The following is a 72089-nucleotide window of genomic DNA, read 5'->3' as shown; positions in this document are numbered from 1 at the left end:
GAGAAGAGTTGAGTTGAGTGAGTCATTTCGGGTCTTAGACAACTTTTAAAACAATGGTGTATGTGTTTGTGTATGCATGTGCATGTGCATGTGGGGTGGATTTGGAGGGAAGGGCAGTTCAACCAATATGGAGATATCAATTTTTCTATTAGTAAAAGTCATCAAAGACATTACAAAGTTGGTTTGACACATTGCAAAACAACTTTGAGGTCTTGGGTTTAGGTCCAGCTTACCCATAATTTTTTTTCTTTTAGTAATTTTCAATTTTTAGACGATACTATATTTTCGTAAAAGTCTTCTATTTAAGTAAGGTATTTAAGGCGCATCCTTATATACCTTGAGATGGTGTCCGTGCTTTCCACCAATCTAACAAATTGTGAGTTTTTGGGGATGGGGTAGGTGGATAACTTGGAAAGTTAAGTGAAACTTGTATTCAAGGTGGGTTTGTGTCCCTCTCTAATATGACTTAACCAATACACGTATTACCTAAATGTAAATTGTGTAGAAAGTTAGGCTCTTATCTCTTTGGGTTGTATCACATCACTGCGGTCTGTAGTCGACGTCCTTGGTGGTTTACTTTGTGGTGGCTTTCACTTTGCCACCCTTCTTTTAGGGTACTCAAATAGTTCTTCCCCTAGTTGGCTTCTTTCGCTAATGTCCTTGTTGGTCTACTCTGTAGTGGCTCTTTAGATACCCTTATTGTCCCTTTTAGAATTTGAACCCAAGATTTGGTGTTAGTTCTGATACCATCTAATTCGAATCTATCCATTACACAAAAAGCACTTAGGTGTGATGGTGTATCGACTTAAGCTACTATCCCTTTGGTGTTGTAACAACATCATATATGGGCCCTTCATTGGGTATTTAGCTATAAAAGCATGTGGGACTCAGTGATGGAATGATTCAAGATGCAACTTGCTTGTTGGAAAATAGATTTTCTTGCCATGGTAATTAAACTAACTCTAATCAGAAGAACCCTAGCTAGTGTTCCAATTTATTATCTTACTTCATTCTCCATTTTTGCATGCCTAGCATAGTGATTGGAAAAACTGATAAAGAAATTCTATGAAGGGACAAAGAACTTGAATGACAAAGGTCAATATCATTTGATGGTTTGGAAAAAAACTATCTTGATAAGAACTAGGGTATTGGTTTGGGGTAGTTTAGGTTTGTGAACCGAGGTTTATTAAACGTGTTAGAGAATACGATGGACATTTTATTAAGGTGCATGAGATACATTGTATCATTGGTAGTATACCTCATTACAAATGGAATGTTATGGTGGATAATGATATATTTAGATTATATCATTTAAGATATTAAATATCTTTACAAATCTCACAAGTCTTCACATTTATTTCTTACGATCTTTCTTTTTTTTCAAATCTAAAATCTCTCCAACGAGATTTCTTTCATTTAAAGTGCACAATCCTACTTTGTATGCTCTTGGGAGAGACTCTGATAGATCTGGTTTCGAAAGTCACTAGCTCCGATAGATAAAATAAGAGTGAGATGCACGATGATGGACTTCACAGATAGATAGTGACCATCAAGTAGCATGATTGGATTTTTGGTGATCTAATAGCATAACAATCAATGAGATCAAGAGCAATTATTATGAGAAACCAATTGAATATTCCTTCTTCAAAGGACCATGCAATTGCAAGAGGGTGTTAGAAAATAAGATGCATTATATTAAGGTACATGAGATATATTGTATCATTGCCAGTGTATCTTATCACAAATAGAAGGTTGTGATAGAGAATAATATATTTAGAATATATCAATTAGGATATTCTACATTTGGAAGTATTGATAAATTACAATATTTGTATTAGGCTAGTTTCCATGTCTTGGTTGATTTTCTTATTATTTATAAATAACCTATTGGGGTTCATGTAATATTTTTTTTTTGATAGATTAAAGAAAATAAATACAAGCGGCAGATCAAGATGACATACCAAAGGGGAAAACAAAGACAAAAACAAGAATCATCAGATTTTTACAGGAAATAATATCATCCAAGAATCATCAATCAAATCAGATTTTACAAAGCCAATGACTCTAGAGATTTTGAGGAGGCCCTATACACTTTATGAAGGAAGTAACCAGTCGTTGATACGATGTTCTGTTTGGGTGATGAATCTTTTGGGGCTTAAGGGGAGAAAACTTCAAGACACTTCAAAAACATAAGAACGAGTGAAATAACTGCTTACTGAATTCCCTATCTTATCTTGGCCAACCTTCATTCTCAGAACTGGCAAGAAATTTGGTGCTGGCTAGACACCCCGCCCCCCCCCCCCCCCCCCCATCCCCCCCAAAAAAAAAAAATAATAATAATAATAATACTAAACAACTCCTTGAAACCTCTTCTCAATCTTAGAGTTTAAGGAAATATAATTAAGTTGAGATTTAAAACCACTATTCGACCATCATCTCTTTTATTGTTATAAAACCTTGACTTTCGATGTGTTTAGTACTGTATCACAAGCTCCACTACGACAAGGCATGTCGGACAATAAAAGAGGGACTTCTTTTTTTCTTTCTTAGAGAAGAGGGAGACTCTTAAGGACGATCTCGCCACACTCATCGAGCCCCTTATTAAGGAGGCAGCGTTCGACTCCACCCCATTTATGAAGGGATTTCCTTCCACCGGGTATGTTGTTGAACAAATCATTCAAAACAGGGGTGGGGAAATAATAATAGGAGGAAATGGCCCCTTTCCCAAGCTTTATGAAATTAAAGCCACGAAAATGTGGTTAAGCCACCTACCAACAACAATACTCCCTGAAACCTCTTCTCAGCCTTAGATTCTAAGGAAATATAATTAAGTTGACATTTAAAACCACTATTCAACCATCATCTCTTGTACTGGCTTCCTAAATATTCATATAAAAACCTTGACTTTCGATATGTTTAGTACTGTAACAGAAAAGAATCTCTTCTTTTCCACCTCCCTTCTTCCTTTGCTCTTGTTATATCAGTTTCTTGTTTTCTCTTTTTGTAGCCATCTGAGATGCATAATTCCTTTGACTGAAATACAAAATTAAATAACTGATGGACATTTCAATGAACTTTTTCCAAATAAAAGGAACTGCAGAGGTCACATTCCTCAATCTGTAATTCTAGTTATAGCAGTGTCATTGATATGTTGGAGGTTTTCAATCAACACTAGACCATGTTAATTTTCTTCCCAAATGATCTTCATGTATTTCTTTTACTTACTAGAAAAGAAAAAAAAAAATGTTGGGTGGCTGTCTCAGCCTCCCTTTCTTTCTCATTAATAAAAATTTTACCTTTAAAAATAAAAATAAAGGAGCTAAGCTGCTCTATTATCTTGTATATTTTTCTTGTTCATGTTAAGTTTGTGTTTTGACTTTATATAGCTATTTGTTCCATCAGGGTGGGTACCTGGATGAGGTGGAGAGCAAGTCAAGAAGAATCGTATAGATGGTAGAAAATGTTAAGTGTCTGTGATACTAACTAAGCATATTTATGGCGTCCACCAGTCTGGGACATCGTGATGCTAGCAGTTCCAGGAAAATTAACAGCTTCCATGGCTCATCTAACTCAGTTGAGAGGCTTGGGAAAGAGATGCTTGGGATGAGTTTGAGGGACAATATGCTGGACCAAGATGATGATAAAGTAAGCTTCTGTGTTTAGAGAAATCTTTTGTTAGATAGTTTGGACTTCTTGTGATTCCTTTCAGTTGCTGGAATTGCCTTATGATTTTTGTGTTTTAATTTCTCCAGTCAAGTGATAGTTTAAAAAGAGAGCTGCTATTGGCACCCCAAGTTTTACTTATTGCACCGCACCCCCAATTAAAAATAAAGAAAAGAAGTGAATGGTTGAGAATAAGTAAAAGTTGGCGTGTCAATAAAACCTCTCTCATTTTTTTTAACTAGATTTGTATTTTTTGGGTTTATGATTTTATATGAGCCTAATCATAATTGTAAACAACTACTTAAATTATTTGAATGGAGTGTTATAATGTTTTGTAATGTTGAGATTATAATTTGAGCCAAACCTTGGTAATGTTTGAAAGGTGTGTTCTAATTTTTATTTGGGGGGTGATAAATAATTTAAGAAAGTGTGGGTGTAATAAGTAAAAGTTGGGGTGCGAATAGCAGCTCTCTAAACAAAATGGATGCGAAGCAATTTGGTCTTTTATGGCAATTCACATTTTTTGAAATATGTATGATGATTTTAGAAATTTAGTCCCAAAATATGGAAGCTTTTTAAGGGACTCTTTGTAATTCTTTTGATTTTTATGTTGCAGGATAGTGAACCAGATATAATTGATGGCATGGGTGCTGAGGCGGGACATGTAATAGCAACTACAATTGGTGGTCGAAGTGGTCAACCCAAGCAGGTTGGATGTACTTAGTTTTCAAGGATCTTTTTTATTCGGTCTGCTATATGTGATGTATAGGTGAATTTCTGACTTGTTTGCGTCACATTTTGATTGGATTCACAGAGAATCAGTTACATAGCAGAACATGTTGTTGGAACTGGGTCTTTTGGTGTTGTTTTCCAGGTAAATGGAACCGTAATCTTTATTCCCTTCAAATGGAGTGGAATAGCATTTAATGTTATTTTAGATTTTTTTTACCACTTTTTGTAGGCCAAATGTAGAGAAACGGGAGAAATTGTCGCTATCAAGAAGGTTCTCCAAGACAAGCGCTACAAAAATCGAGAGTTACAGATTATGCAAATGCTGGATCATCCTAACATTGTTGCCCTTAAGCATTGCTTCTTTTCAACGACGGACAAAGAAGAGCTCTACCTAAATCTTGTACTTGAGTTTGTCCCTGAGACCGTTAATCGCATTGCAAGGCATTACAATAGGATCAACCAGCGAATGCCCCTAATTTATGTGAAACTCTATACTTATCAGGTTTGTGGTGTTCAATTTTATGCTTGTTTTTTTCCCTTGCAATCTGCAAGTTTCAATGCATGACAGTTGACTTATCAGATAGGGTTTCTAGTGCATGGAGATACTAATAATGTTCACTATGTTGATGTTGATGAAAATAAGACCTGCTAAGTTTATAGAAGATGGAAAAGAGTGATAGAAAAACTTTTTTTCCCAAACTGTTTTTTTTTTAACTTTGTTTTAACCACCGTCCTTTAGTGTAACTGCTATCTACTTTCCACAATTCCTTTCTGGTGTGCTCCCCATCAATTTCGTTGCAAAACTTAGTAGTCAACAGAAAAAGAAAAAAAAAAAAGGAAAAGAAGAAAACTTCATTGTGGAAATTCTGGAAAGAAATACTTATTTGAAAAGAAAATAAAAAATAAAAAAAACCCACAAGGAAATGATTTTGATCAGATTGGAAAAGAAAATGAAGTCGCAAAAAATGAACAAATTGAAAGAAAAATGATGAAGCAGCTCACAGACCTTCAAAATTGAAGTCAAAGAAGACCTGGAGGCATTCAACCACTAAGGAAAGGATTATCCTTGAAATGGGACCGATTTGGCCGGCTGTGGGGCATTCTTGGGATCCCCCGAAAGGGGAGTCATAAAAATCAAATGTGGGGTTCAATATTTAGCCTTGAGATATAGAAAGTGGGTCTTGATGATCTCGATTTGTTTTAGTTACTAGTGAGGCACAGCTTTAGTAGTTTTTGATATGCCAGATTTGTCTTCAGTAATTGCACTCTGCCCAGTGTACTCATCTTCTTCTCTCCCTATCATCTATCCTGATCATTGTTGCTAATAGATTGGAGAGGTTGATGAAGGACTTTCTTTGGGAAGGCCTAGATGACTCGCACTATCATCTTGTCAATTTGAAGACGATTAACAAGGTGAAGGGGGTATGTGATCTTGTCTTTAGACATTCCAGAGATTTGACTAAAACTTTGTTGGGAAACTGGCTTGGAGGTACAGGGGGAGACAGACTGTCCTTGGAAGAAAGTCATAGAAAGTGGGTGTGACAGTAGGAACCAAGGTTAGGTTAGCAGTTTTGTTGTGTCTTCATACAGCTTAGTGGTGTGGAAAGGCATCTCTAAGGTGTAACAACTTCAAAAAGGTATTTGGTATGAGTTGATTCTGAAAATATTCCATGCCACCTTTGATCCCTTCGAGCACAACCTCCTCACATTCAAAAATAGGAATGTCGAGGTCTCAAAATGGGGTAGCATCTTAATTCTTGATCCCCCTACCTATTCTTGTTGTTTCTGTGTCCAAGCTCATCTTTGTCACTAGTGGTATTCATTGCACTACTAATTTACTAGTTGTGGAAAAGACAAAGATTGGCCAAAAGATAAAGCATTGAGGTTTATACAAGGAGATATCAGCCAACAACCAATCTACGATGACTAGTACCTCATTCCACAGACTTTGGTAATAAGTCTTATGTTCCTTCCTATGGTTGGTGATTCACTTCTTCTTATTGCTATTCGTGGGGGAACATGTGCTTGTACTCAATATCTAATATCTATTTTATTTCCTGCCATTCCTTATCTCCTTATCAATTCTTCATAGTATCTGCCTCCACTGTAGCCTTTCTTGATAATGTTTCAGATGCTCTTTCTCCGCCCACAAGGAGGGATGTTTTGTGTGAAGAAATGAAAGCATTGGCTGTAAATGGCTTCATATAGTGAAGTATAAGGCTGACAGATTTGTGGATAGATATAAGGCCAAGTTTTTTCAGTAAAGGCTACTAACAGACATATGGGATAGATTATTACGAGAGGTTTGCTCTATTTGTGAAAATGAACTCCATTAGTTTGGTTTTTTTTTAACAACATATTTTTCATGGCCTCTTTGTCAATTGGATGCCAATAATGCTTTTATTCATGGTGAGTTACAAGAGGAGGTGTCTATGAAGGTTCCGCATGTGTTTCAATGTCATATTAGTAAATGAAAAGTTTATCGATTGGAGAAAGCATTATATGGGTTGAAGCAGTCATTGGGCATGGTTTGACAAGTTTAGTAATACATTGAAAAAGGTGGGTTACGTACAGAGTCAAGCTGACCATTCACTATTTGTTAAGCATTCTTGGAATGACACTGTAACTCTAGTGTATGCAGATGATATTGTTGTGATAGGTGATAATCAAAGAATAATTCAACACCTCAAGGGGTATTTGGGAAGAGAATTTGAAAATAAGGATCTGGGAGTGTTAAAATATTTTCTTGGAATATAAGTTTTCCATGCATGATAACATGTTTTCGCACATAATTATACATTTTAGGATGCTAAAAAAATCTATTCAACAATTAGCAAAATAATACACTATTGAAAAAATTATAAATCCATAATATCAAGACATTATTACCAAATCTCGTATTAAACAATCTTTATGAACCAAATCATAAAAAATCACGAGGCCACAAAAATTAGCCATAGGCCTACAAAAGAAGTCTTTTTTTTGTTGTTGAAAATAACATTTTTAAAACATAGAAACAAAAATGCATTTACAACATAGAAACACTTTTTATTTTTGGAAAACAAATTGCCTTTTGTCTCGTTTTAATCATAGGAAGTACAAAGTGTGTTTTAAGCACAAGTTTTTTCAAAAAGTTACTTTTTTGTGAGTATGCTCGAAAGGTGAGTATAGTTTTCTAGGTATGGACACTTGAAAATAAAATCATTTATAGATGCAAATTGGGCAAGGTCTATCACTTACCATCGATTGAATGGAGGTAGTAATTTGGTGATATAGAAGTAAGAAACAATCAATGTTACCTTATCTAGATCAGAGGCTGAATATCGCTCCATGGCATGGTCTTTGTGAGTTTCTCAGGCCCAAGTTGTTGATGCCAGAGTCAGGATTCAGCTCTCACGAGTCTTATGAAATTGTACCGTGATTGTGATAATGGGCTAGCTATCGGTAATACTCATAATCCAGTTCAACATAATTGAACCAAGCACATTTGAAGTAGATCAACATTTTATTAGGGTAAAAATGAGAAACAAATATGCAACCCATATATCACAATAGAGCTTCGATTGGTTGACATCTTGACTAAAGGAGTTAGCAAAGCTAGGCTATCGTGGATTTTGTGCAAGTTGGGCATTGCTGATATTTTTGCTCCAACTTGAAGGAGGTAGTGTGAAAGGTGTTTATGTCAATATCCTTAAATATTTGTTCTTCAATCCTTTAGGCTTTAGCATATTTGTATGGGCATCAATGTTCACATTTATCTTCTTTTCGAGAGAAATAACGACCAATTGGGTTAAGTGTAGGAATAGTATTAAAATTTGACATATTTCCATGAAATATACCAAAATATTTCCATTTCCACAAGGTCCAACACGAAATTTTACCTAACAATTTCTTTTGTAAATATTTCAATGAATGTCACTGTTCATTTCGTAAAATATTTGGGTGAATTGTGAATTGTGACTGCAGTAATCAAATTTTAAGTATAAAAATGCAAGATTTCGGTGGAAATATATATTTCATTGAATAGTAAACTTCAACCGAAATATTCTATTTTTAAAAATAAAAAAAATCAATAAAAACTTATAATAAAATTATCAATTAAAAATTCAAATAATATTCATTAATTAGTTAAATGAATTATGACTATTTAGATATCCATGCCATCTTATTTTGGTATATTTTAATTATATTAGTGCAGTCATATAAACAATGCCTATGTTTTAAGAAGTTAGATACATTATTAATTTATCCATATATATATATATATATATTCAAAAAATATAATAACATGTGAATACTGAATACAACAGTTAATATTTTCTTCATTTAAGCAAATGTCTTATATAGTATGTTGTTAATATGACATTATTAAACTCATTTCCATGCAGAGTACCATTGTTTTTCACCGTTGTGCTCTCAAATACTTGCACGTATACATAATACGTTGTTGATCTTCATTTTCACACTCCATATGACTGTTTATTATATTTTGATGACTTAACACCTATTTTATTATTTTTCATTGTTTAAATGAAATTTTCATCACTTCCACAATATTTCCATTGTTTCCAAAAAAAGATATTGCATCACTAATTGAAATATTTCCATTCCAGGCTGACCGAAATAGACACCAAAATTGATATTTAATACCTTGTGTACTGTAGGTAATACATGAAACACTAGATAAGCACAATTCCTTAAAAATTGAAGCATTGAGAACATCTAATGAAGATGAAAAAATCAGATTAAATGGATCTAGGTTTTGACAGAAAGATAAGGAAAGGAAGAAAAAGAAGAGAAGATAATATTATATTTGTTCTGATAGAAGCTATAATATGCTCCTATCCGTGTTCCAAGTCAAACTTTTGAGTTTTGACCTCCAGATGTTTCTTTTCTGCACCTTTTGTTTACTGCTATGCATTAAATATGCACACTGAATGACAGGGAAATTGTTTATATGAATTTGTATGGAAGAGATTTTACTCTTTCTAGTACCTTGAAGGTTGTAGTTATATCCATGCACTTATTCTTTTTCGTGTCTAATTTTGGTGCAGATCTGCAGATCACTTGCTTACATACACAACTGTATTGGTATTTGTCACCGTGATATTAAGCCACAGAACTTACTCGTAAGATTATTTTTTTGCTTCAGCATTGAGAATTCTGTTACCTTGCAAGGCCTTGTGTATATGCTGGAATGTGTTGTTTTCGTGCATGCATTCATAGCCGGGAGTTCGCCTTTCCATTTATTACCCAAGCACAGGACCAAAGCCGTTGAAATTGTTTAGTTAATTTATTTGATCTGGACAGCACTTCTGGCTTCAGAATGAACTTGCACTTTTCGTTTCCTTATCTTTTTAATTTTGAACTTGCGTCATTCCCACCCTGGGAGCGAAAATGTTTTCCAACCCCACCCCAGGAAAATGATTTTCGTGCCTCCAATTGTTTTTCTCTCATGATTATCCCCACCCCACCCCCAAAACTAAAAACCAAGTCCCTTTTTGACATTTTCTTAGGTGTGCAATCAACTAGTGGAATTCATTTTCTCACAGTATTCATTTTCCCATGAAAACAATTCAGGAAATAACAAATAAATATTGAGAGACTAACTGGCCTACTCTTATTGTCAATTGGAGCCATGTCCTACGTAATTAGATGGCCTATTGCTCCTGAAACTTTCTGTACTGGATACTAATTCTGAAGATAACAGATGCAATCAGCCTAGTTTCTTGCTTGTTCCTTCTCCTGCTATGTGGCAACAGTTATGTGTCAGCCTATTAATGGATCCCAACTCTTCATAATTTAGTTCTCTGTACAACCAGCTTCACAAGACACTGATCTCTGTAGCAGTTTTATTGATGGAGTAGCAACGCACCGAAATTTTAAAATTTCTGTTTTAGTGTGGAAATGCTGATAAGGCTTTTTTGCTTGTACACGTGGATAGACCACGGGGTGACCAGGATCCGATGTCCACCTAAACCAGCCAAGTGGCCGTTTGGTCACCTAGTGGATTAAGAAAGAGATTGAGCAGGAGAGACAGATCTCTCTCTCCACTCTGTCTGAGACAAAGGGTGCCATCCGAGGTAACAGGTGGGTAGTAGATAAGACAGGTCACTTGTCTTAGGCTGACTTTCTCTGCTTCCCTGTTTCTTGTCTTGTGTTAGCAGAGAAGTCAACTAAGATTACTATGTCAATCTGGGACCTCGCTGGCATTGTTGATGTCAATGTTGGCACCTCTAACTTGTTCTATACGAGGTAAAGGCCTTGTGAGGCTACCCATCCCCCCATCGTTGTCAAACATCCCTTAGATGGCCCATCAATCCCTAGTCTCAAATTGTTCCCTCCTTGGATTTAGCATAAGTCCTAGAGTTTGGTTTTGATGTTGAAGACACCATTCACAGGAGCAGACAGGACCATTGGTGTAGTGACTAAGATGCCAGGTCAGCAATCCTAGCCCTGATGTAAGGTGCCAAGCTAGCGCTTATATGCCCCAGCTGGCATCATAGGGACTCTTGTTGGCGCAGATACAAAACACCTATCAACAATTTCTACCACTGAAATTGTAATGAACTTTGTTTTCACCACTTATGTACCTTTGTAAACATTTTAAATGGTTGAACTGGCTTAAATACAGGAGTTGGTTGATATCCATGTTATAATGTCCCCCCCCCCCCCCCCCCCCCCCCTCTCTCTCTCTCGCTCGTTGTGAATCACTATCTTCTATTGTAAGACTGAAATGCAAAATTGTTAATTTCAGGTGAATCCGCACACGCATCAGCTGAAACTTTGTGATTTTGGAAGTGCAAAAGTATTGGTAAGTTTTTCACCTGCAATATTTGCTAGCTAGACTGCGGCCTCTTCTTTGTTAGACTAAGATTGATAATTTTCTTGTTGTCCTCAGGTGAAAGGAGAACCTAATATCTCTTACATTTGTTCAAGATATTATCGTGCCCCAGAACTCATCTTTGGCGCAACTGAATACACAACTGCAATTGATATGTGGTCTACAGGTTGTGTGATGGCTGAATTACTCCTCGGGCAGGTAATCTTATTCTGTCATGATTTCTTTCACTTTCTTGTTTTCCCACTTCTGTTTATTCTGAGCTTTTCGTCTTGCTTTTGCAGCCCTTGTTTCCTGGAGAAAGTGGAGTGGACCAATTAGTTGAGATCATCAAGGTGATAATTGTCTAGTTTCTCATCTTTTGGTTGGTCTTTTATGTTAAAGAAATTTCAACCTTATTTTGTTGATTTGCAAAAAATTATGTGTAGGTTTTGGGGACCCCTACCAAGGAGGAGATAAAGTGCATGAATCCAAATTATATCGAATTTAAGTTCCCACAGATAAAGGCTCATCCATGGCACAAGGTATTCCATATTACGTCCTTTTAACTAGTTATGTGATAATTTATTAACTAAGAAGAAAAGAGGTAGCTGAACCTGTATATACCACCAAAAAAAAAAAAAAAACTTTAACGCATCAGATTGGTGAACAACCACCATTTTCTTCAACAACCCCTCCTTTTCTTTTTAACTTAAAAACCGGAAATGTTCAACCATAGTTCTTAAGGTCACCAACGTGCATGGGCCACAGAATACTGTGTGGAATGAATAATACTCGGCATGTATAGTTTCTCTGATGACCAGTACTACCGTTTGGTCTATTGTGTAGAAAATGATCGAAGAAAAGATTGACCAAAAAGTGGTTTTAAGTCCTGCAGGCAGCATCGAGATCGTTCACTGCAGAAGTGGTGTGGACTTAAAGTTTTTGATCAAATGATGAAGTAATCTGATGCCATGCTAATAAAAATAGTTTTATTTGAGTTGGATGTATTGAGAGAGCTGATAATGCAGGAGGTGACGACTAACCCTGTTTCTTACAGTTTTAGTTTTTGGAAAATATGGAAATAATTTAGATTCCTCTGTTATCATCATCTTATGCTTTATCCAAAATCTTAGGTTCAGCAAAATGACTCCTATTTCACCGTTCCTCTTTATCTTGGACCATCAAGGAAATCAATGTGCTTTGAAAATCGCTAATCTTTTTAAAATTTTAAATTCCTAATCAATGGGTTTGAGGTGTGTTTCGTGCTTCTTGAAGGTAGTTGAACCCTTCCAAGAAGGTCAAGGGGTCATATCTGTCTCCATGTGTATCTGGGCACCTAGGAAAGAGGGATCAAGTTCCAAGCTTCATGCCAGAATACCCTAATTTAATTGTAAAATGTTAAATTCTTAAAACAAACTAATGGGACTAGTGTTAATGGAATTTAATTATTTATTCCTTAAAACAACATAAAATTCCACTTTATTCAAAATAACTTACCTTCAAATATCTTAATTGTGAAAGTTCGTATCGACTTGGGGAATCATCTCCCGTCCTTTACATGGTAACATAGAAGTTTGTGGGGCGGCTATCCCAAATTTGATACTTTATAAATTAATTCTCTTGCACGGATATTTACTGTGATTTTGTTTTTGTTTTTTTCTCCAGGTTTTCCAAAAACGCTTGCCTCCAGAAGCAGTTGACCTGGTCTCCAGATTCCTGCAGTACTCACCTAATCTCCGCTGCACCGCTGTAAGCATAGTTTCAATTTCATTGCTTCACTGAATATTTTTGTTTGTTTGTTTTTTTTTTTTGTTTTTTTTTTGGTGTGGGTACTTCTGATCACTTTTCCATGTGGCGGTACTGCAGTTAGAAGCTTGCATTCACCCTTTCTTCGATGAATTGAGAGACCCAAACAATCGTCTTCTGAATGGTCGGCCTCTACCTCCACTCTTCAATTTCAAACCACAAGGTTAGCAAACTTTCAATATCTATTACTATTTACTATCATCATAATAGATTGTTTTTGTGGGATTTTATGTTATATTTTAAGTTAAAGAAAAGACAAGTCAAATTTTTGTGAAATAGCATTCCCTGAAATCCGGAAAAAAGAAATTATAATGGCTTAAAGTTTAAACTACCCAGAGGGAAACATCGTCACTAAATTATATTTTTGTTTGATTTAAAGTAAATATTATCTTTCCATCTTTCCATTAATTCGGACGATGGGTTGTCTTATAACACATGTTGGTCAGTTAGATTTGGCGAGCGACAGAAAAGAAGATACAAATATATGTTCGGATAATAAAATAAAGAGTTGTGCTGGAGTGACCTCAGGATTGGACCTCACATCGCACACCCTGACATGAAAGTGGATAGGAACCATAGACTCGTTTATTGAGGTAAAGCATGTATGGTTCCCATACACTTTCACGTCAGGGTGTGCGATGTGAGGTTCAATCTTGAGGTCACTTCAGCATTATTCTAAAATAAATAAAGTGGAGAAGGGAATCTTATTTCTGCCATCTTGGTTTAAGAAAACTCCAATATTATTTCCACCTAGTTTACAGCGGTGTCACTTTTTCCACCCAATTTCAGTTAATATACTAATATTATTTCATTCATTCTTCTGATCATAAATTGACCTTTGTTTGATGTCATAAAAACTTGTTCAAGTTTCAAAAGGAAGGCCATCGAATCCTCACTTAATTTATTCTATTTCTCCTTGAAGTAATCCTTATTTTCCTAACGTGAACTTTCATTTTATTGGTAAGCCTCTCCTTTTACTTATTGGCTACCACTTTCTACTACTATTGTTTATTCCTTTAGATGGCTATGTTGATGAACACATACCTGCACGTGGGGCACACTCAGGTGTGAGTTGTGACAACCCCACTTTAAAGGGTCTTTAAGAGATTACCTATGCTTAAACCAACCTAATCTAATAATCTATGCATGTCCATCTCAATCAACTTTCCTATAGTGAGTTATTGTCACCGAGATGATCGTCATTGCTGAGAATTAATTGGTTCCACATCAGAGGCTATATGAAAAGTCATGAATTAATGGTTTTATCCAACAGTGTAGATTTTCCAATCATGAGTTGATCTTTTCAAGGATCGTCCCCACAATGTGGGTCGTGGAGAACTCATTGTATGGTTGGATTCCCCAACATGATATTCACATGGCCCTACAAGCAAGAGTACAAATTAGGAGTAAGAGCAAGAAGTATAGAATACAAGGATGTCATTTATATATAATTTTCATGTAGGAGCAGGATTTGTTTGTCCAACACCAAAATTTTGGGACAAGGATTTGACGATGATGATGAAATGTCTAAAACACCCCTTTTCTCTTCCCAAGTGATGAGGGTCATCTTGTCAATTGCAATATTTTAAGGATGGGAAAGGTGGTTGAAACAAAAAAAGTGGAGTGGAAACTAAATGGTGCATAGTCTTCATTTCAGAAATTGAATTATTTATTTTGTCCATATCTTGAAACCAATTTCATTTTATGGTAAATAATTAATTCTCTTGGATTTCTTTTGGACAGAGCTGTCGGGCATCCCACCCCATACTCTCAGTCGGCTTATTCCCGAGCATGCTAGAAAGCAGAATTTGTTCATGGTGATGCACAGTTAGCAGTGTTGGAGATTGTCCCCCTCCTGCCCCTCCGTCCATTCTGATCCGTTGTGGAAAAAAATATATTATGTAAAGTCCCCTATATTTCCCTTTGTCTACTCTTCTGTATGAAATGAGAGAAAAAGTTTATCATGCAAATGGAATTCTTAGCACAGTTTGGGAACCCAAGATATAGAGATTGAAGTAATGGAATTTGAGTTTTTCTCCAATCACCATTGCAACGTTTTATTGGCATTTTTACTGACTGTATTCTTTTGGAGGAATCTACAAATGCATGTCGGAAGTGCAAGGTATCTCTCTCTTCTTTGTGCTAAAGGTATGGTATACATGTTGTGAGGTCCTGAAGCCATTATTCAAGGTGGTATCATCAAGAAAACATGTCAAACATCCACTTGGCTGGTCGTAACATTCGAGAGAGACCCTGCCTTGCCCTCCGTATCTTTTGACCAAAGAAAACGGTAGGGTGGATGCTTAGGATCATATTGGTAGATTTTCGGCCTATGTGATTTCCTAGATAACCATTGAATGATGGAAAGTTCTGACGGGTGGTTGTGACCGAAAAAGCTAGCACGCTTGTTTTTCTAGTAAGATCTTGAATCCAGATACTCTCTTCTCCATCTTATTGTTATCTTGACTCTTACATTCTTCAATGTGATGAGTTTTCTTTTTCTTATGTTTTTTATTCTTGGTTTCAAATTTTTCGTTAGTCTTCTGTTTTCGGCCGCATTCTTCAATGTGACGCAAGATGCATCATTCTTGACAGAAGCCATCATCCATGCATACATGTTACCACACATTCATAGAGATTTAAACCTTATGTTTATAGAGGTAAAAACTTGGATGGCTGTAAAAAGTTCAGTCTGGTCATGCAGGGGAAATTAGTAGTTTCTAGTCAGTTATAGATGTTTAGTTATGCCCTACAAGGTGCATCATATATTTCCTTGGAAAAAACTGTTTTGTATATTTCTATGCCTTTTTATTTTATTTTTTCTTAGAAACAACTCAATCCCGAGCTTTTTAAAAAATAAAAAATAAAACTCTTAATACATCAATGACAGTTGGTGTGCCTATTGAGACACGATGTAATCATCATCATCTATTCCATTTTTTCCATTCAACTCTTTATCTTGAGCCCTCGTATTTTATGTTCACATATTTAGATTGCCCGACATTCAGTTCCATACCTTGATGTGGGGGAACATATGTTTGGCTTAAGGAGCTTGAGATGCGCTCAGTTCTGCTTGGTTTTGTTGGACTTAGTTCTTGAGATCCTAGACTTGCATCTTCATGTCTGCTAAAACCTCAACGTTGTTTATCTTTTAGATTCTTCTGAAAGTATACTACTTGTTCCTCCATTGTAGTTGGATGGTGCAGATTTTCACCTCGACTTATTATCATCACAGCTCTAATGCTGGTTTGGTTTTAGACAAGAAGCTATCTTCTTTACCATCATCTTGCTTCGAGCCTCATAAATCAACATCTCTGAAAAATCCCATTCAATTGTTTCACTTTCTCCATAGAGTAGACTATCAATGATAGAACCCCACAAAGCAATGAATTCCTTGGGGCCACCCTCCAGGGTCTGGTTGACCCTCGACTCAACCAGTTGCACTTAGGACTTTCCAAGGGGACAGTGCGTGTGTCCGTGGGATTAGTTTCACCCGAAGGGTGGGGATACCCACGATAAAAAATATCGATTATCAATGATAGGTGAAGTTTCCCTAAATATTTGATATTCTTTTCCATTTCTCAGGCCATCGCTTCGATGGTGTTTCCTTTTTCTTTTCTGATTCATCACAGGACTGAAATAATAGAGATTTCTTTCTTTCCTCAACATTTGGGCATTAGAAGAGGATGAGTCTTTTTCCTTTGTTGAGATCATGTTGCAACTACATACGCCCATGATTTTAAGAGCCTTCTCTATTAAGGCATTGAATTTTCTTTGGATTACCTTGACGATTGATTGATCTAGGAGATTAAATTCGACATATTTATTTTGCTTTTGTATTGTATTAGGTCTTCTCACATTTCCATAGTGTCTTTAGAGGTTTTCGTGGAGGAAGGGCCTATTTTGCTTGCATCCTCTCTTTTTGAGGTGTCAATATTAACTAACCAACTACTCCAAAAGACCATATCTATTGGAGAGTGGGAGAACTATGAATATAAAAGGGTCACGGGGCTTAATTAAGGTACAACACACCCCAAGAGTTGATGAAAATATACACTCAACACTCCCCCTCACCCCATGACCTATACAAACCTAATACTCTTATAACATGTTAACCAACAACTACTCCAAAAGACCGATCTGTTTTGAGAGGGAGAGAACTATTTATATAAGAGGGTCATGAGACTTAACTAGGGTATGACACACCCTAGTGTGAAGGAAAATACACTCAACTGCCAGTGTGGCTTCTTCCTTTAATCACAGCTAAACGAATACAGGTTGATCCCAGGGCTAGAGTAGTAGGAAATGGTGTAACACAACAAAACTGTATCTCCCAAGATTGGGGATTGGTGATACAAATCTTTTTCCTCCATTCCGCTTCTGTCAAAATCTAAGTCGAAGAGTGGTAAATGATACCCTTATCAAATTGCAAGGACGCAAAAGACGTAATCCCTGCATAGGGTCTCCTATAGTGGGTATTAGCCCTAGCTTGACGAGAAGTAGGTCTATTCTCGATCATGATCTCATTGACAAAGATCATTATCTCCTCTGTATCTCATTTGGTATTGAAAGGCCTCTTGTCCTTTGAGGACCTTTGGCTTCAATATTTCTTCTAATTGGAACTATAATCAACCCTTGTTAAAACATGCTGAAAACATCTCTAATGACTTTCTCTTAATTTATCGCCCAATGGGAGCTACTCCTACAAGAATTGAAGAGAATTTGAATCCAACTTCACGAGAGTATCCATTCAGTGGATGGGTGATTGGCATTTTTGTCATGGATAAACAAGTTTGGACTCACATGGCAAGGCACTTTCTTTGAATACTTCGATTAAAAATGAATTTCATGTGACTGTTTCTCATATATGGACTCCACTAACATTACCTAAACCATCCATGTGGTTGAGAGCCCTCACAATCTAAGCACAACAAGTGCAAGTATGAGTTAATAGCCTTTCGTGTTGATTTTCCATGGGAGGTTTGGTATGCCAAAAGCAAGAGAAACCTCATCTATCTCTTTTCGAGATGGTTCAAATAAAAAAACATTGTTAAAATACTTCGATAAGATGGTCTTATTGAAAATGTGAGAAAACATTGAAAAGATGATAAATATTTCAACTTTGCGACATAGAAGGATTAGGAATTTAATATATTAAACCATGTCATCATGTTTTCTCATCGAGAATTATTTCTAGATCAAGAGATGTTAAAGGAGCCTCTTACTTCCCAAACAGATCGTCCTATATATAAACATTGGTCCTAAGTTATCATCAAACAAATTTGTCTAAGGTTATGTTTCGAAACACTTCTAAGTTTGAAGTCTGGAAATTAGAATTCAAAAGTTTCATCCATCATTCCCTCATCGTTGGTTCAAAATTTTTGAATTTTAATTCTAAAATTTAATATCTAAAACGAAACAAACGGAAATAAAACTTATAAAAAAATCTGAATTTTAATGACGGAAAAGCTCCATTTAAACTTCAAAAATGTTATCAAACATGCATTAATTGTTTAACTTCTTTATGTCCAAATCACTCTTCTTTTAAGTCACTTGGTCAAATAATTTGACATTTCCACTCGTCCTAATTAAAAGATTGATCAATCAAATTAGAATTTGAAAATAAATGAATTACTAGCCATAGAATATTATTATTATCGTCAGATTTGAACCCAATTAAATATGCATTTGGTAATATTTGACTGGACACCGAAGTGGACGGACTAGTTTTATGCGAATCACGAGGTTGATACGAAATCCATATATATTGATAATCGTGGGTTGGATTATGGATTATTATTCAAACCAATCGATGAGTCCACATATATGCTGAAAGGTAATGTCAGCATTAGTTTGGCATATCCAGAAAGGTTCAAAACCAGCAGATGCCATCCATTCCACCACCAAAATTTAGATTTATACGAACCATTCAATTTTGAGGCTCAGAATTGCATTTGGGCTTCGGATGTTGACATCAGCAATGACTTTGATTCTGTGGAGGCACTTTTCTAAGGAGAATCTTTCTTCCGTGCTATAAGGAGAATATTTCAGTGAATGACGGGTCGGTGTCATGGTTTTAAAATTTCGTGCTCCTTGTCTCGGCCACACCGAGTTCACTCCTCGGAGCAAATCTTGCATTAGAGATTTTTTTTTTTTTTTTTTTTCACTTATGGCACGGATATCTTCTTTAAAGTTATTGGTGGAAGAGAAAAATATGTTAAAATTAAAAAATATATATATTAGTTAAAAAATAATAAAATTAGAGTATTTATTTATTTATTATTATTATTGGAAGGGGTTGGGGTGATAAGTTGAAGTTGAACCGAGTCTCAAAATTGATTTGCAAAGTGTCAAACCAATTGACATATGGTGTAAATCCAAAAATTAACAAATTTGCAATGTGCAATGTAGTGGTATTCTTGAAAGAGTCATGTTATATTGACTGCCTTCAACATTGTGTTTACAAAGAATCATCAATTTTCTTCAAATGTATAATTTTTGTATCTCGAGGGAAAACATCTATGGTTCTATGCACACCATCACTTTAGCGTAATATTGAAAACAATTTTGTAGAAAGTCAAATTTGAATTTTTCTACTTGAAAAAGGGAGAAGAGAAAATGTAGTAAAGTTAAAAATTATCCTTGCTTGCAAAATTGAATTAGAACCTCTCTTTATGGAGATAGACATCGGGAAGATGATTGTTGTTTTTTTTTATATATATAGATTAAGAGTTCTATGGTGCTTTTGGGGATTTAGAGATAAAAGAAGAAAAATAATAAAATTAGAGGGGTATTATTAAAAAATATTTGGAATTGAACGGGTAAAAGAGGAAATAATAAAGTTAGAGGAGTATTATTGAAAAGGGGAGGGGGAAGGAGAGTAAAGACCATGAAATTGAAGTTTTGGGCCTTTATGCCCGTTGATAATTTTTTGACAAAAATATATCTTTTTTTAACTATTTTTTGAATGGGACCTATTCAAATTAGAGTGTCTACAGTTATTATCATTTTTCACATAATTTATACTTTCTTGCAAATGAATTCCCTTAAATCATAAGGACCATGATAATCATTGAGTTATTTTTATTTTAATACCTAAGAGCATCTCCAACAGGGTCTTAAATGCGTTCTAATGCAAGTCTCAAATATTGTTATGTTAAAATCGGTGTTATATTTGACATTGATTTTAACATACCTCAAAATTGAAAAAATGCTGAAGTGACATTAAAATTGACATTATTTCCCAGACGATAGGCACAAAAGTTATGACTTACGCTGTCGTGTAGAAGTTCTATGCTGACGTTTATGGGAGGGAGACTCAAAGTCGTATCTTGCACTGAAAGCTGCTACTAGTCTAAAAACTACACAAAACTCTAGCAACAAACATTACTGCCTCTTGAATTTAATTAAAGCCAGAAGCTCCAGTTAGTACTAAGGTTCGACTCATTAGTTATCTCATTTTTCGGTATGCCGCTCCATAAACAAAGAGTCAACGGAGCAGATTTTTCATGATATACATCATAATAGATGAGGCCAACTCCTTTCACTATCGAAATAATAAATATATAAAATGATATGAAATGTAGTAGGGTGTTCAAGCCCCATACTCTATTCTCGAGATTCATGGGCAGTCTCACAAAGATCTTTGATCTGAACCTTAGTGTTATATTTGACATTGATTTGAACATATCTCAAAATTGAAAAATGCTAAAGTGACATCGATTCACACATTGCCAACGTGGATATATGTACGAAACCATAGATGCTTTTCATCGAGATATGAGTGTAAATCATCTATGATTTTGTGCACACCTCCACGTCAACAATGTATGAATCAATACTAATTTTAATGTTATTGCAACATGACTCCTCAAAATTTGCTAAAATTTCTTCTAAACTATAAAAGATATCTTTTGGATTAACTTTTTTTTTTTTTATCAAATTGACATTCAAACCAATAAAAATAAAAATAAAAATACATTTTCAATTTTTTTTTTTCATCAAATTACCATGTAAAGCATATTAATGCATTTTTTTAAAGGAAAAACCAAATACGATTTTGCACTTTAGTCACACACAAAAAAAAAAAAAAAAAATTTGAGAAGTGTAAATATAGCATTTCCTTTGGAGATGCTCTAAGGCTGAATCTTGCTTTAAATGACCCACTAACTGAGGTGGATCCAACGGTGATGATCAAAGTGAAGGCCCAGGTTTAACCAATTGCTATGGTGATGAGAACTACTGTATACTTATCACTTCAGTTTTATACACGTGTAGTAGAATGGACCACTTAGAGTAATTAATTGTGTCCACATTTCTCTCACTGAATACTGTTTTCTTTGACCAAATGGACATTATGTCAACGCTTTTCAGAGAACCCATGTGAAATGAATCGTGTTAAAGAACGGACACGAGAGGTCCACATGTACCACAAGTCACGTCAAATCTAACCATTCAAATGTTCCATCGATGCGCAGACAGTGGAGATAAGTTAGCTGCACCACTCTTCATTTTAATAAGTTAAAAGTATCAAAGTATGCTTTTTCTATTTTTTTTTTTTCTTTTTTCTTCATTTTTTTTTCCTTTTTGTAAGGATGATATCGGGTAAAATTATATAAAAAAATATTAAAATTAATAATATATATATTTAATATATATTTTTTGAAAGTTAGAAATTTCAAAATAGACTGAATCATAATTAGTAGATAATATATTTATACAAATTAACACAAATTTTCGATGACAACAAAAACCTAATCAACATAGTAAATTTTTAAAGTTGCTTTGCGCGCAATGTATGAAACCAACCGAGCTATGAGTATAAGCCTCTATGTTTAATGTTTGTTGAGCGAATAACTTACTTCCCACTTTTCATGATAATGAGAAGCCAAAAGTGGATTGATTGGCTTCCGCATTTGCTAGAAGTCAAATAGTCCACAGAAGGCCCGTGTATGTGTTTTTTAATCTTTTTCTCAAAATTTTCATTTTTTTTATATACTATTTGTCTCTTATTTTTCACTGTTTACAAACTATCCCTGTATCTATCCTTCTTTGTAGTCTCACTTATTAGAATTTACATCGATCATATATATATATATATGGATTAGAAGTTTTAAAATCTGATGATTTTTTGTGAGGATGATCTCTATGGTGAGGAGATCATCCTCACCATAAATCAACCCATTCTGAAACACTTCTAACCCATGTAGAACAAAGCGTGTTTGGCCAAACAATTGGCACCTAAACGACTTCCTATCTATCTATCTATATATGTGTAGGTCGAGTTCCATTAACTCAAGAAATATGACTCAAACAATAACACAAGATCCCAACCATTTAAAAATAAAATCCACCGATTAGAGGCTTTGGATTTAGCTGATTTTTTGTGAGGATGTATTCTATAATGAGAAGATCATCCTTACAAAAAATCATCTAAATCTGAAACTTTTAAGTCCATAAAAAATGGTTTACAAATTATTGGTAAAAAATCTTCGATCCACATTCTAAATCACTTTTGATGAGGTTAGAAGTTTCAGATTGGATTGATTTTTTTTTAGGATAATCTTCTCATCATAAAGATCCTCACAAAAAATCGGATCAATCCAAAATCTCTAACCCATATTTTAACTTTTTTTTATTATTACATTGTTTTTACATGTCCCAAGATCCGTTCCCATATATATATATATATATATATATATATTATATATATATAGAGGAAATGTTCAGCACCCTAAGTTTTACCACACACTTTAACAAACGTTTTTTGTCCTACATGGGTTAGAAGTTTTGGAATGGGCTGATTTTTGATGAGGATGATCTCTATGATTAGAAGATCATCCTCTCCAAAAATCAGCCTATTCCGAAATGTTTAGCCCCATGTTTACAAGTTGAAAAATCGTGGACCGCCCATATTTTGTAAACCATTTTTGAGGGGGTTAGAAGTTATGGAATGAGCTGATTTTTGGTGAGGATGATCTCCTCACCATAGAGATCATCCTCACTAAAAATCAGCCTATTCCAAAACTTCTAACCCATGTAGGACAAAACACATTTGTTAAAATGTGTGGTAAAACTTAGGGTGCTGAACGGGACCTATATATATATATATATATTCATTTTCTTCGTATATTAGATTGAGCACTTGTGATTTCACAACTGTCTATTCATATAGTAATTGTCACTTTTTCTAAAAAGCATTATGATCATTCAAACACAATCTAATGTATCAAAAACACTTTGTAAATATGATTACTATACAACCAATTACATTAGACTTAAAAGAAGTCTCATTCACACCGACATTACGTACATTTATTTTGTCGACTCACCACTTATTTCTAAACTAATAATTATAATGATAATTTCAGGTCACTTTTTTGGTACTTCCAAGTCATTTTAGCTTTTTTTTTCTAAATAAATGGACCAAAATGCCCACAAATTATACAATCGTTTTGATGCATTTGCATTATTACACATGGACCAAGATGTTCATTAATTGTCTTAAAATCCATCCCATATGCGAAAGGTAACTTTTATTGATGAATGTGCGTTAAAAAGTAGCCTGGAGATATCAATTCCTATGAACTTAGTGGAAGAAGAAGAAGAGAGGTTACAAGATTACAAGGGAACCAAAAGCATGGAGAATAACCCGTACAGACAGGTCAATAATTCAACAACTCAACCCTAAATTTGAGAAAAAAAAAAAAGATAAATAGTAAGAGCTTCTATTGCCACACCACTTTTTACTAATGGCACCTCAAGATGTGTGCTAATTGTTTGGTGATTTACATATGAATTGGGATGTCATAAGCAAAAGTTGGTGTGGTAAAAGAATCTTTCTAAAAATTTAAATGAAAAAAAAGGAATTTGCATCGTAAATTCAGATATTAAAATAGCCAAAAGAACATGGACACGTGATGAACATACATCAATTTAACAAAATAAATAAACTACAAGATCTCTAGAAATTTATTGAGATTTCAACTTCAACTCCCTTAGATTGCAAAAAATTAAAAATAAAATAAAATTGGGGGACCATTGTTTGATTGGTAAATTTTATTTTAAATGCCCTTAAAAAAAAAGGCAACTACAAAATATAATATTAAACCATTAATTTTAAGATTCAAACAACAAAGTTCTTAAAAACCCTCCAAAAAGGAAAGCCCACAAAGCAAAAAAGACAAAACATAAAGACAGAAATTTTTAATAAAAATTAAACTAAAATCCTAAAAAACGCTTACATGCTTTTAAGATCTTGCCTCTCATCTTCTTCTTGGATCTTGTTCGCATGTTTAGGTGATCATCATCAGTTGGAGAAGAAATTGTTGGATCAGATTGGTCATAGATCCTACAATACCCTTCAGAGACAGAAGAAGATCTCCTCATAGAGAAAGCCCTCTTCACTACACAATGAAGAGTATTGTCTTGTTTCTCACCTTTAAATCTATGAGATTTAGTTGAAGAAATAGAGCAATTTCTGCTCAAAATCACATCAGATTTCTCTCCAACAACATCTTCATCATGTTCTTCCTCTTGAGTGGAATCATGGGTTGTGTAGGTATCCTTCTTGATGTTGTTGGTTTGTTCTGTTAATTGGGTTTTGAAGTTGAGATCAAGATTTGGGTTTGGGTTTGTAATGGGTTTTTGGATTTGAGAATCAGAGAAAAGATCTGAAAAATCTATAGATCTTGATTTTTTGGCGCTCACAACTTTGATCTTAGAGTACCCATTCATGTTTTTTGGGTTTTTTGAGAGAGAAGTGGTGGAGACTAAGCTTACTAGTGGTGAGGAAGATAGGGCAGGAGTAGCTGTTGAAGTGAGTAAATATAAAAAAATGGTTAATATAGATTTTGGAGGTGAGAGTGTGGGACCCAATGATGGAGAGATAGTTTGTAAGAAGTGTGATGAGGTAGATTTAGAAAGAGAGATGAAAATAGAGGGTTAGATTTGAAGGTGACAATAAAGGTGTCCTTTTGGATTTTAGTGAGGAGAGAGAGTAGTAAATGTTGACTTTCCAATTGAAATGTCTCTATGTTTAGAGGATAGAATGAGTTATGGGGAATTAATGTGGACAGATTTGGAGTTGAGTCTAAAGGGTCTGTTTGGAAATGCTGAATTTTCAAGGTCGAATTCAGATCTAGACCTATTCAAGGTTAGGTTTCTACTAGTTTACAAAATAAAGGCCTTTGTCGGGGTTCCTACTCTTGTTCTAAATCTATTTGATTTGCAAATTATACTATCTAAAGTTTAATTTTTGACAGTTGACAGTAAAAATTAATTATAATTCTAGTACTTAGTTACTTATGAAAATTAACTCTAGATTTTAACTTCGGTACTTTGTCAATAGGAAGTTATAATAACTCTCACGTCTTAGGTTGGGAGTCGTAAATCTTTAAAAAAAATAAATGAGAGTTATGAAGAATTGGAGAATTACAATTTTCCAAAGTTGGGTCGTTCCAAATATGCACAAATATAACAATTTTTGTAAGTTACAAACTTTCTACTTCGAAAAGCAAGAGTCGAACCAATTTTGGAGCCATGGCATAAAAACGAGTTCCAAAAATGTTGGTTCTATAAAGTTGCTAAACAAAGTCGTAAAAGTTTGAACCAGAACTGATCTCAATCGAACCCAAAAAAATATTCTCTCCAAACAGACCCTAAGCTGAAGGTGGGAATGGGTCAGTTTCTTTTTAGTTTATATAATGGAAAGGCGCTTTGAGCTTTCCCAAGACTGGTGATAAAAGAAAAAAAAAAAAAAGGAATGTCTTCTTTACGTTCCCACTTCAATTTATTCTCTCTTTCTTTTCTATGGAACCCCATCAAGGTTAGGTGCCCATTCATTCTCCCATATTTGTTATTTTGCCCTTTTTATTTCTGTTCGATGTTACAAATTTACCTTCTATAAAATCTAACTCCAAGATCTATGGTTTTGATCAAGGTTTAAAATCTCATCTCTAGACAATATTTTGATCAGGAAAATAATCGAGGCATCACAATAATTTTAATGATAAGTCACCAATCAAGTTGACTTTTATTGTATAGATCCATCAAGAGATGGACCAGACGATCAAGGAGCAGTAGCAGTAATCGTAAAAAGGATTCCACAATCAAAAGAGTGAAAATTTGGACAGATTGTCTTTGAAGCACTTTCTGGAACTATTTCAGGGTTCATGTCTTCTTTATATTCCCACCCAAAACGGGGAAACAATTTAAGGGTAAGCTTTGACTTGGGGTCAGGATGCCCACAACCTCAAACATAAACAAACCCAACCAAGGTTTAGAGGTTCATATTTCCTAACCCAGTCCAGTCCTACACCACAAGACCCGACAAAGATCAGACTCAGTCAGGGTTGGGTTGAGGCAAACCCAATGTGCACCTCTCTAACAATAAACTCGTCATCATCAAAGCCTTACCTAAAAATTGTGTCAGCTGAACAAAACAACAAAATCAGTTCATCACCGACTCGTTTAGTATGTTTTAACTAAGAAAACACAAGTGGAATTCCAAATTAACTAATTTTTGAACGAATCTGTTTACTGAGATTCTTCTTCAGTTCACAAACTCTACTTCTGTCAATGGAGTTCCAGCATGAAGTTGAAGGGCAGTTTCACCAACCACCTGTGGACATCAGATATAAAGCAACATTTAGCAAGAAAAACTGAGTAAATAATCAAATTATCGATAAGAAAGAATCGAAATAAATATATATATATACACGTGTGGATCACATGAAGCGATCATAACCTATTGTTGTAGATCTCACCTAGCAAATCCCTGAGAATAATCAACTCAATCTAATGATTATAACCATAGCTTGGTTCTGATGGTCACAAACATCTGTTCAACTTGATCACTTAATCTAGATATTTTTCGACGAGAAATTCTCTTCTTTTTTTATAAGTGCAAATTCTCTATTAAATTTGTTTGTGTTCATTGAAGATCTCAAAATAGAATACGATATTTATAGATCACTTTTGGTAGCATGGTTAAGAAGCGACTCTGCAGATTTTGCCTCTTTACAGTAAGTTGGTTTGTTGCAAAATGACTAATTTAGAAAGAGTAGCACACCAGAAAGGTATCCCATTCTTATAACAACGTTAGGTGTCTATGTGGCACATTTTTGTTGGTGTTCAAACACATTGAGCTGCGTGCCCGGCTTGGTTAAGAGCCCTAGGTGTTTCAAACTCCAACAAAAAAGTAGACACCTAACCTTTACTACAGGAGTGGGGCACCGTACTGGATCCTCGGTCACTTGGAAAACCTTCTACTTGAAAAAATAACTTCTATTTAAATCATGGATTCTCACAATAAGTTGGGGTCCACAGTTGTGTTTCAATCCACGTTTCCAACAATAATAACATTGGATAACAATGGTAGATCTAATGTCCATTCTACCTTTTAGAAAGAAAAAACAAAGATAAGGTTTCACAAAAGACTTCCAAAAAAAAAAAAAAAAACCCAAGGAGTGAAGGATGATAAATAGGATCTTCAAGATTTGGGTCATCCTTTCTTCATTTTTTTGCATGTCCTCTTCAGTTTTCCAAAACACATCCTTGATGGCATGCCCCTTAACTTCATTCTCATTTCTTTTAATTCGGATTGTAATCAGCCACATTGAACATGCCCGAACTAACTATGACTTTCTTTTATTATTTTATTGTTTTATTGTTTATTAGATCTATTTCTACCTGTTATTTTAAATGTCTTAAAGTCTTTACACTCTTCACCTCAACAATTGTCATTTCAATTACACTCGATCTATTAACATATAAATTCCATATGTACTAAAGCGGTTTATGTCTTCTACATGTTTTAACTTGATTTCAATTGGCTCTTCCCTTTTCATCTTTGTACTGTTTGATACTCATTTCAACGTTTGAATGCTTGGTATAGTCATTTTACTTTGGATTTTCATCTCAAGCGACCCTTTTAAAAGTGCGATATATTAAGTCAATATAATGCTGAAATTTTGGTTAGGCAATCTGGATTATACATCTAGAAGCACCACGTGTATTGCAGATGTAACTGTTGATGGATATTGGGTTCATGTAATTTGCCTATATTAATGTGAATAACATGTTTGTCTTGGTCAATGTAGATATGGATATTTGACTTCATATAGGCATCTCAAAGGTTAGTTTGGATTTCCATCTCAAGCGTTCCCTTTAGAAGCACCACATATTAAGTCAATTTAATGCTGAAATTTGATGTGAATTACATGTTTGTCTTGGTCAATGTATATATGGATTTTAGTGTGGTTTGTGTTTTCTCTCTAGAACAAATCTAGATTCATAAGAGTAGTTATGTAAATAATACATGTATTATACATTGGTATATGCTTGAACCATGAATTTGGTGTTATCCTGGAGTGACAATGTTACAGGCATCTATTATTGTGCTTTCAAACCATGGATACAGTTGATAGAAGGCGAAAGGGAATATATGAAAGCATGGAAGGAAAGGGGAAGAGTATGTGAAGGAACAGGGAAAAGAATATGTGGAAGTGTACTCACGCTTAATCCAGTTATCCAGCAGTGTTCGAGGCTTTCAATCAAAGTTTGATATTAGAGGTAAAAAAAATATTTGAATATTAGATCCGATAGAGAAACAAGATTCGTTTAACCCACCCCACCCAAGGCTTTGAAGATGATAATAGATTATATCTCATTCAACTGAACACCATGCATCTTCCTAATACCTGTTAATTTGGTTAGACATTTTATTTTTGAATTGAGATTGGATCTAGTAGTTAAGGCCATTGGCACTCTAATCTGATCTAATAAATTTTCAACATGTAAGGAACACATGCACAAAAGTGGATGACCCGTGCCTTAGTGTGTGTGTGTGTGCGTGTTTAGGATAGGATATCATGTTCCCATCCCAAATAGTCGGGATAGAGCATGAAAATGATGGGTCAAAAGAAAGTTTCGAATTTAGGACGAGTTTTGGATTCTAATTCACCCTAGCGGTGGCTCATCAATTTAACGGTCCACAGTAGATTGATTGTAAATCCAGCCACATGTCAGAAGAGTAGTGAGAGGCTAGTGAACATGAATTTGGCTATCAAGGGCATCAAAATATTTCTTTTTTTTTCATTTCTCTTCAATTTGTTTAGATACAGGTGTCAACATTTCAAGTGCTTATGAACATAAAATAAACTTTCACATCTACTATTTTTTTTTTCTTTGCTAGGTTAACTTTGACCTCTAATATGAATCACGATGAAGTGTGTATTTTTTTATGAACCATATTTAATAGAATATGTGTATGAAAGCCTTCTATTTAAAAGATAAAAAAGTACAAAAGAGTACAAACACCTTAAGGAGTATAATAAACTCAATAACCAAAGCATGATTGAAGCCATGCTTTCTAATTTGCATAAAATATTTGGTAGAAACATTAACTAGCATCTCCAATTCAAACATAAATATTTTAACAACAAACCAGTGAAATATATGCTATTTATAGGATACATGAAATGATACAGTTATGCCTTAAAATAGATATAGATAATTAAACACAACCATATTGATCAAATACACAAGAATCTACAAAGTTTATAAAGTACCTGAGCCATAGTTCTGTAAGCATGTTCGGTAACCCCAGCAACATGAGGTGTTATTAGGACATTCTGAAACTTCAAAATTGGATCATCTGGATCAAATGGTTCGCTCCAAGCAACGTCAATGCCAAGGCCACCCAAGTGGCCTGACTTAAGGTGACAAGCAACGTCTTCGTAGTCTAGGAGACCTCCTCGAGCAATATTTACCAAAAGTGCACCCTTTAAAACAAAGAAGAATATAATAGAAAATGAATGAAGATGGTAAAAATGTTGGTTATTGGTATTCTCCAGATCCAAAACCTAGGGATACATTCAGACAAAGTGACATTCCCAGGCATGCTTAGAAAAAGCTGTATGGGCATATTATGAAGTTTCGCATATTGACGTAAGAAAATATAATTGACGTGCTATTGGGAAAGTTTTGAATGGCCCCTCAACGATGAAGGATATTCATTTCACCTTTTTAGTGGATTTTCTATACTAGTAGGGATTCCTTTTAATTTTGTTGGTTAACAATAAGAATGATGGCGATACACAGTATTCAGGACAGAGTCCCAAGAAAATATTTTGACAATAAGGGCATGCACAAGGGAGTGGTTACTAGCCTGTTACAGTGTTTTACAATGTATTTGGCCCACCTAGGTTTGTGTCTAAACTAAGACACATTTTTTGCTACCAATGGATGTACAAGCGAGCAAAGAAGGAGAATTGAAGAATATAGAAGTCGGGTAGCGTTCAATGGCAAACATTTTGGCAAACACATTTTTCAAAACATGGGTTAGAGGTCTTGGAATGGGCTGATTTTTGGTGAGGATGATCTCTACGGTGAGGAGATCATCATCACCAAAAATCAGCCCATTCCAAAACTTCTAACCCCATCAAAAATGGTTTACAAAAAATGGACGGTCCACAATTTTTCAACTTGTAAACTGGGGCTAGAAGTTTTGGAATGAGCTGATTTTTGGTGAGGATGATCTCCTCACCGTAGAGATCATCCTCACCAAAAATCAGCCCATTCCAAGACCTCTAACCCATGTTTTGAAAAAGTGTTTGCCAAAATGTTTGCCATTGAACGGGACCCATAGAAGTCAATTTGAGAAAACAAAGCCAAATCAAAGAAGAAAGCATGTTCTGATCACTCTGAGGATAGAGTGATCGCTATGATCATAGAGCGACCAATCGATCATCTTTTTAGCCCATTTTTCTGATTTTTTGTAATTTTGATCCCCCTTAGAGCCATCAGAACATGCTTTCTTCTTTGATTTGGCTTTGTTTTCTCAAATTGATTTATGCATTCTTTAATTATCCTTCTTTGCTCGCTTGTACATCCATTGGTGGCCAAAAATGTGCCTTAGTTTAGACAAACCTAGGTGGGCCAAATATATTGTACAACATACAGAGACATGCACGTGTCTAATATATTATTTTTTTGTTTTAACTTTCCCGAACAAATTCTTAATTTTCTTCACCAAAATCAAACTGCACAAAAATATTTAAACCATATTCTTTTTCCATTACTAGTGCCTTTTTCTATAATAGGGAAAAATAAGAAATGCTTGAGCGCCAAGCTTTTAAATTAAGCTCGTTTGAGGAGGATAAAGATATTTGAGATAAAATCAACGAACTCTCAAATAAGCTAGCAAGCCCCAAGATCGATATGTTGTTATGTTCGCTAAAAAAATACCTTGTTTATTTTGTTGGACTTGAATCAAGCAATTGAGGCAGCATGCATTATTGGATTAAAGTTAAACTTGGAAAATATAATATGGGAAGCAATAAATGCACTTAAATAATAAATTGCAAATTTCTATGTCATAGACATCATATAATCAGCAAATTGTTTTGAAATTCTGCGTTGAATCAAGACAGGTTGATTGTGAATCATCAAAAAGAACTCTAATGCATTTTCTCATTTCTTTATTTTATTTGTATATTTTCTTCATCTATTTATTTTTTCTTTTAAATTTCTATAGAATATGTAAAGCTTTTTTATTAATTTCAAAGGCTTACAGCTATTACTGCCTAGAGGTTTATGCTTCGCTCAATGAAGGCAAATACTCATATATGCCTCGAATTTTTAATAACATTGATTGCACTAAAGGAAAAAACCAAGCTTCCTAGTCCCCAAAAAAAAGGAACTAGTAGTAAAGCAGTTTATAGACAACAAACCTTTCGCATCGATGACAGGAATTTCTTGTTCACTATGCCAGCCTAAAACCACAATGTGCATGAATGTCAGACAGCAACAAAAGTATCATGCCGTGCACAAGAAGATAAAAAGGGAAAAGAGAAAAGGGAGCAGAGACTGACAGTTTCACTGTTCAAAGACAAGCAAATCACAACTAAATCGGCCTCTCTGGCAAGTTCATAAAGATCTTCGTGAGTACCCTTCTTATCAACCAAACCATCAACGACATCACTTACAATGCTTGAGGCTTGAGATCTAACGCAATAACCTAAGAGATATTGAATAAACAGCATAATACCTTTTTATAGATAATGCAGGAGATTGAATAAAAGAACTGAAGATAATGCAAAAAAATTCTTCACAGCTATATTGAAACTTATTGCCTTATCCAGATCTATGTTACCTGGTTCGTCAGTTCGATCGGTTCGGAGTTCGTGGTTCACCAATCTAAAATGAACACGGTTCGTAGCGGTGGGTAGAGAATATTCATTTCTGGGTTAGATCGATTTGCTAGCTTGGTTCACTTGTGCATATATATAACTCAAGTATACAAGTTCTAAATTTTAAATATGAATAATGAAAAAAATAAAAATCAATTAAAAAAATATTTGGTTCGCCGAATTTCATGCTTTGGTTCGCCAAACCCAACCAAAATTCGGTGGGTTCGTGGTTTGCTGTTTTGACGAACCCAATACAAACCATACCGGCAAACTGGTTCACTTCGTACCGGTTCATGGTTCGGACTAGTAGAAACGAATTGGGTAACATAGATCCAGACTATTAAAATATTTCTTCCATACCATTCGGCTGACAAGAATTTGGCGAATTTGCAGCCCAACTTCGTTTTGTCGCGATGATTTTTACACCAAAAGGTCTCAAGCGCCTTGCCAAATCAATCCCAATGTGTCCAAATCCCACAATAAATACCTGCACAAAATAATTGAACCTTTTCTGTAAAATAGTTCAATAAAATCTTGTGAAATTAGATAATATCTGAGAATATAACAGTCCTTAGAAGCATATTGTCATTCATATATAATTACAGTATGTATCTAAGTTACATGGACAAGACTTATTGAAAAAAAAAAAAAAAAACCAAAGAGTTGCATGGACAAGGGCAAGTTACATATATTACAGTATAATATTCTAATTCTATTGAACTCAAAAGTCTGTTTGGAACTTAACTACTTAAGAATTAGTGTGTGGAAGGTGGATTACACCTACTTTCAGAAGTCAATTTTTATGGGAACCAAGTCAAGAAACGAATCTAGCTTCAGCACCCACTTACCAGAACTCTTTAGATTTTTTTTCAAGGCCACAAATTGGGATAGGGATGGGCACTTAAATAACTCCAGAGAGATAGGATAAATTCTAAAGGAGAAAAATACAATTTCTCACTTCAGGGAGAAAATTTTCTCCTCTGCAGTTTCTACATATACCAAAAACTACTCATTTCTCTTTCTATTTCGGTTTAGATCTTCGACCAGAATTTCTACAACACATCCAAGGTCTGCTTGGTTCGCGTAGTTGTACTTCTGAAGTTCAATTTCTCAGAGTTGACAGTGAGAGTTAATTACAGATCCAATGTTTGGTTGACTGTGAGAATTCATCCTGGAGCTGCAGAGGAACTTCAGTAGCCTTCGTGGCCCACCAACATCGAGTGGTGCAGATCCACGGGCTACTAGTATGATTTCTTTATTTATCAGTTGGGGAATAAAAGATGTTTGGTAGAAGTTGAGTTCGGGTTTTTTTTTTTTTTATCGATAGTTCGGGTTTCAATCAGTATATCAAGATATAGTCGGATGATGATAGTGATCACAATCATCATCATCGTTGTCGTCATAATGATATTAATAATAATAATCACAATCATTTGTTTTCTTATACGGGGCCCTAGGATGAGTTATCAATTATGAAGCAGTAGGTTGTCAACTCTCACCTCATTGGTGAAGAGTTGTAGCTCCTTAACAAAATGATAGTTACAAAGAGCTGGAGAATCACAACTTTCTGAAGATGGACATTCTAAACATGCATGAATATAGCAACTTCAGAAAATTACTAACTTTCACCCCCCAATTCTGATTCCAAACAGGCCCCTAGAGAAGTTTAGTTTTGATTTTTTGTGACATCGAACTGTTTTGCATGATCATGGGTACACAGCCTACACAGTTGTCAAATTTTGTAAAATAATATATATATATATATATTTGTATATGGTCAGGTTCCGGTGACACATGAAGAATTACGCATGGAAAAAACACATGATCCCAACCATGTAAAGATAAAATCCAACCTCGAGATACAAATCCTTGAGATACATATAAATACTTACCATTGGATTTCGTGTTCACATAGTCGGGATCATGTCTTTTCTCATGAGTCATTTTTCATGAGTTACTAGAAGCCAACCCATTTATATATATTATACAAAAGAAAACTTGTCACTCCCTAAAATTCGAACCTTGATCTGATCCACAACCCGATTCAAGATCCTAATTTAGGGGTATGAAAGGAATTAAGAACCATTGGTTATTATTAGATAAAGTTTAAGAAAAAGGAAAAACAAAGTTATTAGACGTTAAATCTTTTCAATAAGAGTAATATCATCCTAACATCCAATCAAAACATCAAGTGAAGGAACACCTACTGGGTACTCATTACATTCAAACCAAAATAAAATAAAACCATTATGAGTTTGAAACTTAACGAGGCTAAACAACTAAATAATAAATAAATAAAAATTAGGTCCTCTGATGATTCTACATTTCCATCGTCCAGCAATCATGATATTGTCAAGCAATCAAGTCATTCCAGAATAATCAATGCATGCAATGATGGCCAATTTTCTCACCGGCTTGACTACAACCATCATCGCCGATTTTCCAAACAGTTTGATCAAACTCTTTATTTCAAAAATGCAAAACCTTCTTCAAGGGCCTTTTAGGTCTTTCATCAAAAGACCTATGTCCTAACTTGCTTAGTTCATCATTCCAAAACATGTATATGATCATGCAATTTCACATTCATTTTCTAAAAGATCATATTAAATATTCCATGAAGTTTCAACATAAATATTATCATGTTAAACTAAAAGTCATAAATAAAGATTACATGACTACTAATGGTGGCCAAGATACCCTAATAGAATCTTAACGTCTCTCTCATCCCAAAGATTTTTTAAATTTAAATAAAAAAAATTACAAAAATTAAAAATTAAAACATCACAACATTCAAGAAACAAGAAAAACTAACAGGAAAACCTAGCATTGCAAGTTGACTTCATTGTATAAAAAAAACTATTTAATTTTTTCTAATACGTTTCCAAAATAGAAAACTTTCAAGGCTTTTCTAACGATATATGGATCGTTAGAACTAGTAACGAAGCTTCAGCGAATTTTACAGCAAAAAGGTATCCCTGCCTCAAAAAACAAAAATCAGCAAAAAGGCCGTGCATTGCAAGACTCTTTCTCCACAGAAAAATATTTTATTATATTTTTCCTATAAAGAGGAATTCCTGGGCTTTCCAATGATATATGGATTGTCAAAAACAGACAAGTAACGAGTCATCAACATATTTGACAAGTTAACCCAACAAATCTACTTCGATTGATGAGAAACATAGATTCTTAAAAAAATACGGAATTTTCCTAAATTCAATTTATACAAAATAGAACCTAATTATTTTATAATATAAAATAAGGAATTAAAATCACTAAATATTAAAATAAAAACATTAAAATAATTAAAATAAACCTTATAATTATAAATACGGAATAGAGGCATCCGAACAAGAAAAGAAATTCAAAGACTCAAAATCGAAATCGAAACTGACTTGAGAACAACTAGAAATAACAATTATCCACATATAATGATCTTTAATCAATATATTTCATCAAGAAAAAAAAAACCATAAACCCAAGAAATTTGTGTGGATCGATTTGACCTAAATCGATCCATCGAAGTTGACTCTTGAATAAAAGAAAAGATTACCTGATTTTTCGCTTCTTCAACTTGCTACGGTAGAGTTTAAATCATTGAAAAAAAATCATAGTTCTTCTTTCCCCCAAATCAAAATTTCGACTCTAGCTAAAGTTTTCGAAAAAGAAAAAAAAAAAGATTTGAAAATCCTTCTTTTTAAATCCACAACTAATTGAAGTGACAAAAACTTCTTCTCCAAGCAAAAAATCCTTTTTTCTCTTGTTGATACGTACGAAGAAAAAAAAAATTCCAATTTTCTTCTCATTATAAACCCTAGATTTTTTTTATCCAAGGGTTAAGTTTAAGTGAGTGATCTTCTAGTCAACTTATAATTCTCCACAAAAATCTTCTACACACTTTTACGTACATACACCTCATAAAATCCTTAGACTTAACAAATTACTCTAAAAGTTCACATTATTTACACCTGTACCACCACCAATTAATTATAAAACAAAAGCCCAAAAATACCCTTGATTTTTACATTAAAGACTTCGGACAAAGCTTAGTCTTGGCACAACGTTCCATCCACAGACCAATAGACAATCAGAGAAAGTGATCCAAATGCTGGAAGACTTCAAGCATGTGCCTTAGACTTGAAGAGTTGTTATAGGGAGCACTTATCGTTGATAGAGTTCGCATATAACAATAATTTAAAGGCAGGCGTTGGGATAGCATTTTACGAGGCATTATACGGGAGGCCTTGCAAATTGCATTCATTTTAAATCAAAGCAAATTCAGGAGACGACCGAGAAGATTCAAGACCAAATGATCACGATGTAGGATCGTCAAAAGAGCCATGAAAACTGTAAAAGGTGATCATTGGAGTTCAATATTAGAGGCCCACATGTATTATTTTATTTATTTTTTTGTAGTTTCCACTGCATAAAGGTCTTGCTCATTTTGACAAGTAGGGGAAGCTTGTACCAAGTTATATCAAATTGTTTGAGATTCTCTAGAGTATAAGAGTAATAGTATTCCGTTGGCAAACCACCTCAACTATTAGGAGTACACAATGTATTTCACGTATCCATGCTGTGAAAGTGCCTTTTGGACCAAACTCACATCATCTAACGGCAAGAAATCCAAATCAGAGAAGATGCAATTTATAAAGCACAACCAATTCGAATTGTGAATACCAAGGAACAAGTTCTTTGCGCCAGGATATATATATATATGAAGTCTTTAACGAAAGAATCAAGGGTATTTTTGGGCCTTTGTTTTACAATTAATTGGTGGTAGCATAGATTTGTAAATAATAAGAACTTTTAGAATAATTAATTAAGTCTAAGGGTTTGAGAAATTTTAGGTGTATCATGTACGTAAAAAGGAGATTTTTGGGAAGAAATCTACGTTGACTAGAAGATCTCTCACTTAAACTTAACCCTCCAATCAAAAATCGAGGGCTTACAATTTGAGAAGGAAAAAAAGGGTCTTTCATACATATCAACAAGAGATAATGGGATATTTTTCTTGTAGAAGAAGTCTCTATTAGTTCAATTAGTTACAAATTATTTTAAAAACAAATGGGGTTTTCAAAATATTTTTTCCTTTTTGGAGAACTTTAGCTAGAGTCGGAACTTTAATTTGGGGGGAAGAACTATGAAATTTTTTTCAACGATTTAAACTCTACCGTAAAAAATTCGATTGGAGAAGAACAAAATAAGGTAATCTTACTTTTAATCAAGAATCAACTTGGATGGATCGATTTAGATCAAATCGATCCACACAAATTTCTAGGATTTATTTTTTCTATTTTTTTGGTGAAATAGATTGATTAAAGATCATTGTAAGAGGATAATCTTTATTTCTAGTTGATGGGGACATCAGAGTTCACCTATTTGGTTCATGTTTTAGTTTTAGTTTTAGTATTTTATTTTAATTATTAGGCTTTAGTTATGGGTCTATTTCATTTTTTTATAGAAGTTTATTATTAGGTTAGTTTAGGAATTTGATTCAAGTCTAGGTACTATTAATGTCATTTTTATTTATACTTTATTTTGAGGGGATCAAATTTATCATATTATATTGATTTTGGTGTCGTTTGAGAGGTTATTCAGTTACCTCTCCAACGAGCCCAAGATTTTGCGATTCCAATGAGTTTTGATAAAGTTATGGTAAAATACTAGTAGGATATTAGTTTTACACGGGATTTACATCTCAAGATTAGACGTGTCAATTTTTTTATAATTTTATAATTAAGATTTTGAGTCTAGCCTATATATATGGCTCTTGTAATTGATTTCAAAGATGGTTGATGAATAAATAACTAAATAATAGAATTGTTTTCTTGTTTTGAATATTGGTGCATTCAATGAGGTTGATGCCATGGAAATCATTGGGGTGATTCCAAGGTAAATATATTGTTTTCTTTAATCTTTTTATTATTTTGAATCTCCTTCCTCAATCCATCTTTTCTACAATTTTTTGTTTCTTTGAGAGAAATCAAGAAATCTTGAAACCAATCTATAAACTATATTTTCTTGATTTTTCAAGATATCTTGAATTCTTGATTTTTTTTTTAATTTTGATTCTTGAATTCCTCAATTCTTTAACTTTAATTCTTGAATCTTGATTTCTTGAAAATCATTTTCCTCAACCCTTAATCATTTCCCCATTCTCTTAATCTTTAATCCTTACCCTACAAACCTTAATCTTTAACCATTTCGTCATCCAAATCTTTTTTGTGCATATCCTATTGTAGCCCAATCCCAAACCAGATTTTTCCTAATCCCCCCCCCCTATTTTGTCTTTTTCCTTATCATGCTATATCACTAGTAGTTCTCAAGTCCATTTCAGTTTCAATTTAGAGTCCTAGAAAAAAAATTCTTATTTGGATGCCTCTATTTCGTATTTATAATTATAATGTCTATTTTAATTAATTTAATATTTTTATTTCAATATTTAGTAACTTTAATTCTTTATTTTATATTTTAAAATAATTAGGTTTTATTTTCTACAAATCGAATTTAGGAAAACCCATCTTGAAAAATCTATGTTTCTGGTTAACTTGTAAAATAGGTCGAGGACTCATTACTTATCTATTTTCGACGATCCATGTATTGTCAGAAAGCCCAGGAAGTCCTCTTTACAGGAAAAATATCAGAAAAATATAATAAAATATTTTCTGTGGAGAAACAATCTTGCGATGCACAACTGTTTTGCTGATTTTCATTTTTCGAGGCAGTACAACAGTGCTGACTTGTAAAATTTGTCTAAGCTTCGTTAGTAGTCCATTTGCGACGATCCATATATCATTAGAAAGCCTTGAAATTCATATATTTTGGAAAAATATTATATATATATATATATATATACAACGAAGTCAGCTTGCAAGGCTGTCATGTTAGTTTTTTTCGTGTTTCTTGAATGTTGGGTTGTTCTAATTTTTTTTTTTGGTTCTTATTTTTTTATTTAAATAAAATAAAATAAAATAAATCCTTGGGATAAGAGAGACTAAGATTCTATTAGGCCAGTTTGGCCACCATTAGTAGTCGTGTAATCTTTATTTATGTAATTATTTTGTATAAAAAATCGAGAAGGCACAAAAAAGGGAGAAGGAATCAAATTTCATTAGCAAATTCCAACGTTAAGGCAGGTTCTCATGACACATTTATTTATATATACGTCGTAAATAAAAATTATGTATATAACATGATTATATGTTTCATATATGCCTATTGATAAATGGCGTGGGATTTAAATGTTCGGTAATTCTTTGTTATAAATTTATGTATGCCATAATAATGTTTATGTTTAAACTGCATGGAAAGTTTAATCTGATATTTTAAAAGATGAATGTGAAATTGCATGATCATATACATATTTTGGAATGATGAACTAAGCAAGTCAGGACATAGGTCCTTGGGTAAAAGACTTGAAAGGCCCTCAAGGAAGGTTATGTGTTTTGGAACAGAGGGTTTAACCGAGCTGTTGGGAAAATCAGTGATGCTAGTTAGGGCCAAGTCGGTGGAAAAATTGGTATTATTTATATTCTGGAATCATATAATCATGTTATATACATTAATTATTCTGGAAAATCGGTGATGTTGGTATCATTAATTATTCTGGAATGACTTGTATACTTGACAATAACATGATCGTATACTCTTTTTTTATTTATATGTATATATGCATAGATGTTAGTATAGTGTTGACTTTCCTGCAAGCTTTAGCTTACCGACTCTATCAAAAAAATATTTCAGATAAATGAGCATTGAGGATGGGGTTGGACGATGAAAATACAAAGTCATCAATGAACCTAGTTTATAGTTATCTATTATGTAGTTGTTTAGTCCCTTTAGGATTCAAATTTTGAATGGTTTATTTTATTTTTCTATACTTCGGTTTGAATGTAACAAGTACCCAATAGGTGTTACTACACTTGATGTTTTGATTGGGTTCCAAAATGATACTCCTCTTATTGATAAGCATTAGTTTTATTTACTTTTTATTCTTTTTGTATAAACTTTAGTTGATACTAACCAATGGTTTTTTAGTTCATTTCATACCCCTAAATTCGGATCTGGAACTGGGCTGTGGGACGGATCAAGGTTCGAATTTTAGGGTGTTACAATGGTTCTTAATTCCTTGCATACCCCTAAATTAGGATCTTGAACTAGGCCGTGGGTCAGATCAAGGTTCAAATTTTAGGGTGACATAACTTCAATTGGAAATAGTAGAGCACATAATCTATTATAAATGCTAATCAATATTTTACAGCAAGGAAAGAAAAAGAATTAAGGTGTAGCAAAATAACCGAGTGATCCCCAAATAATAGTAGTTGGGAAATCACAATAAGTGTAAGTGGACCGAATTGTACAAAAAACGAACCAACTGTCACAGCCCTTGTAGGAACGACAGCCTTTGAATAAATGAATTGGAAATGATTAACGAATTTTTGAATCTTACCAGGCTAAGGGATGCAAATAGAAAATTCACAAGCAAGAGTGAAATAGTCTTTTTGTACTTTTGGAACTCTTTCCCAAACCTTCATAATTATCTTTCCATTATTAATTTTTTCATATTTTACCTAAATTTATTTGAATAAATTTCATTTTATAATCTGTACTATAAAATTTAAAATAAAATAAACACCTACATAAACTTCCAGGAAGTTGTCCCTACAGTGTAAATATGTAATGTCACAAAATAGACATGTAGAATAAAAATAAAAGCATTTATAGGAAACATCTACTGATGAAGCTTAGGAAATGAAATCTCACTGTTTTTCCAAGTAAGGTTTCTCCAGTTGGCTCCCCTAGTCTTTTCTGTTTTACAACAATTTCCATCTCCTTCTGCAAATGTAACATAATATTGAAATAAAATAAAAACCTATTTCCATAAAATGACACGACTTGAAGTAAGAAAAAAGTGCAATGAGAGATGAGAACAATTGATGTTGCATTAAGATAGTTACTAATTGGCACAAAGAGCTCAAAGAAGGTGGCCATCTCCCTCTGTTTCTTTCCACCTTTTTGGAGGCTTTTAGTTTATCAATTAATAGTGTAAAAATGGAAGATCACGGAGAAGAATCGTTTGGACCCTCCAGAGCAACTCATATCCCACCTTCAATTTTCTACTCACAAATGTTTTTTTCTTCTTTTTGTTTGTTTCCTTGTTGTTTTGGGTTGGTCCCCTCGACCCCCTTGTTTTTTCACTCTCTTATCAATAAATTTATCTTCACCAATCAAAAAAGAAATTCTACTCACAAACTCAAGTTTTGCAGAGCTACTAAAGTTCAAGCATACAATTAAGACTCATTTTGGTTGGTTCCCGGCCCACATATTAATCTAAGGAAGAACAAAGTTCTAAGAGTCAAAAAAATCTATAATTTTAAGAAGATTGCATCTAACTTGGGTTTTAAGGTAGGCAAACTTTAGACAATCTATTGCCTTTATTTCCCTTGGAGCCAGACCCCTCCAAAAGACAATTCAAAACTTAAAATGATATAAAACTATCATGAGAGATAATTATCGATCAAAATCAATCTAGGGGCCTGTAATTTAGAAAATGGATAAGGGATTGGCATCATAGAAGACAAGGTATGTAATGACCTGAAATCCTAAAATGTATCTCAAGGAAAGAATTTTAGATCCGTGCATTGATTTAAAAGTTATCAAATCCTCGAGTTTCGCATTAGATATTTTTCCAATAGGTAAACGACACCTTAGAGACGTAATTTGAGGAAACCGATCATACCATTAGATTCGTGTCGAAAAATCATCCGAAATAGAGTATAAGTTTGTCCAATTCGGCATTCGGGAAAAACAATTCCCAAAATGACAAGTATGTCCCAACTTAAGTGATATAAATATCTAAATTCTATTAGAAAAATCAGATTTTTCTTATTCTCCTCTCCAAACAAATCTCAACCCTTTTCCTTCAATATTTGAAACTCAGATCTACACTAAACGAGAACGATCCGAGCTTAGGCGCAAGAAGGAAAGTTGTTCCTCTCGTTGAGGGTTACGCGTGGACGCAAAGAAATCTGATTTTCGCCGGAAGAAAAATTTGAAGATTGGCCGGAGGCGATTTTAAACTCCGTTCAACCGTTGAAAATAGCTTGAAGTAGGTTGCCTTCCCTTCTACCTTCTAGTTATGCGATAATTTCATAGAAAATCCATATGATTATTGATAAATCGATTGTTTCATTAAGTTTATACATATTTGAACAATTTGAATCATGTTTGCATGCTTATTTATGATTGGTTTTAGTTCATTTGATGTAATATAATCATTTTATAGTTAATATGATATTTGGATCGATTTTGGTCGAGTTTCGACGAAAAATCAGCAATTCGGAAAAGTATCCGAATGTTGAGTTTGGTTCTAATTTGTTTTGTGTTGCTTCCATATAGTATGTATACCCATTTCCTACATTTATTTCATTAAAAACAATTACGTATTACTTTAAGTTCTTTAATAAATAAATAAATAGTTCATTTTCAATTTCGACTTTGAAAAAATTATTTTTCAACACTTAGTTAAATTTGCATAGATTTCCAGCTTTTATGTCTTATGATTTTATCTTCGTTTTCGAGTCTTTCTACTCAACCAAAACCATCGAATGGAATTGGTTGATGCTCTATGGATTTCGAATTTCTTTAAAAGTAAAATTACTTTGATAGATATGTAGGAAATTAGATGATAGATTGATCGATTTAATCGATGGATGGATAGAGAGAACGTATGTTCTCGACTGATTGATGGGACAGTGCCTCCAGTTCTACGTAGTGGCCATGCCACGTAAAACGTGATAGATAGATAGAGGGATGAGATGGTTGATGGATGGATATGACAGATAAATGTCACTGGAGGGCACTACCAGATTTTGTTTGTATTTTCGATTAAAAGAAATGATATATTATATACAAAATAAATTATTTTGTTTACCAGTAAAGATTTGTAGAAAACCCATAAAGAGTGACGCGTTGCTATGTATCCGGAAGCGGCGAGTCAATCTAGGATAACACTAGATGTCGTATGCTCTTCGGTAGTATGGGATACCTTAGAGCATATTACAGCTTATGAAATCCGGGAATTTCTCCTACTTATTTCCTGGGAAACGTTGTGTGTAAAGGCGGTCTCTGTATAGTGTAGAGCTAGGCGGGGTTCACATGCATTGCCTCTTGATAGGCTTCGACGCGAGGGGTCTCCTGGGCTAGTTAGTGATCACTATTAGTCTGTAGTCGTCAAACGGTCGACCTCACCGTTAGTTGAACTCAGTATTGGGTTCTTGGTCAACGGCCAGTCTGAGCCGGATAAATGGTCATCCAACCGTGGTATGCTCGACCGGCCACAAAATCAGATTATAACGATGGGATTCCACATCGGAGGTTAAGTTTGGAATATCGTATTGCCATAACCGAGGCGATTATATCGACGTGTTCCTCTGCTCTCTTATCGATTACACCGCCGTGTTCTTATTATGTATCTTTTTCTTATTTTGTAATGATTGATAGATGTTTTCATTTAAAAGATGCATATGTTACTTTAAATGATAGAAATGATAGGTTGAAATTATTTAACTGTTTATTGAATATGCTTAGACATTTATCGTATGTTACATTATGAAAAACTTACATTATTTAACTGTTCAACTGATTACTCGTGCAAGTATGACTCGTTGTTAGAACGGCGTTTATCCTGCTAAGTAACATTCCCCTATTACTCACCCTATCCTTCCCCTTTCAGATTATTCAACTTTTGAAGAACCGTTCTTTGAGGAGTCTTTTGAGGAGGTCCTCGAGGAGGATCAGATTGATGTCTTGTCGCCGCCATGTCTTTGAGGACTAGTAGAGGATCTTAGCGGTTTTTGGTTGTAGATAAGAAACATGGTAGTTTAGAAATTTTTGTAACCTGATGAATTATGAGATTAAAGATCTTGACTTATATCAGTGTTTGTCGATTTCTTCTGTTTACTCTAGACTCTCGTATAGATGTTAGTTAAATGTTTATTCCGCTGCGTATATTTTCTTTTCATAAGTATTATTATTTATGAATGTTCTGTCAGATTGTGTGATTGATTACCTCACACCTCGAGATTCTGACTGATGAATCATAGGGATTCGTGTTGGGATTTCGGGGCGTGACAAGGTACTTCTGAAGAAGGATGAAGAGCAACTTTGATCTAGAGTGTGCTATCTTGTTTGCCAGTTTATTTTATGTCACTCGTTTGGTCTCACTTCTTATTGCTCCATGTATATGGGACTCTACCTCACTCGGTCCTAGGTCTCTTTGAAAGTTCATCCTCTCACGATTTAAGTACTAAAGGTGGAATATTTTGGACCATTTTATCATTTGCAGTGTATTGGAATATTTGGAAAAAGAGGAATGTTGGTCTTTGAAGTCAAGAAAGGAATACCAACGCATTAATCCTCAAAACATCTTTTATTTCTCATTCAATGAAATCTTTTTATCTATCAAATATAGGTATTGCATAGTTAAATGAACCGGAGTGTTACACATCATGACAAGGAAACCTCCACATTAGGCTCTGCTGGGAAAATGGACTCGAAGATTTGGAGATGAGGAATCTAGCTCTAAAGATAAAAGTTTGAGTGCAATGAGTTAGGATGGGAGAGTAGTTCTAAAGCCTTGTTGGCCGTAGATTTAGAGGATGAATTTTTTTGAAGATTAATTCCATTTGCGACATGTTGGGGCCTACAACATAAGCGAAATAAAACAATTTTTTTTTCTTTAGGGAATTAGAGTTAAATCTAAGAAGTTATCAAAAACAACTCTTAGGGTAGGGGCTTATTCTTTGAGGTTTTTGTTTTTAGGTGAAAATGCATCATGTCAATGGCCGATAGGATGGCTAAGAGGATGGCTGTGCCAATGGCCCATACGATGGCAGTGCGGATGCACGTGGCGTTGCCTTAGGCCGAGAGGATGGCAGTTCACTAACTCTGGCACTTGGGCATTTTTTTCGCTCGTCTTCATACCGCATGCCCAGTCACGAGCACCACACATCAAGACTTCGTCGTTGCCGAAATTTTTTTAACCTATAGTGCGTCTCCCATGGCAGGGGTATCGAGTGCAAGGGTAAAGGGTCCATAGCCCCCGTCCCAGCCATTAGGCAGTCCATTGTCCCAGCCATTGTCCCAGCCATCGTCCCAACCATTGGGCAGGCCAACTGTGTGGATGGCCGAGAGGATGGTTGTGCTAATGGCTAAGTGAGCGGCTATGTGGATGGCCGAGTGGATGGCTGAGAGGATGGCTGTGCCAATGGCTGGGATGGCTGTGTGGATGGCTGAGTGAACGACCGAGAGGATGGTTGTGCCAATGGCTGTGTGGATGGCTGTGTGAATGGTCAAGAGGATGGCTGTGCCAATTGGGATGATTAAATATTTATGCTCGTCATCTTATAATATATAGACATTTACGTGACTGATCATAAATTAATTATTTTTTGTTATATTTATGACGTTTTTTTATATTTTTTAATTAATATATAATTTAATTATTAATTTTTTTATGATAAAATATTCCAATTTTTTGCCCATAGCTTTAGGACATTTTATAAGACACTCAATAATTTTTGGGGGATTTTTCTTACTTTTTGTATATTTTTAATTAATTTTAATGAATATAATATTATTAATAAATAATTTTATTATATAAAATATTCCAATTTTCCCCCCCAAAATTTTAGCATAATTTATTGGACACTTCACAATTTTTGGGGATTTTTCTGAAATTTTTAGTATTTTTCATTAATGTTTAATGAAATTAATTAATTAAAAATAATTTAAAAGGTAAAAAATTTTAATTTTAATTTTTAAAAATTCTTAATATCATATACTTTCATATAAAAAAAATATCGGGGTCCCAATGTTATCTATTAAGAAAAAAAGGCCCAGTATGACCGGCCTCTACTTTTGATGTTTCCTTCTAGAAACCAAGGAAAGACTTAGCATACTCTTTAAAAAGGGGGGAGATTGCTTGAGGGTTGGACATGGGCATTGCCAAGGCAGGCCATGAGCACAGCCAAGGGCAAGCACGTGGGCATGCCATCCACTCGGCCATTGAGCAAGCCATCCGCTCAGCCACAGGGCAGGCCATCCTCTCTCTCTCTCTCTCTCTCTCTCTCTCTCTCTCTCTCTCTCACACACACACACACACACACAAGAACTATCACAAAAACTGTCATTTTTCCTGAAAATTCAACAAATAAGGAGTTACCCGATTAACCAGGCAAATCGGAAATTCAGCGAATCACCAAAAGAGAGGAGTTTGATTTTATTTATATATTTTTTTTAATTCTTTTAGAACTCAAAAGAAACAATGACACTACAAGACAACAACTTTGACTGGTCGGTGGAGTTTAGGAGGAAAAATACATATAGTGAGACGCCCGCTTTATTGATAGTAATTAGGATGCTTAAAAAGGAAATGTCTAAAGGTATTTTAGTATTTAGGTATATTGGAAGAAGCATTTTTCCTCCATTTTTTGAATGCTGAGAAGGAAGAAGGTGAGTTTTTTTTGTTCATTTTCCACCATTTATTTTCTGAACCTCTCTACAGCATCAGATCCCATCCCTCCTACTTTGGCAGACTTTCTACGCCAGCAGAAACAGCCACAAAATTGAAATTTTACAACCCCCCCCCCCCCCGCCCCCCTTTTCCCCACACACACAAGGTTTTAGTTAACTATGTAGGAGTAGATGATGATGATTGGATTGGAAGTAACGTACTTGCTTCCGGAGAAGGCCCAACATCAGATATATGGCCATTTCTGCACATGATGCTGAATTTCCAGAAGCATTGCCAGGAATTTTAGCAACTTTGATTCCACACCTTGTAGCAGCATCAATATCAACACCTAGAAGAGATAATTGATGCAGTCATGCACATAGCTCTGATAGTGGATAGGTTGAGTGTGTCAAAGGAAAACAGATGCAATATGCAGACAAAAGAGAATTGTAGAAAGTCCATTCAAGTTATAATGAATAATAAACAATACTGAAAACAAACCTTCCAGCCCAACTCCAAACTGCATGATAAGCTTCATTTGATTTGCACAAGCAATGACTTCTGAATCAAGACGCCGGTTTTTCACTACACAAATATGGTAGTTGGCAATAACGTCCGGCACAACATCAAGGGGAACATCATCAACCTGAAAATTTGAAGTCAATTGCTCAATAGATCATTATTGCAACAACAATATTTCAATCCAAAACAAAACTTTAATGTAGCAAAACTGACTGAAACTTCAACTCAGAACTACTCAATGTGGGAACAGAGCACATGAACATGAATCAAATTTTTGTTCTGTTTCAGAATGTTTTGGCAGAACAATCCAATTTTGGCCAAGACCAGAACAAACCAAAACATCAAATGTTTCGGGAATGTTTTGGATTGTCTCAGAATGTTTCGTTAAAAACCATCTCAGTTTTTCTCGTGACCAGAACATTGCCTCAAGAAGAGATTTCAAGTCTTGCATTCAATAAAAAGTTTAATCTAATCTTTTTGTAATCACATGAAAATAAAAAATGAGAGGCAATACAGCATATAGCATAAGAATGGGTGTCTAATCCTTTCTTTTTGCAATGAGAATGGGAGGCAATACATTGCCTCGAGAAGAGATTTCAAGTCATGCATTCAATAAAAAGTTTAATCTAATCTTTTTGCATTCAAGTGAAAATAAAAAATGAGAGGCAATACAGCATATAGCAAAAGAATGGGAGTCTTTGAACAAGTGAGCATCTGAGCATAATCATAAAAAACAGAGGAACCAGTGTTTCAAAACCTAGATTGGTCAAGGAACCGGCTCCTACAGCAGCTCAGGCTACCTTTTGACCCAAAAAAAAGACCTCAAAACCGAGACATTCAGTTAAACCGTTAACACAGTCAACATGCAGGTCTGACCATATCAACCTGACCTACCATTGAGCTAATATTAGCATGAGCTATACATGCATGCTATCTTAATCTTGAAGTACTCTTGAGAGTAATCGCCCCAAAATGTGGAAAATTTAAATATAAAAAAAAATAAAAAAAAATAAAAGTTCAAGAGTTAATATGATTCCAAGTAACTGTAAATTGTCATTTTGTCACACAAGTGTTCCGGATGCCAAGGTCGTCACAATTCATAATACACATCTGACAAAATTTTGCCTTAGACCTATAAATAAAAGCATTGCATGGTAATTACTATCCACCTAAAACAGGCATTTTGCTTCCCCTCCAGAAAATCGTTAACAGAAAACAAACAGCAAGATAGAAAACAATACCATGAGATAAGACAAAAAAAAAGTATTTCAGCTACCAAATGTACATGTAATATAAGCCACACTGACATGGAAATGCATACTTGATATTTTAAGACAAAGATTTAATCATATTCTCTAGATAAATCAACAAACTTGGATCCAATAAAAGATGGAAATAAGGTAGCCAAGCAACATACTTGGATAAATGGATAGTTCCGCAGATAATCCCTCGTGTAATTATGAGAAGCAGGGAAATGAGGCCCACAAAAGAGCACACGTGTGATGTTGCTATCACTGTTTTCAACCATTTTCTCGGCCTTCCTTGAGAAATCTGCGCTGGAAGACCTCAATGCTTAAACAAGATGTATTCAAAAAATGAATTTCTTACACTTAAGAAACAATGAAATCCTTTTGAACCCCATTGTACAATCGGTGGGTTCTGCTCTCGTGCTGTGGTAGACACATCAAGCTACCAGTATAACAGCATTTTAAACACACTTGAGCAATGGAAAGTTGAATATAATCCCCTCAGTTCCACTACTTGGGCAGCACAAAATATGACAAGGACAGTAGGGTGTATATGACCATCCTACACCTTTAATCAAGCATGTAGCGATTTAGTGATGCCGCATACAATAAGTTGAAGAATATTGGTGCCACTGTCTGCCTTTTATTATTTTCTAAAATTGATGCTCAACAGGTGACATAGCCATAGCTTTAGCACCGAGTGACACAAGTGTCACACAATGCTTTCATTTCTTCGCATGGTGTAACACTGGCAGCACAATCACAAAAATGTTGGTAGGAGTTTTCACCAACAATAACATTATCTAATGTTTTGGTCCTTACCATTCCCAATGAGCAGAAACTATACGTATATAAAGGGGCAATCCTAAACATACAAAATAAAATAAAATAATAGGCCTGATTAACTCATGGTTCCAATCAACACTTGAGCACCGACAACACTATTTATGCATATTTCAAGATAGTGCCGCTATAAGCCATGCTGATCGAGCGTCATCATGCCTAACGAGTCTAACTCCTAGAAAATATTGAAAAGTGAAAGAGGAAATAAACGATGAAACAGGGAAGTGAAGTTTTGGTTAAGAACTTCAATTCCTCATATTATATGAGAGAGGAAGAAAAGGTTTGAAAAAATCAAGTCTTTTGGCATACACCTCCAGTTTATTTGATCTCAATAGCAAATAAAAGATGAATATGCTCTTAGCACCTTCTGTACAAATCACACATAAAAAGATCGAATTCTGACCTCAATACATCTCTATCTATTATAATGATGGAAACTGAAAATTCATGTTGGTAAAAGGTGATAAATGTCATCCATATCTACCAGATGTAGCCAAGAATGCTAATGTGTTCAAGCTTTGCTAGCCTCAACCATATACCTATGTTGCAGCAATTTGAAGAAAAAATAGTCTAAATTTCCGGACAGAATCTTCGCTGTCTTTGTTCACTGCAACCATTATTCATCAGCTACTTCATTGCCCCGTCCAAGATGTTGATTCGTCTTCATTGACAAAATAAGCTTTCAATTTACTAAGATATAACACTTTCCTAAAAGTTCACCTTTAAATATAGTATAGTGCCAACCAAAGCTACTAAAGAACAAGAGCAATCAAAGGCAATGAGATTATGATATGCGGATCTTAATATTCCCAGCAAACCCACACCCACATGATAGGATTTCATGGGGAAAAAAATGTTGAGGATGAATCGATGAGCATATTGGATATTGCATGAATTATTCCACGATACAATTTCTCATTTCGTGATGAATTATTAGTTATCCAATAAGTTCTAAAAATTTGCTTGTTTCTCTTCTCAACAAACCAGTGTTTATGTCAGCATATGCATCTAGCCATCTTAGATTGAGACACTTCATATAGGAAACAATGTGTCATGCCCTCAATTTAGGACCTAGATTTTCCCAAATCTAAAGGGCGGAAATCTCAAATCTCCAAAATCTTAAGTACAATATAAATTTTCTTTCAAAAATATCAACAGAATCTCCCCTAAAAATTGGACGTATGAAAACTTTTCACTTGTATAGACATCATTGTATAATCAAAATCCATATATCCATTGTATTCCAACCACCATATCATATCAAGTATACATATATCATTTATTAACACCCCCCAAACCATCTCGATCACTTGGTTTACATTAGAGCACTCCATACCAGTGCCTTTATAGGCCTTCCTTGAACATGCCCAAACCATCTCGATCATCATTCCATTATTTTATTTCCTATGGAGCATATTTATGAATTCCCTTGAATGTACTCAATTATCTCTTTTTAAATTATGTATTTAATACCAAATTCTATGGAGCATATTTATGAACACACCCCCCATCTAATTTCTTCTCCAAACCATTGTATCTAATATACCCTTTTCATATCCTTCATTGTCTTTATTTGATCCCCATTCCAATTAAAATTCTTTCTCCATTTGGAATTGTATGTAATAGCCATCCAACTTTTCTCAAATATGTCGCTAGGTACTCCCATTTAGTCCTCCTACATGAGGTGCATAAGCTCTCACATAATGTTAACTTCTCCAATCCATAGACTATTTTAATAGACTTATGATCTGGTTGCAAGCAATTAAAGCAACATTTCTACCTTCAATCCTATGCACAATAATGTCTAAGGGTAGACTCAAACTTTAGGCATTGGTCTCCTCTTCCTTTGGTGCAAGGTATCAACGAGTTTAAAAAGATTTTTTTTTTTTTAGGATTTCCTTGTCCGGTGGGTAAGTTTCTGCACTATTTCAGATCAGTAGTCTCTTTATTGTGCATGTGCCTTTTTTCTTAGTTGTTCTTTTCTGGATCGGTCACCTCAACCTTCCACTTCTTTGTTGTATTGTTGTTTCCTCTTATCAATCAAAAAAAAAATCATCCCTTTAATTTTTAACATAAAGTTGGAATACCATCAAACACTTCCCACATAAGCATGTTTATGTTCATGATCTGAAGGAGCTTAAGGGGAGTCTTTTTTGAGGATTTTATGGGTAGATGGGAGTGGGTATGTTCTTTAGCTCCATTATAAGTAGTCGTTTCTTGTTTAGTCGGGGGTGGGTCTGTTCCTTAGTTCCCATTTAAGTAGTTGTATCTTTATGTACCTTCTTTGTTGGTCACCTCGACCACCTTAATAGAATTTTGGATTTATCTATCAAAAAAATTTTGAAAAGTAAATCAAATAGAAAGAGGAGGGCGGGGGGGTGAAATACAATGAACACTAGAACTAGAATAATGGAAAATGTATTCTAAAGAGATGACCATGGTTCAAAATTTCGTGTCATCCCGTAATGTTTTTGGTGGTACATTACAGTTTCAGTCGAGACAAACACAAAACATTGAACGTTTTGAAAATGTTTCAGAATGTTTTGAATGTATCAGAGTGTTTCGGTCAAGACCATCTCAATTTTTCTCCTGACTGAAACATTGTATCCAAATGAGATTTTCTTGTATGATATATCTGCATTAAAATTCATCCTTTATTTTTATTTTTTACATAAAATTGGAACACCATTAAACACTTCCCACATGACCATGTTGATGTTCACAATCTAAATTTGAAAAGTAAAATTAAAGAAACAAAAAAAAATGAAAAATTGAAAAATGCAAGTAACATTAGAATAACAGAACACGTAATGAATCCATGACCATGAGAAGTAGAAGATAAATAGATAGCTATTCAGAAACCCTAGAAATCAAAGAGAACAAGATACAAATCAAATGACAAGAACCAAAAATTCAAACAACGAAAACACTAGAAATCGAAGAGAGATTATTAGAATCAGTGATTCTATGTTTTGGGGGCTGTTACCTGCGAAGAAATCTAACTGCAGAAATGGCAAGGTTTGGGAGATTAGATCCCCCAAATCTTTTCTTACTTGAAAAAACCCTAAGAAACATTATTTTTTTTTACGTTGACGGATATAGTTACCACCATAGTATTGTTCACTGTACCATTTCTTCGTACTGACTTTGAACTCAGAAGGCTGCATCAAACTGTTGATACCTCCCTTTCAGCATGTGACATGTGCGCTAATCGAGCAAAAAGTTGGAAAATGCTCGAGGGACACTAAAATTCACAATGTTGACGTGGTTTTTCGTCGAGATACGAGTGAAAAGCATCTATGGTTCTGTGTGCACTTCCACCTCGGCAATGTGTGAAACGATGTCAATTGTAATGTCACTCCAGCACGACTCAAAAAAGTTATGAGTAGTTCTAAATTGACTACCTCTGACATTGTGTTGACATGGCGGTCGACGAAAAATCATTGATTTTTTCTTGGGATATAAAGAAAAAATCTATGATTCTCTACCCACTGCCACATCAACACAATGTCAAAGATAGTCAATTCAGCATTTTCATGCCATCTATATAAGAGTTGTCGTAGAGTGAATGACTGCATAGGACACTGAGCTGATGTGGAGGTGTTGACAAAATTATAGGTGTTTTACCTCAAGTTCTATGTACACCTCCTCCTCAACTCAGTGTCTTACACAGTATCCTTTGCAAAAACTGAAGCATTTTCCTCTATATAGGGAACAACTACTTGCATCTCATATGAAAGGATTGTACCAATCACTTGAAAAATTCATCTTGCACGCCATTAATGTGATTGCTCTTATAAAGAAAAGAAAAAATGTTGCACTCCTCCCTCATGGTTTAAGATCGGTTTGACGTTTTTTCTTGTTTATGGACAAGACTGAGTTCTTTCGGATGAGTCAACCTGTATCATGAGATAAACCCTTAACTTGGTTAATTATTATTTATTCATATATAAATAATTATAGATTTTTTTTATAAAATAAGGTAGATTTGAAGATGTTTAGTCATAAAATCATATTTTTTTTTTACATAATATGTGTTTAAATTCCTTAAAAAAAAATTAAATTATATAAAATCCCGGTTGACTTGGACAAGATTTTGAAAATCTTGTCCGGGTCTATCCATGTTGTTTATAGACGATACCAAGATGACTTAAATGAGTCATCTCGATCTCGAACGAGATTTAAAACCATGTCCCTCCTCCTTTCCTTAGTAAAGGAAAATATCTAATTTCAATAATTAACTGTTGAAATTAGATATTTTAAAACAGTAATCCATTATATGAATTGCATGCCCAACTGTTATGGGATCAATGGCTTAGTTCCATAGTTCAGATGGTTTGATGCATTGCAAAACAACTCTTGTCAAGAAAAATAGAAATAATTAATAGAGATAAATAGTACTCCTTGTTGACCATTAAGCCCAGCTTACCCATAAAAATAAAAATGTTGTACAATTTTCTCTGTCATAAGTCAAAACATAATCTTTGGAATAATACTAGAATGACATTAAAATTTACATCGATTCACTCTGTTGATGTGGATGTGTATATGGAACCATAGATGTTTTTCATCAAAATACGAGTGGAAAGTATATATGACTCCACATCAGCAAACTGTGAATCGATGTAAATTTTGCAGTCACTTAGGCACAACTCTAATATTTAAATTCTCAAATACTTGAATTTTTTATTTATTTTTAAGTAGTTAAGTGTTAAAGAATAAGATGCGTGAGATACACTGTATCATTGTTAGTGTATCTTATAAAAAATGGAAGATTGTGAAAGAAAGATATTCTAGCATATTTATTGATATTCTAGCATATATGAATTAGGAAATTCTAGAATATTTATATTAAGTAGTTTCTGTATATCTTAGTTGATGTAATGCTTATAAATATTTTATTGGATTTTATATAATATTCATCCAATAATTATCAATAAAATTTATATTTTCACATGGTCTCGGGGCTCAAGCTCTATTGAAAACTAGATCTTGGTGTGTCCACCCAGACAAAGCCAAGGGCCAACGGGGCTACAGCCCCCACTGAACTTTAAAAAATTATATAATTGATCATTTGGCCCACATATTTTAATATTATATATAACCCCCATGTTTTTCAAACTACCTATACATCCCTTACATTGGACGGCTCCATTGAAATTTATCTGTTACTCTTCAAATTGTCAACTTTGTCTTTTCACCTGATCTGACTTCTACTGCCACAGTAATAGTGTAATCCTAAGAGTTCGACTAGCCTTACTAAAGGATTTTCAGTCTTACTAGGGTCCTTGGACTCACCTTGTGATATCAAAAACCACCATCCAATGCTTCAGGTTGTAGAAGATAAAAACTCTATGAACTTGGGACGAAAAAAAAAAAAAAAAAGTATATTTCACTGTTGAATTTTAATTTTAAATTTTGGAGTTAGGTGGCAGTTCGGTGCCTTTTATTTTCAAAACCTTCGAGCACAAAAGCAATTGTTTTTTTGACAAAAAAAGAAAAGGTTGGATCTGAGTTTCTCGATGAAATTTAAAGGGCTGTGATTTTGGATTTGCTAATGTAATAGTCGATTTGAGCGATTTGAGCAAAATGACACTTAGTAAGGGTTAAAATCTTACTAAGTAAGGAAAATGTTACTAATATTAATACTACTACAAAAGAGGCTAGTCTCATCATGTCAAGGTCCGTCAAATTTCTCAAAATTTGACAGGCTAATCTATCAAATATTTTCTTGTAGAGATTTTTTTTAACGACCCTTAACTGTCAATTTATTGGAAGATGAGCTTCAAAAAAAAATTATATAATCTATGACCTTAAGTATGGAGGTTTAACAACTAATAAGACGGTCATCTAATTCACCAATCACAACAATTGAAATAGTAATAAAAAAATCAAGAAAAAAAAATCATAAACAAAGATCATTCATAGAAATCAAATCTTGACTCATGTGCCTCTTGTGCAGATTTTGAGGATAAGATGTCAGAGGCTGCGTTTGTGGAGTAAATATGGGTGCAGACCTCTCAGGTCTCTGAGGAAATACTGCTCGAGCACGCTGAGACATAAAGAAGTATTTGTCTTACAAAACTAAAACAAGTAGTGACTATCATTCATATACAGAAGCTGTAGAAGCAAACTCAATAACAACATAATTCTCCATTTAGTCACCCCTATAATTATAATATTCAAGAATGTGAAAACGGGAATTGAAAAATTACAACTTTTTTCTGCTACTTTTATTGGCAATTCAAACTCTAAGAAGATACGGATTCACATTTTAACTCCTTTTCTATGTGAACAGAACTATTCCAGGTACTAAATCTCAAATCCTACCACCAAATCCTGGTATGCCGCGTAGTACTGTGGATATCTTGCCCTTGCCAGGTATCTATCAGAGTTAATATCTTCTCCTTATAATGAAAATCAGGCTGAAAGCATGTCAACAACTAGAATATAAAAAGCTTCTCTAGGAAAGTGAGACACAAAAGAAATGCCAAAATGTGCATTGACCATTCAAACCTTCTTTTTTAATATCTTCACCATCTCATGAAGAATATCTTTCTCTACAACATTCCTATAGACAATGTCTCCACAATTCTTTATAACTGTCTCCAATAGCTAACATGCAGCAAACAGAACAAGTACAGCCAGATTAGCCTTCTGTATATTGAAGTACCCAACAAGTAGAATACAAGAGCCGTTCTGAATATATCAACATTTGAAGGGAGATAACCATTGGGTTTTCCTTACTAAAAGTACATGAAGGTACTTGATCTGAACTTAACTTTCAATATAATAATATACTAAAGCATAGAGATGCCCCTACAATTAGAGAAAAATTCATAAACTGGAGAAATAAGGACACTTTTCCTTCAAAATCGAAAGTTAATTTTCACATCCACGTATTATTAATGCTATAGTATAAATTTAGGAAACCAGCATGAAAGATTGATAGAAATAAGGACAGTTAATCTGTGACCCACTTCAGAGAGGCCCCACTAAACTACAGCTCCAATTTTAGAGCTGATCTAACCAGAAAATTTTCAGACTCGGGCCTTTTTTTTTTTCTTAATCCACAAAAGAATGAGATGGCATAAACGATTGCAACCATCCAATTTGTTTGATTTTCAACCACGGATATCAGTTCCAACCCCATTCACATGTGATACATAGATTAGTGTCTGGTAGATAGTCGGGATGGTCTATCCCAGAGATGCCATCGAATTCTACTTATATAAGATAAGAGACCATGGAAGTATAGGGGAAAAAGATCTTACCAATCAATAGCATTGAGATGTAAAGGCCCAGAAAGGCCAAATATATTCCTCTTGGAGGCCATTAGCCCTTATGTTCCTCTTGTAAAGGTCATGTCCTGAATTCTCCAAAAGTGGGAATCTGCAACATTAACCAAAATGTCAAGAAAATTTAACATCCACGAAATGATGATTAATATACATTTCCAAGTTAAAATCACAATGTGACCAATTTCCTTCAAAGGTTTTGCATTCTTCCGAATCCAAATTAATGCTGAGAGTTCTCATTACATTTAACAAAATCAACAAAGATAGAGAGAATGGGATCTTGCCCGAAAGATAGATCAAAGCTACCTCAACGATTGCAGGAACAGAAACAACTCAATTTCATCTTTCATCGGAGAGTCAAACTGGTAACAACATAGACAGTACGGTTGGAGAGATTCATTTTCAGATTTACTGTATAAAGGGATTATTATAAACCCACATTACACAAAGTCAAAATCAAAATCAAAATCAATTTTTTAATTCTGATTAACAGGCCAAAAATAAGTAAATAAATAAATAATGGATCTACGATTACAGAACAAGCCAACCACCATCTTTTCAGGTTTTAGATTAGATAGACTCAAGATCCAATACGGTGTCTCACTCCTAATCAAATAAGATTGGTGGCAAGATTTAATTGGTGTTTAAAAAACTTATGGCTCCTAAACAAGCCGTTCACACAGTACAATGTGTTTATTTTCTAATCAAATTTTGCCACATAGACACCATTCCTATCTGTAGGAACAGGAAACCAATTTATTTCCTCGTAAACTTCCAACTCCAACGACCTCACATTATAAGCTATCGTGTAAAAATACTTCCAGTCACTCCAGTACAACTTCTTCAACTATCGTCTACTATGAGAGATTAAAATTAAGAATAATGCTCAAGGGAACTCAGACTAGTTTAGGACTGAGTTGTTTGAGTTGAAACACTTATTTCAGGCCTTGAAGTGAAAGTTATTCAATAAAGGTTATTAAGGAAACAAATGATAGAACTTGAACACAAAAGCAACTTAAATGATATTTGAATCAAAATATGCGAGGGTTATCCTAGCATACCACTGAAACCAGGCAACGTTTGTGGGATCCAAACTAATTAATTCGTTAATCAAAAACTGTAAAATAAAAAACTTATTAAAAATTAATCTTTTGTTTAATAAAAAATACAATAAATTCATGACCACTCACAATGGTATTGCTCAATTCGGGAGTCAAAGCGGTACCACCAGGCTCAGAGTGACTAGAGATGTACAACTCTATTCTGCTCGGCTGACTCCATCTGATCTCGTTTTTCTCTATAAAATAGAAATCATATATGATATATCTATAAAAAAAACAATCAAGTATCTACCCACGTTTAATTTTGGGTTTCTAAAATTTGTCAGGCCAAACCCAACAAAATTTTTTTTCAATTTTTACGTTTTTCACGTAGTGACTGTTGCACTAAAACTTGGTAGTAAAAAAAAGACAAAGGAGGAATCATACATTTGAAGTGAAAAAGCAGTAAGAAATTGGTTTCCTTCCTAGACATACAAAAAAAGTTGGTCATCTTTGCCATGGCAAGTTAGGTGGAGGCACAAAAGTGGTCCATTTCATGGACATCTTCCTCTTTCCTTGTGGCAAGTTTCTGCCCAAATAGGACTAAAATATGCAGATTTTTTTAGTCTTTTTTACTTCCTTTTATTATATTATTTAAAAATAGAAGCATGGCCCCTGCTGACAGCAAGAACATGCTACTTTTATCCATGTAGCAGAAGGCTATTGCAATGAAATTTGCCAAGGTAGAAGCAAAGGTGGAAGATGAGAGACCAGCATTCGGAACCAACTCTCAGCTGCCACATGTAATAAAACCTGACAGTGGAGATTTCTTTCATGTCTGTAAAGAACCTGTCCCAAATGCTGATATCTTTTACATAAGCGAAATTATTACCATGTCATCTTGCACCATTGCTGGGAAAACAGAACTATAAAATATAATTTTAACTTTATATATTAGTCTATAATTCCTGTTCTTACTCCCTGTTTATACTTCCACTTGTGGGGCTCACATGGATATAACATTGGATTGTCAAATCGTATAATGAATTCTCCATATAGTGGATACCATTTTCAAAACAGATTAATTCATTCTGATTTTCCTGCTGCATGAAAGTTGACTAAAAAGATCTAGACCATTGGATTAAGCCATTACTTAAATATACGTTTCATACGGTTAGCAATGTTGGAAGGGAGCAATTTTCAGCAATGATGACTATCTTGGTCAAAATCACCCGCCTATATGGTTTGATTGTCTAACATGATATTCATGTGTGACGAGGACAAATAAGGAGTAAGAATAGGGAGTTATCAATGGTTAGAAATTCATTGTGACAATGACAATTGACAGCTAGCTCTGGATAAATGAGGACAAGCTAAAGGGGTGCTACTTAATTAACTTTGGAATCCGTATGGAAGCTTTCTGCACCCATGGCAGAGCCACCAAGAATGAAGTTTTAAACAGCCTGATGGAAGAATGGATTTCAGATTCACAAGCATTAATTATAAACAAGTATCCTATGTAGCCAATCCTTGTATCTTCAATATGTTGGGACAAAGAACATATCTGTTTACTTCAGAAAAAATTTCATTTAAATATTTCGAAACTTAAAAATGGCCAAGTATGTTCATGTCATCCTGTATCCACATCAGAGTATATTTTCAAGATTCAACAAAGGGAAGCAACTGCACTATTTACTTCAGATGCATGCTTCCTCGATTAAAGAACTTAAATAGTAAAAAAGTTTGTGTAAAGTACTACCTTGGAAGGCCATACAAAACAAGAATTGCTGTAACCTCACATTTCCGAGTCAGCTTTTGTTGATGTGTTCGTATTCCCCCAATTCTTGGTCTTGTATCTAATATGATAATGAAAAAGTGAAACACAAGGAGAAGTATAATAAATATTTGCTAGTTCAGTCAATGAAGTAAAAGAAAATTTCACCATATAAATGTCTAGTCATACACTGCTAACAGTCTGCTCCTCGGAAAGACATAAACGTCTTGTCTCAGGCATGTGATGATAGCCCTGGAAGTAAGATCCGGTGTTAAGTGAAGAGAGAGCTTCCACAGAACTAAATATAAGAAAACAAAAAGAAATGATGCTAATTACATTAGTTTCCCCCTCAATAGCTTCGTTAAGTGCTTGTCTTTCAACCAGAAGCATGGGTATCTGTTGTTCTAGCTTCATGTTCATTCCTTCATTGTAATCTCGGATGCCATGGTAAAGTAATTGGCAATCACCGGTATCCATGATAGCGGACTCCATACATTCTAAACATAGATTCCGTCCGTCTTCCAGAGAAATGTATCTCGTGTTCCATGACTTCAGCACCAAAATACACAACTTTAAGCAAGCAGAATAATCTTGAGGTACTTAATAGTGTTTGAAATAAAAAAAATTGTTGGAGATGAACATACTTAATGCAATAGGAAGTCAAAATACCTCCAACCGTTCACAGCTACAACAACGAGCTGTGTTATCATGCTCATGTGAAGGACAATACTTAATGTTACCATTTCAATTGACTTGATGGGGCAAATTACTCAATAGGCCATCCAAATCAGGAGAGATGGCTTCTTTAAAACTCAACTCCAATCTGGAAACGAGTAGTGCTTCCCAAGAGCTAGCCCCAGGAGCAACATCCCTTCGAATCATTTCTGTGAGCACTTGTTGTGCTTCAGAAACAAGGCCCCGTTTACACAACCCACATATCATCTCATCAAAAATTATCGACGTAGGAACTAACCCTTTGCGCAACATCACCTCCAACAACCCAAAAGCTTCTACTACTTCACCTTCATAGATCAATCTATCAATCAAAATCATGTATGTATGCAAGTTCACTTTGACACCTTTCAATCCCATCTTCTTCAGAACCTCCCTCGCTTTCCTCAACTCCCCAGCCTTACACAGTGCCCCCATAAGTGTATTATATGTAGTAACATTAGGCTTGCAACCCAATTCTTCCATACAAACAAGCATCTTAAATCCTGTTTCAAAATTATTCTGACTGCATAAACCCTTGACATAAATATTGTAGGTATAAATATCAGGAATTACACCCAACACAAGCATTTCGTCAAACACCTCCTCTGCTTTGTGAAATTGCCCAGCAGAGACAATCCCATCTAACACCCTAGTGTAACAAACAACATTAGGTTTGATTCCACTCATCTTCATTTGGTTTAATATATCCAAAGCATCTAACCATCTCCCTACCTTAACCAGAAAACCAATCACATTGCTATAATCAAACCCATTCGGGGAGAACCCAACCTTCCGGATCTCTTCCAAGAAACCCAGAACTTCAACCGAAGAAAGATCCCTGCTTTTGCACAAGGACGAAAGAATCAAGGAATACAATTTGGAATCAGGATCGTACCCATAATGAGGCATCAGATTTAAGATCTCGATTGCGTAACTGAACTTGTTGATCTTGCAAAGAACAGTGATTAATATCCGAAAGCTGGCTTCTTCAAGCCTGATGTTCATTGCTTCATGAGACTTCAATAAGACTTGATGAACCATTTGAAGACCTTCTTTTTTCTTACAGAGAACGGATAGAATTGCGTGGAGGGAGGACACAGAAGGGGTACACCTGAATTTGGGGATTCTGAAGAAGATTTCAATGGCATCTTGAATCTTGTTTGCAAACCCGTAGATTCTGATGAGATTCACGAAGATATGTTCAGGTGGATTGAATTTCTCAAATTTTTCAAGGCGGTCGAGGATTGGAAGGAGTTGTTGGAATTGAGAGTTTTGGGTTAGAATTTTGATGATGAAAGAGTAGGCAGAAGGGGTGGGATCACAGGCATAGATGCTAAAGGAGTTGATGAGAGCTGAGAGGAGATGAGGTTCTTTAGAGCTTTGTTGATGTTGATGTTGTTGTTGTTGTTGTTGTGAGGTTGCTGCTTTCTTAAGGGCTTCCATTGCTAGTTGTTGGTTGAAGGTTTGTTGCCATTTGCCTTTGTAGGGTAAGAGAGGCCATTTTTTTCTTCTCAAAATAATACTGGTGCTGCTGAGAGTTAGAGAAGAAGAGTTTAATAACACCATCTGTTTTTGGAGCTATACCTGCAGAGGATGGAGACCCAAATATGACTATAACCATCAAAGAACTCATATTCCAATAAACATCTCTACATAGCAATTTTACTCTCCAAACGAGATTCTCAGCCTCCCATAAATCTTGTATTTTCTTTTCCTTAATCAATAAATCTCTTATACCCGTAAAAATATATATATCTATATATATATATATATATATTTTGGTGGAGGTTTGCCAAAAGCCAAGGGCCTGTGTGGATTCACTTTTCTAAGTGCTTCTAACTCTTGCAAGGAGTCAAAAGCACTTTAAGGGTGTTTGGATAAATAGCTCCTCCCCCCTGGAGGGAACTACTTTACTATGGAGTCATTTTGGTGCTTTTTCACGAAGTACCAATGGTGCTACTTCTCTAAACTACTCTTGCATAGAGCCACAAAACACCGTCAAAATGACGTGATTGGGACAAGTATGTCCCTCATAAAATTTGAAAATTACAAGCATACCCTCGAAAAGGCAATTGGAATAATATTTACCATCCATTGATGTGATAGTAGCCTTTTGGTGTAGCATTTGGGACAAGAATGCCCCTCATAAGTTTCAAAAATTACAATCATACCCTAAAAATGCAATTCCAATAATATTATATTACTATTCATTGATGTAGTGGTAGCCTTTTGGTGTAGCATTTGGGACAAGTATGCCCCTCATAAATTTTGAAAATTACAAGCATACCTCAAAAATACAATTGAATAATATTATATTACTATCCATTGATGTGGTAGCCTTTTAGTGTAGCATTTGGATTTAGATTTCTAGTTCCCCCAATTATTCGCTCAATGATTTAGCTATAAGGGTTCCAACCATGGTCGAAAGTTCCTTCTTACAAAATTGATGTGAATAATTACACAAAATTTTACTATCCATTGATGTGGTGAAAGCTTTTTCATATTTTTAGAGGTTGTATATATTTGCTCACAGTATCTTCCATTTGTTTATAATTGTTAAGTGTTTATATAAGTTTTTATGGATAAAAACAATATTTACTTTTATTTTTTTCGGAGCATAATTTGTTGAATTATAATGTTAAAAATAGTAAATGATACTTATAAGGAAATTCTGGTCATTTTAACAAAATCCATAATAGTTCCCAAACACAAAACTCTATTAAAAGTATTTCTCACACTACTTCTAAGAATCTGCATCCAAACACACAACAATTATCCATCTACTTCAAACAGTACTTTAAAAAGTATTTTTGGGAGTACTTATGTTCTAAGTACTTCTGGCTCCTGTATCCACACGGGCCCCAAATTTTCTTCAACAAATTACATGATTTAAACCAAATATAACTAGAATTTTCTCCCCAAACTACTGCTACACATTCAAAATCGAATCCAAAACAAAAACATTCAATAAAAAAACAATAATACTGCAATTAAAATACCAAATCAATCTTTAAAAACCTAGGCCCGTGTGGATACAGGAGCCAGAAGTACTTAAAACATAAGTACTCCCAAAAATATTTTTTGAAGTACTGTCTGAAGTAGCTGGATCTGTGTTGTACGTTTGAATGCAGGATCTGAGAAGTACTACCAAAAGTACTTCTCATAGAGTTTTGTGTTTGGAAACTATTCTGAATTTTGTTAAAATGACCAGAATGCCCTTATATGTAATAATTACTGTTTATAACATTATAACTCAACAATTTATGCTAAAAAAAATACATGAAGAGTTGTGTTATCCTCGAGATAAGTACTCTAAGATATGTGTTATCCAACATGTAAAACTAAATCGAATATGTAACCAACAAGCATCCAATGAACAATTGTGGAGAACATGTCAAATGAGCAACTAATAAAGAAGAGTTAAAACTGAAGCCATGAAGTCCTAGATCACATTGAGAAATATACTATGATAAATTAAATCAACAACAGACATGAAGAAAATTAATAGCTTGCACCCAAAGTACTCATAGTTGAGATCAGAACAGACCAAACCATACAGCCAAAACCAAAATCAAACATAAAGACAAACCATTCTAACGTGCAGGATTAAGTTATCCAAATGAATAATTGCTTGGCAAATGAAATGTAGTATTCAACAACAAAATAATTACAAAAGAACATAATGCCACAACTAGTATTTACGATCAAAAGAAGCGATTCTAGCATGAGATGCTTAAAACATGAAACAAAGCTATCTTGTCTTTGTGCTAAGTGGTGAATCTCTCAAAGGGAACCATTGAGATATTGGTGGAACAATTAAGCCTCCTAACTTTTCCCAAAAAAGGGCTTGCTGGAACATAACAAGCACAAAGTACTTCCACCCATTCTTCAGAATCACCATAAATGTGTCCAAAAGGAATAAATTCCGACTACCCTAAGCCATCGAACACCTAAATTTTTTGTACCAAAAAGGAGTGTGTTACAACATAACAAGCACATAGTTAGCTACATCAGGCTTCTACTCATTCTTCGATTCATATAAATGCATCCCAAAAGAATAAATTCAGACAACCATAAGCCTTAGAACGCCTAAATTCAAACCAAAAAGTAGTGTGTAGCGACATAACAAACACATAGTAAAAAAAGCTACATCAGGCTTCCACCCATTCTTTGTTATCACCATAATTTGCATCCAAAAAGAATAAATTCCGATATCCCTAAGCCTTAGAACGACTAAATTCAAACCAAATCTCTGTAACATGGATTTGGATAAAAGACCAAAGATTTTTGCCCCCCAAAGCAAGATCAGAATAAAAAAGAACAAGGAAAGAATACCTTGAGGTCCTGTCGAGGGTTCTCCGTTGAGGGTTTCAAAGATCAGAACTTTAAGGGAGAACTCGCCACTGTAGTCGCCCGAGGGAGAAGATACAATGGAGTCCACAAAAAACAAATTTAGATAAAATGGAGTCCTAAGTCCTAACAGAGAAGCGAAGCATCTCTCCTCTCTCGTCGATTGAGAGGAAGAACGACCACAAACCAGGTATGATTTTCTCTCACTCTCTATCTATATTTATCTTAGTGGATCTCGTGTTGTTCGAAATTGAAATCGAGACTAGAAAACCAATAGAGAGATCTGCTCTTGAGGGATCCGTCGAGAGACTCCTCTCTCTCTCTCTGTCGAGGTCCTGCCGAGGGCTCAAACGAGAGACGAGTCTCTCTCTGCTGTCGAGGTTTGTCGAGAGTTCCAAACGAGAGAGTATCGACGACTCTCTCTCTCTCTCTCTCGGTTTGTCGACAGTTCCGAACGAGAGACTCCCCTCTCTCTCCGTCGAGGGCTCGAACGAGACTCCAGATCTCTCTCTCTCTCCTCTCTCTCTCTCTCTCTCTCTCTCTCCTCTCTCTCTCTCTCTCTCTCTCTCTCACTCTGTTTTTCTGTTTTGCGGTTAGGGTAAAAAAATCAAACGGTAATGGTGTTTATTCTTGAGGGTAATATTATTGAACCGTAATGGAAAAATTATTCTCCGTAAAAACGAAATTGAGAACCACCAAATTTCCGTACTTCTCATAAATCGAATGATTACTTTAAGACTTCAGGTAATCCTAAATCTCATATTCATTTCATCATTTTCAGTATTGAAAGATTCAGAGATCAGATACGGAGAAAGATCGATCGATCGAATACAGAGAGAGATGTATTGAGAGAGAGAGAGAGCTTCTCATGAATCAAAGAAAGAGGAAAAAACTTGCAGACGAGAGAGAGAGTGTCAGAGATATGAAAAAAATCACAGAGAAATTTCTTTTAATATTTGTGGGCCCGTGGGCTTCAAATTTAGATTTCTAAAATTTGTCGGACCAAGCCCAACAAATTTTTTTTTTTTTTTTTTTTTCAATTTTTATGATTTTTCACATAGTGTTTGATTAAGTAAGTAAGATTTCAAAGCTAACTAGTAGATCTTCAAACCTAAGGCTGTCAACAGATAAATATCTGATTGGATAGTATCATATCTAAATTCGAATTCGAAAAAATAGTGATATCCGAATTCAAATCCGATTGGATATCACTAACCAAAATTCGAATTTGAATTTGAAAAATATATCGAATATCCGATAATACCAGATCCAATAAATGAGGTTTTACTTTGAAAGAGAAAGAGGAAGCATCTACTTGGAATCATGGATGCTCGTCGGTTGGAGAAGATGGTGGTTATGGAACTCGCATAGTGGAAAAAAAAAAAGGTGTTTACTTAGAGAAAGAAAGAGAGAGATGAAGTATCTACCTGGACGCTCGTCGGCCGAAAAAGATAGTGGTTATGGAGCTCGCACAGTCAAAACCCACCCTCACCATTGATGGTTTTTGTGTTTAAATTGAGAGAAAAGATAAAGATTTGAAAATTAAATTCCGTTGTGTAACATGAATACACAAGATCATATATATATAAGTTTTGTTGTGTAACATGAATACATAACATATATATTTAAATCAGAGTGGATATTATCGAATCGGAATTCACAACATTCGAATTTGTACCCGAAACTCATTCGAATCTTAAAATAATATCCGAATTCGAATTCGATATCCGAAAAATTCTAATAATATCTAATTTTTTTAATCGAATTCAAATTTGGATTTTTGAATATCCATTGACATGCCTATTTAGACCCACGTGGATTCCTAGTTTCGCAATCCAAAACTACAACACTCTAAGTTCATGGAAAAACATATATTAAAAAAAATAAAATTTGGGCCTAATCCAAGGTTTTGAAAATAGATGGCTATCAAAACACACAAATTTAAAATAAAAATTCAATGGTGAAAAATAAGTACTTTTTCAAAAAAGTTATTAGAATTTTGTCCTTTACAACCTTGTGGCATCGGATCATGTTTTTGGATGCCACAAGTTGATACAATCAAGAAATTTTTCTTACAAACTTAATAAGGAAAGTATTTTCAATGAAAAATGATTTAAGGTCCTTTGTCTTCAATCTCTATTCAATTTTTTTTATTTTTTTTTTGTGTGTGGGGTAGGGGTGCACATGGTTCGGATTGGTTTGGATTTTGGTAAAATTGAAATCGAACCAAACATGATCGGTTCTACAAATTTGGAATTGAACCAATCCAATTACCTTATAGAACCGAACCAATCCAAATCAACCTTGGTTTGGATCGGTTCTCAGTTCTCATACTTTCAAAATAGAAAAACTAGTATTTTTTTCTTTCAAAAGAGGAATCCTTTGGATCAGATAATAAACAATGTCTATTTTTAAAATGAAAATGATTTTATGATTAAATTCTAACTGAAATCTATATAAATTAAAAATTAGAGGAAGCTCAATGAGACTAAAAAAAAAAAATTACAATTTTAAAATTGGTATTTTGGATGGATTAGTAAGAAAACTAATCCATAAATGGTATATTAACAAATCCAAGCCTAGGTTTGTATAGTATATTTCATCTAACAAACACGGCATAAAGGTTTCTGTAAAAAAAACAAGGAATCAAATTATTTGAAAATGTTTTTTTATAAATGGGTTAATTCATTTGAGAGTTGAGAGAGAGATTTGTGTACATTTTTTATGAGTTTTTATTAGAAAAAAAAAAAAGGAGATAAAGTTGAAGACTTTGATGAGTTACCTCTTCGTTATATATTAAAATAGATACTTCGGATTAGTTCGGTTCTCGGATTGGTTTGGTTTTATTATACCCATAATCCGGAACCGAACCAAATCAATTAGATTTTTATATATACAATCCGTACCCAAACCAAACCATGCTCAATCCGAACCAATCCAATCCAATCCAAAATGCTTCGGATTAGTTCGGTTCTCGGATTTACCCAATCCAATGTGTACCCCTAGTGTGGGGGAGGGGGGGGGTGTGATTTAGCCTCCCCCACTCCACTTGTTTTATTGATGTTTTTTGTTTGCATCCCGTGCAGAACTTAAGCAAAATGGTGATTTAGACCCCACGTTTTGATCAATATTAGACATAAGCCCAACATTTTTCAAACCGATAACATGCATCCATTGCCCTCAATCTCCCCAGATTAATTAAAAAATGAATTAAGGGTCCTCACTTTCAACTGCTACTCATTTTTAAGAAATATAATAACAAATTTCGGATTTGGTAATTTTTTAGAGGAGATTCAATTTAGTTAATTAAAAAAAACGAAGTCGAAACAATTATAGTGAGTATAAAAATGATGTTTTTTAGTTTCTTGCCATATCCTTTCTTATTATCAAGATTTTAATGTTGAAGAAAATAAAATTTTGTGATATTAAACCTAAGCCACCTTTTTTTACGAGTATAAAATCTATGGTTTTCATTTGAATCTTTTGTCACTTTTATGGAGATTATTGGCCAACCATCGTTTTGTTATGACAAGTCCAACATTTATATAGAAGAAAATCAAGATAATCACTCGACCATCTTTAACACTTTGCCCCTATTGATCAAAAATCCTGACTTCGCCCCTGGCCACCACCATTGTTGCACCATCGTGGAGTCATCGCCGGACCTGAATCTCTTTTATTTTCTCCTTTGTTATTATTCTAGGTTTTTTTTTTCAATAAAAAGCACACCTCCTATATCTCTACAAAATTTTCGATTCTCACATTCACATTACATGATCTCATTTTTTTTCTATTTAAAATATCTCCACCTAGAGTTCTTTCATTTAAATCCACAATCCTACTTTTTATGTTTCTAGGAGAGATCATGACAGATTTGGTCTAATAAGTCACTAACTCCGATAAACTCAAAAAGAGCATGCGACAATGATGGATTTCACAGACATACGGTGATCACCAACAAGCACGATTGGCACTTCGACAATCAATGAACATATCCATTAATGAAATCAAGTAATTATTCAGCAAAACCACTTGCATATTCCTTCTTCGAAGGAACATGCAATTGCAGGAGGATGTTGGAGAATAAGATGCATGAGATACACTGTATCATTTTTAGTGTATCTCATCACAAATGGAAGGTTGTGATGGAGGATATTCTAGAATATTTATTGATATACAAGATATATGAATTAAGATATTCTAGAATATTTATATTAAGTAGTTTCTATATATCTTGGTTGATGTAATGTAATGCTTATAAATACCTTATCGGGGTTTATATAATATTCATCCAAGATTTCTCAATAAATCATCTTTCACATTAAGCTAGACTTGAACCCATGAGCTCATTGCAATCTGTCAACCAAATGGCTATGGATCCAAGCAAGTACTTAAGAATATGTTTCACCATTGTCTAGTTCTTTATATTAGATTATTCTGAACTTTGCTAGCCATGCCTGCAACATAGCAAATGTTCAGTCACATATAAATCATTGCAGATATTGGACTATTTGCAATTCTTGAAACATACCTAAGTGATCATCTCCAAATTATTTTTATCATTCAAGAATGCAATCTTGACATCCAAATGATACAAAGAAGTGTGTTACCAGTTTCATTAATTCCTACGAGATCAAACTCATTCTAATCAATTTGCGAACCCAATGGAGTTCTAATTTGATGATTTTGTTATTGAGTTCGACGAAACCAAATAGTGAAGTTACAACATATTTTCTTAAGAAATCCGACTACGCCTCTCAATCTTCGTTCTTTATATATTTTTAGATTTTTTTAGCATTAGAATTGCACATGTAACTTGCATGCTTGAATAATACACTGGCACAAGTGACCTAAGAAACAAATTGTCTTTCATCCCAAACTCAATCTGAGTGAACCGATGAATCAGGTAACATAGATAAAAGATCATCCTTTGTTGGTTGCAATTGAAAGGAGAAGGTCAAGTGATTTCATCGCAAATGTTTCTTCCTACCTACAATATGAAGAAGTAATCATTCTTGAAGTCGATACTTTGGCATAACACATAGATGGTTAGCCCTAGGCATTGTGAGGCCAAACACCTCATCCATGTCCAAGTCAATTGGTAACATATTGTTCGGAAGACCCCAATCAAAGCAATGCACCAATTGTGCAACCACCAATCGAACAACCGCAAGGCCTAGTTGCATCCCAGGGCAACCCCTTCGTCCGGACCCAAACGGAAGAAGTTGGAAGTCGCGTCCCCTAACATCAACATTAGTCTCAATGAATCTCTCGGGGATAAACTTTTCAGCGTCGGGCCATGCGTCGGGGTCACGTCCGATAGCCCAAACGTTAACGATAACTCGAGATTTTCGTGGTATGTGGAAACCATTGACTAAACAATCTTCCATGGACTCATGAGGGATAAGCAATGGGGCCACTGGATGTAACCTCAAGCTTTCCTTCACAACCATGTCCAAGTATTCTAAGTTCACTAGATCTGCCTCTTCTACCATCCTCTCCATGCCTACTACTCTCTTTATCTCCTCTTGGACCTTCTTCATTACTCTTGGTTGCTTGAGGAGCTCTGCAAAGGTCCATTCAATTGCTGTTGCTGAAGTGTCCATTGATCCTACAAGCATGTCCTGCAAAGAAAATAATTATTTACTAATGGGCTTAGTAATTACTTCAATTAATTTGTATTAGTTTAGCAAAATTTGTGAAATAAATTGAAATTTTTTGGACAGAGAGTATAGGCCGAAAAAATCGACAATTTTTATTTTTTTATTTTTGAAAAATAACAGGGTTTTTTTCTTCTTCAAATAAATGGGGATTTTACAAATAAAAAAGGTTTATTTTTTATTTATTTATTCAAATAATCACTAATTTATATCTTTGAGATTAATGAGAGAATGTCTCAGTCGGTATATAACTACTAGCCCTTTATATATGATACTAATTCTATACTCAATAATTTTAAAACTCATCTCAGATGACCATCGATTCGAGTTAAAAACTAGTGAGGCAATTTGAATGAGTCAAATAAAAATATATTAAGTTTACAAATATATTTAATATTTAAAAAATAAATAAAAATATTTTTTTATCAACAAAGTGTTATATATAGGCTAGCCTAATAACTCAGTCTAGTTTCTGACTCGACTATGTATATTTTTAAGTTGACTCGATGATTTTTAGAATTTACTTGGTGAGAGTTGGTTCCATCAAGTTTTGGGACTAAATCACCTTGAAATCCAATTGAGTCAGATCAACTCAGTCTAGTTTTGAGTCAACTTGGCAAGATTTAAAACCATTTTAAAGAAAAATACTCTCATTGTGAACTTTTGGTTTCCTACCAAGATGATGGCCTTGATATTAGATCGATCAATTAGAAAGTCAGTATCTTTAGATTCCATGAAGGACAGCATCACATCGACGAAGTCCCTTTGATGCCCCCTGTCCCCTGCATGAATGTGTTCATCGATGATCTTCTCAAACATGTCGTCGAAAACTTTGTTCACGGCTTTCATACGTTTAGCTAGACCTTGAAGGTCTAGGGCCCCGATATAAGGGATATAATCAGCTATATTGGGAAGTGCGGCCAAACGCAACCCCTCGTGAACCACAGCTTGGAACCCTCTCTGGTCTAGATTGTCGTCCATGTACTTCTTCCCAAATATCATTATGGACGACATGTCAGTGCTAAGGGCAGATATCATGGCACTAAGGTCCACGGAAGTCCGAGCCGTTGAAGCCTCCTTGAGTGATTCTACGAAAAGGCCTATTTCCTCCTTCCTCATGGATTTAAATGACTCGATTTTAAGACTACTAAGTAATTCTAAGGTGCACAACTTACGAATATTACGCCAATAAGGGCCATATTCGCAGAAGGACAACCCCTTACGTTCGTAAGATATGTACTTAGCAGCCTCGTTAAAGGGTCTACTAGCGAAAACGAGATCATGGGTCTTGAGGAAGAGCTCGGCCGCTTTTGGCGATGATACGACGATGGTGGGGACTAAGCCAAGCCGCATATATAGTATGGGACCGTAAAGCTTGGCTAGACGATGAAGGTCGCGATGAGGGAACTCACCTAGCATGAGAAGGTTGCCTAAGATGGGGATGCCTTTAGGACCAGGAGGTAAGGTCATTTGCTTGCTTTTCTTCCCTTTTGTTCTAAATGTTTGTAGGAGGTAAGCTAGTAAGAATGGCACAAACACAAGTGAGGTCCATGACCAAGAGATGGATGACATGGTATGTTATGGCACAGCAATGTTAATTTCTTTTGTTTGTGTTATAAAACTAAATAAAAGGGAGAAGGCTGGGGCTCTTAATAGACACAAATTAAGACACATTGTATCTCTCAATATCTCTATCTCTGAATTAAAAATTGTGTGGAAGCTATAGAGGAATCTTTGCTTTGTGTATGGGAATTGACGATAGAATGAAGACAACACATTGGAATTTAGTGAGGTTAGGGGTGCTTTTGGAATTATTGAAAATTCAACAACAAGAGCACCAATAACAAAGCCTTATCTTAAATAGTTGTGGTCGGCTATAGGGCTTTCATTAATGGATCGGTTCCTGAAA

General features: G+C 34.7%; 4 protein-coding genes across 37 annotated transcripts in view; 1 reads left to right on the top strand and 3 right to left on the bottom strand.

The window, feature by feature from the left end:
• LOC147404330 (shaggy-related protein kinase kappa-like) overlaps positions 1-15065 on the top strand; it is a 16347-nt gene extending 1282 nt beyond the window's left edge. Inside the window, exons 2-13 of the mRNA XM_086440251.1 lie at positions 3403-3645; positions 4280-4372; positions 4478-4537; positions 4625-4897; positions 9450-9524; positions 11153-11209; positions 11297-11437; positions 11521-11571; positions 11665-11760; positions 12884-12967; positions 13085-13187; positions 14768-15065. Of these exons, the coding sequence (XP_086296377.1) occupies positions 3496-3645; positions 4280-4372; positions 4478-4537; positions 4625-4897; positions 9450-9524; positions 11153-11209; positions 11297-11437; positions 11521-11571; positions 11665-11760; positions 12884-12967; positions 13085-13187; positions 14768-14856 (1272 nt within the window). The 5' untranslated portion in view covers positions 3403-3495 and the 3' untranslated portion in view covers positions 14857-15065. The remainder of the gene's footprint in view (positions 1-3402; positions 3646-4279; positions 4373-4477; positions 4538-4624; positions 4898-9449; positions 9525-11152; positions 11210-11296; positions 11438-11520; positions 11572-11664; positions 11761-12883; positions 12968-13084; positions 13188-14767) is intronic.
• An 11343-nt stretch (positions 15066-26408) lies between these two features.
• LOC147404329 (D-isomer specific 2-hydroxyacid dehydrogenase family protein) lies at positions 26409-52485 on the bottom strand. 2 transcript variants are annotated; one of them, XM_086440249.1, is made up of 10 exons: positions 52331-52485; positions 48672-48805; positions 47234-47378; positions 46954-47081; positions 40981-41052; positions 32578-32704; positions 31900-32045; positions 31759-31800; positions 29596-29808; positions 26409-26645 (listed from the first exon to the last, which is right to left on the bottom strand). In XM_086440249.1, the coding sequence occupies exons 2-10, from the start codon at positions 48780-48782 to the stop codon at positions 26577-26579; spliced, it is 1053 nt and encodes a 350-aa protein (XP_086296375.1). In that variant the 5' UTR covers positions 48783-48805; positions 52331-52485; the 3' UTR covers positions 26409-26576. The 2 variants fall into 2 exon arrangements, with proteins under 2 accessions (XP_086296375.1, XP_086296374.1); XM_086440248.1 differs by having other exon boundaries at positions 48672-48810; positions 52331-52484.
• A 2919-nt stretch (positions 52486-55404) lies between these two features.
• LOC147404328 (Pentatricopeptide repeat (PPR) superfamily protein) lies at positions 55405-65031 on the bottom strand. Of its 33 annotated transcripts, none has more exons than XM_086440238.1 (8): positions 64506-65031; positions 60126-61754; positions 59793-60005; positions 59442-59708; positions 57833-57939; positions 56619-57053; positions 55861-55959; positions 55405-55769 (listed from the first exon to the last, which is right to left on the bottom strand). In XM_086440238.1, exon 2 carries the CDS (start codon positions 61734-61736, stop codon positions 60201-60203), a length of 1536 nt encoding a protein of 511 aa, XP_086296364.1. In that variant the 5' UTR covers positions 61737-61754; positions 64506-65031; the 3' UTR covers positions 55405-55769; positions 55861-55959; positions 56619-57053; positions 57833-57939; positions 59442-59708; positions 59793-60005; positions 60126-60200. The 33 variants fall into 33 exon arrangements, with proteins under 33 accessions (XP_086296364.1, XP_086296370.1, XP_086296369.1 ...); XM_086440244.1 differs by having other exon boundaries at positions 55405-55959; positions 56619-56736; positions 56927-57053; XM_086440243.1 differs by having other exon boundaries at positions 55405-55959; positions 56619-56736; positions 56949-57004.
• Positions 65032-69529: 4498 nt separating this feature from the next.
• LOC147404327 (cytochrome P450 71AU50-like) lies at positions 69530-71752 on the bottom strand. The gene is made up of 2 exons (XM_086437726.1): positions 70856-71752; positions 69530-70144 (listed from the first exon to the last, which is right to left on the bottom strand). Exons 1-2 carry the CDS (start codon positions 71750-71752, stop codon positions 69530-69532), a joined length of 1512 nt encoding a protein of 503 aa, XP_086293852.1.
• Positions 71753-72089: the final 337 nt, after the last annotated feature.

Source organism: Akebia trifoliata, chromosome 4, assembly GCF_017979445.1.
Source record: "Akebia trifoliata isolate Shusen 1 chromosome 4, ASM1797944v1, whole genome shotgun sequence".
Taxonomy (NCBI): domain Eukaryota; kingdom Viridiplantae; phylum Streptophyta; class Magnoliopsida; order Ranunculales; family Lardizabalaceae; genus Akebia; species Akebia trifoliata.
This window is presented reverse-complemented; position numbering and strand designations above follow the sequence as displayed.

What these genes read in the sequence shown, in the direction of transcription:
- LOC147404327 (XM_086437726.1), bottom strand. Translation starts at nt 71,752, where the DNA reads ATGTCATCCATCTCTTGGTCATGGACCTCACTTGTGTTTGTGCCATTC. An exon ending in ATATCAAGGCCATCATCTTG is followed by an intron (nt 70,145 to 70,855) that starts GTAGGAAACCAA and finishes TTTTCTTTGCAG; the next exon opens with GACATGCTTGTAGGATCAAT.
- LOC147404328 (XM_086440235.1), bottom strand. Translation starts at nt 61,736, where the DNA reads ATGGTGTTATTAAACTCTTCTTCTCTAACTCTCAGCAGCACCAGTATT.
- LOC147404329 (XM_086440248.1), bottom strand. Translation starts at nt 52,419, where the DNA reads ATGTTTCTTAGGGTTTTTTCAAGTAAGAAAAGATTTGGGGGATCTAAT. An exon ending in GTTTGGAGTTGGGCTGGAAG is followed by an intron (nt 47,082 to 47,233) that starts GTTTGTTTTCAG and finishes TATCTCTTCTAG; the next exon opens with GTGTTGATATTGATGCTGCT. An exon ending in AAACCTTACTTGGAAAAACA is followed by an intron (nt 32,705 to 40,980) that starts GTGAGATTTCAT and finishes TATTTTGTGCAG; the next exon opens with GTATTTATTGTGGGATTTGG.